General features: G+C 40.3%; 1 long non-coding RNA gene across 1 annotated transcript; it reads right to left on the bottom strand.

Moving 5' to 3' along the window:
* Positions 1–37,059: 37,059 nt before the first annotated feature.
* LOC119722171 lies at positions 37,060–69,352 on the bottom strand. The gene is made up of 3 exons (XR_005270425.1): positions 69,010–69,352; positions 50,583–50,774; positions 37,060–40,573 (listed from the first exon to the last, which is right to left on the bottom strand). It is a non-coding gene; the product is annotated as an uncharacterized LOC119722171 (long non-coding RNA).
* Between the last annotated feature and the right edge of the window lie 2,737 nt (positions 69,353–72,089).

Genomic DNA, 72,089 nt, shown 5'->3' with positions numbered 1-72,089 from the left:
GTGACGCGTCATTTTCCTGGATACGTATGTTTTGCATCCAATTTCAAGTCTGATTATTTTGAAATCACGGTGGATTTCGAGGTGACGCTGCATTGAACAAACGAAAAAACAACAGCAATGTTTAGATTCTTCGTTATATCCCTCTTTTTTTTTTTTTTAGATGACTGTGTGAGTTTCTTTCAAAGAAATAACACTCTGTGAAAACTATTAAAGGTTCTCAGCCACATCTCGATTTTCTTGTGTGATTGCTTTCTTTTTTTCAATCGGTAAAAATCTTTTGGGCATAGTATTCACGTCCCTCGAATAGCACATTGGAGCTTCATTTCTAGGGACCCTTCTAGAGCATGCAATGCGTGCTATATAGAACGCGTTGTCTGTGGGGTTCTTCCTCCGATCCATTGCTTGTCGCAGACAAATCACATCGCTCTTCTCTGTGGGACGAGGAGCGACGTCTAGTTCTGGCAATCATTGATTATCAGAGAGAGAGTACGTAGCTGGCAATAATTGATACACCCAGTTATGTCTATTTGTGTTAGACAACAGAACATTGGGCTTTTTCGCAAGATAATTTTTAATGAGTTTCTGATTGTTTTGTAGATGTGCAGTCATGTGATTCATGCTGAAATTAGCAATATGAAAAATAGTGAAAATGTTGAAAATTAATAAAAGTTAAAGATCTATAAACGTTTACATGATGACGTCATCATGACGTCAGTTTCTTTTTATTTTTAACATTATACATGACTATGTATTTACAAGGTTTTAACCCATCTGGCGTTCTAAAACTCTAATTATAGAATTTTAAAATAATACACATGTAAGGTTACGTCACATGACCAATGATGACGTCATCATGATGTTACTTGCTAAGGGCAAACTTAAGCTTAGGGTCTTGGTCGGTGCCCATTTTGAAGTCAATGTGATTGCATTTCATGTACAATTTTGCAGTTAGAACAGCATTTAAAATTTTAACAATTAATAAGAAAATCAAGTGATGACGTCATCATGACGTGTTTCTTATTTTGAATACTATCATCAGTATATACCTTAAAAAAACAAAAAACAAAAATAATAATAAAAAAATTCGCATTTTTGATGATGTCATGATGACGTCACACATTTTTCAAAATGTGTGCATATATCTATTACTTACCAATCATCATACAAACGAATTTTGAATGTAGAATGTTTTGTTCCTGAGATATGCAGATAAGATAAAAATATTGAAGAATCAATAAAAAAAATCAAATGATGACGTCATCACGACGCCATCTCAATTTTCTTCTAAAACACATATAATATAATAAGAACAAAGTACCTCTATATGTACATGTTTATGTCCAGAAAGCCAGACTGGTCTATTTTGGTGTTTCGGGTTTGCTCCAGAGGAAGGCTTTGGATTAATGCGCCTGTGAACACACCTTCTACACCAATCTTCTCTTGAGCGTATCAAATTAAAAAAAATTCTTACGCAAACTTGTGATACCTTTGCCTCGTAGAAAAAAAAACCCATCTTCGATGCAAACATTGTGCGGCAGTGTTCTGTTTGCTCAGGTCACCTACGCGTCAGAGAAACGCCATGAGTCGACTCAAATTTGTAGCGAGTATCTCGACGATAAGGTTGATGTCTGCAAGTTGTGTCTTCAGGTCTAATTTTTAGCATGTGGACTTGGCCTAAAACGGGGTCAGTCTGTAAGCCAGGGGACTTTTAAGAATAAGAGGAATCATGTTTTAAAGGGGAACTTCACATTGCAGATCACATAAATCGAGCGAACAGTTACTTTGGTTGAGTGGGGGGGGGGGGGTATTTTGATGTTATTCAACCAATGAGAGGCTTTAAATATGACATCAAGCACTTACATTATGGAGATATTAAAAGTGCAAATTAACTCAATATAATGAATGCATTGCTTGTTACCTTCGCTGGTACACGCGTGCACGTGGATGTACCCACAATTTGAATCCAGACGTAAATGACGCGTCCCTTTTATATCCAGGAAACAAAATTAATAGAAAATGTTACCCTGTATCGTAAAATTATCACAAAGTATGGAAAAACTACCCCCCCACCAAATAATGTATGCCACACTGCCTAAATGGAAGCAGACTCTAAGAAACACCTTTTAAATTTATATCAATTCTGTCAATATTGAGCTCACCTAATCGAATGGGAAATGCAGACTCGTTTTTCACTCCCGAGGTGCTCAGCTCTTATGTCGTCTCAGCCACAACCAATTAGCTTCTTGCGCCAGTCTCAGCATTGGGTTACTCCCTGACGTATTCACCTGGCGACACTGTATCCAGCAATTATAAGCCACTGAGCACACCACACGGTTAAAGACAAATGACCTGTTCGCGCCTATACTGTTATATATTGAATCGCTGCATGCGTACATTACTCCCCTGTAATCTGCCCGTGCCGGCCGCCGTCCGATATTGCAATCCAAGATGGCTTACGACGGACTGAAATGGTAAATGGATTCGGGTCATCTAACAATGCAAATAATAAGTCACCACTAGTTTTATTCGCTAGATATTTACTCGGTTCACAATTGGTTCGCCCGTTAGCGAAATATAACCGATATTTTCGACTAAACCGTGAAGCGAAAGGCGGTGTTCTCATCAGGGCCGGATTAAGTCTTCCGTAGGCCCTAGGCGCCAGCGTTTCGAAAGGCACTACTCCGCACTGGCCAGCACCAATTTCATGTTGATGTACCAAGCAAGACAGGCCAAATTTATAGCTCTAAAAGCATGTTGGCACACCGTGGTATTTTCGTAGGCCCTCAAATTTTTCGTAGGCCCCCAATTTTTCGTAGGTCCTAGGCACAGTGCCTAATTATTGGATAAACCGGGCCTGGGTGTTCTACCTGATTTGAAATAATGGCGAGTCAATAATATAGAATACTTTGTTTAAAAAAAAGGGTGCGGGGGGGGGGGAACTTTAACTATGGAAGCCTGAAACCCCATACAAATTGTTTTCTTAACATTATACTTTAAACCAAAGTTCATTTTGTAACCTTACCAAAATAAGTGCGAGTGCACAATAAGCTCTGGCCGTCTTGTATGAAAGTCTCGCACTACTGATAACATTACTGCACACATTTTGCCTCCATTTACACAATTTTCATTAACAACCTCAGGAACAATTTGTGTTAAGTATTCGATTGATTTTGTTTGCTTCTTAAGCTCTGGAAGTAGCTTCTACATGTCACTTGGTGGTCGGTCGGTCGGTCGGTTGGTCTGTCGTAGTGTCCGTCCATCTGAGTGTCTAGCTGTCTGTCTGTCCCCGAAAATTGACCAAAATAATTGACCAAAAATTGAAGAAATGCCATGCCATGGTCTTATAAATTCAGAAGACCGGTTTGGTTTCGATCGATGCGCATGCGCGTCTGTTTTGCATACGTTTGTCCCCAGAAAATTGACCAAAAAACAAGCCCCCTAAGTTTCCCATAAAATATAACTACCAAATTGTAATTTTCAAAAAAAACCCACCAAGTGCCATTGCACAATCAGTTTTGGCGAAAAATGCGACACCGATGGCACATATGGAACACCATACTTTGGGTCAATTTTCATTTCTTCCTTCTGGCTACCGTCCAACCACTACAAACAATACCACGTGACTATAACATTACTGCACATATCTTGCCTTCGTTTACAAAATTTGCATAAACAACTTTACGAATTGTTGCAAACAATTTTTAGAGTGCATTTACTGACGATGGCATGGCATTTGCTCAATTTTTGGTCAATTTTCGGAGACAGACAGACAGACCGCCCACCAAGTGACATGTAGAAGCTCAAACCACTATCTTGAGCGTCTGCAACCCTCTGAAAAGCTTTTTCTTTAAAGGTTGCTTCATACACTTAAACCGATCCGCCCTGACAGTAAGCTGGTTCGCGTTCCCTATATTTATAAACTCTGATAGGTGCGGGAACCAGTTTACCCATCGAGAATTGAAGCATTGTCGACCCGCAAATAATTCAAATTGGTACAATAATTATTCCATAACCAAGCGTGGTCCGTTTTTGTGTGCGATAATTCATTAGTCACCTTTGTAGTGTAAACAACATTGCAATTTAAAAACAAGTATATTTTCTTTCGCGGTGAAACGCGATGACAGCACAGACTGTACAGATAATGATATTGAAAACAACGCCTAGCCTCAGCATAGCTGATGCGTTTGCTGAATCGTTACTCCACCCACGTTATATAGTGATGTGGCATGAAATATTGGCGTCGTTTTCAATGGAACATGTAGTGCAACGCGCCCTCATTGTGTGAGTACAAAATAAGGAACACCATATTAAGTAACTTGACTTGAAATTGAATCTAAACATTAAAACACCAAATGTTCGTATTATGGTAACATGTAAACTTCCGTCAACTTCCTCGAATTCATGTCAGTTTGTAAGATGGCGTCAGTTGTAATGCCATCACCTACAGCTCAACTCTGTCACTTATTGATCCTTGCATAACTTGATCTGTAGATACGTGCCACAGCATAGGCCTTCAATTTGCGATCTTATTTCGAAGGAGCGAGGAGCATTGGCATTGGAAGAAAAAGAACTCAAACAAACAAACAAACACCCCAACACCCAACAAACAAACAAACAAACAAACAACCCAATAAATTGTATCGGTCACATGTAGATGTGGTCATGAATACTGACGAGATGTCGTGAGGGAAAGTACGAAATAAAATGAATATTCCTATCTTATGCATCCTTCGGCCGCTGTTTGTACGTTATCCGTTCCTTACCCTTTCGTGAGCAATTTAATTATAAAACGCAAGAATGCAATATACATTGAATGAATCTTGCTGTCGATCTTCTACAAAGTGACGAGTCTGGAGTCAGTTTGCATCGTTCCCCCGCGATCGCGTAGTAGTTCCATCGAAATCTAATCATTCACCCTATCGTCTATACGTCACGCGACCTTGGTATTTCAACGGTTCACAGACAATGGTGACTTGAAAGGAGACAAAAAGAAGAAGAAAGAAATCCACTGAAAGTGAAATGCATGCAAACATTGGTAAAAAAAAATGTCCCCATCTGTCTGTCGTCCGTAATGCCGGGAGAATAATTTGAAAGTGAAATGCATGCAAACATTGGTAAAATGAAATGTCCCCATCTGTCTGTCGTCCGTAATGCCGGGAGAATAATTTGATTTTATGTCTGCCCGAAGCATCTGTGAGCTCTTAACAAAATCACCAACCAATTTGTTTTTCTCGAAAGGTAGTCACAGGCGGTCTTTGATTTCGTCCTGTATATTAATATCTAGATAGATGTTTGCTACGAACGGCTGCGGATATCTAACTTGAACTTACATCCACTTGTCCTGATCCAAGGAGGGCATTTGCCTATGGTCATCAAAAAATATGCTCTCTTCAACGCAGTTTTCCGAATTTATGGGATTGGAAAACTGAATATAGAGGGTCCTTAAAATTCCACGAACATTTTGTTCGAGGAATTAATTTGAATGAATTTAACATAAAGTCAAAGTACCGACACTGCTTCTCATCAAAAATCAAATCCCAAAATCACTGAGCTCTATCAAAAATAAATCTCGCGCATCTTTCCTCTCTGAAGTTTATTTTGTCAGAGCTTAAATGGCAGTTCTTAGAAAATCTTGGCATCGTCCTTTGATCTTCAGCCGACACGGTGTTATCAACTTGGTTAAAATAAATCCTTTTTTCCCTTTTCATATGCACGCTAGGCTGAATAATGTTTGATCGAACCAATAAGCAACGTCTGTCCTTGCTATGCGGTTCGACCTTATGGGGATGTTGCCTTGTTGGGGGATGTTGTCTTGTTGTAAAGGTTTGCCCATTCACTCTCACGTGCCACTCTCCAACTAGGAGAACAAATGAATGTCAGCCGTCAGCACAATAACTGGGGAGTAACCTGAGACGGACAGGCGTCGCATCCAAGAGGAATGGAAATATCCTCGTTCGTTTCATGCCGATGAAACCGGAGATTCCCTCCGGCCTGATGGGCCATTGGCTCCGTAGACTTGGCTTTACGTTTGAGTAACTCAATGATTTTCAAACTTTTGACTGAAATTGGTTGTTGTGAGACAGTGTGCACTTTAAGGCTCAACACACATTCAATTATTTTGAGGAATCTGTGAAAACTTAAAGCTAGCTATCATCTAATATTCCACTTGAACGAGCATTGCCCATCTTCAGTTGAACTTGACAGTATTGCCTTGAATTAACTCTAATATGAAAACTGAAAATAAAAAGGGTGAAACTGTCTTGTGTAGTTTGTGGCAGTTTGGCGCATAAGTTACGCCTAAGTTATGTACGTGCACGTAACATTGTGCACAGCAATATTCTGAGGATGACCTGTCAGATTTTGTTGAAATCAACCCCAGACGACATGCACACAGGCAAACTGCATGTTGATATTTCTTTCAAACTTGAAATGTCTCGAATCCCCGCATAATATGCGCATCGATTGATTCAACCTTTTTATCCCGAAGACATGTTGCAACGGGCGAGAATGTTGAAGGGTGAAAAAACCTGACATTTACACGCTCGATTTGTACGGGTTCGGCACAGAATTTGAGGACTGTCCTCGTTATACACTATGGGTCGGCCGGGATCGAGCACGTCTTCATATAGTAAGTAGGTCGGGCTTGCCTTATGGGCGCAATATTGAGCGGGACCGAAAATAAAATACCGAGGCTATGTCCCCCAAAGGCCACTCTAGTGAGACACACATGTCAGCCGAAATGTTGTTATTTCATTTTCAAAAGGGCAACGTGTTGTTGAGTGTTTGCCATGGCCAGGCGGTGGGTTGTTTTTGCTTTTTTAATACTTCGGTTCACTGGAGGCGAGGCTTTTGTGAATTTCAAGAGGATTCGTCCAAAATATGACTTGAATGTAGGTCGCTATGCATGGCTTCCCCCGTCTTCTCAGTGGTTACCAAGCTATATGTATATGACTGCCAGGAGCCAAGATCTTTCACTGAGACTGCCTGTTCATATAACCCCTTTGATCCATGCCTTTTGGCATGTCTCCACTGGGATAAGAGTTGACCAGGTTTCAGCTGAAACAACAGACATTTGTATTTCTTATACTCCATTTGCGCGTTAGTCATTTTTTCCTTCTCCTATACTATCCTATTACATGTACTGTTATTTCGCGTGGGTCGCTCTGCTTTCAACCTCGTTCCCAGGGTTTACCTTCAAACTCGAAAAGATAGTAGAACCTGGGAGGGTTACTTGTTTCCCAACCTCATTCCCATAATTTCAAGCAGTACGTTCCCACCACTACCTGCTCTCTCACCCTGGTAATGGTTCATTTGCATGTTCAAAATAATATCTTGCGCATGTATGCAAAATTATGAATAGTCTGGTACCTGGCTGTGCTTTAAATCAGTGTTTGTTTCTGTATGTGGTGTATGGGGTATAAACAGATTAAATTCGTCGCGGCGTGAGATGCAAAAACACGTTTTTCTTCAAAGTTAAAATGTTATAATCTTATCCAGGTAATATGCAGTATAACATTACATATTAATAAAAGCAAAATGGAAAGGGTGGACGTAATCATTCAAATAGAACGTTCAAAATTCGTCACCGTTTTCACGAAGAGGCGAATTTAGTATTTCACTGTCTGGACAAACATTCAAGATAATCGCGTTTAAAGTTGGTCCTTTTTTCATTTGACAATTTGAAACTTAAAAATGCATAAAATATGCAAGATTGAGGTATCAGAGGAAAGAGGAGCTTTTAATCTTTCTAAATGAAGCAAACTTTAAGAAAAATAGGTGATCAGTTTTTCAGAATTAATCAATTAAGAGAAGTGGCTGTTCGTGAAAACGAACAAAAAGACGGATTAGCAAATTCGCCCCTTCGTGAAAACGCAAAAGTGACTACGCGCAGATTTCTTCCTTCTGCGGTCTGAGTCAATGCATTTTTTGTACAGTACGCGCAGATTCTGCCCCACTGCGCATGCGCCTTGAAATTCGCCCCTTCGTGAAAAAGTTTTATTGCACGCGCATAGAATTCGCCCTTTCGTGATATACGCGCCATTGTATTACAATATATTTATTTACTGAAAATTTATTAATACCATAGAGTGCGGAAATTCGCCCCTTCGTGAAAACGCAAAACGGCACTTTTGGCAAATTTGCCCATTCGTAATTAGGTTAATTAAGATTTTAATTAATTTTTTGAAAGTATAGCCTCACCAGGTTGTAGATATTGATATACTTACTCATTTTCACAAAAAAACCAAATTTCGAAAAACAGACGATTTTCATGAAATTCGCCCCTTCGTGAAAACGGTGACGAAATATGTAACAAACGTTTGAAATATCAAGCTTATCAAATTTTTCCTCTACTGTAACAGTAGCATAAAATGAATGGCGTGCACTCCACGGAATCCCTTGTCACTTGACCTATATTATTTGTTTATAACTGCGTTTGGTGAAAATTAGAATTATTTTATAATATGTAAACGCGTTTGAACCAAATGGTATCCTAAAGAAGGCGAGTTTGACTTTATGCGTCATTGTTCCTTTACATTTTGTTTTACTGTTTTCAATTTAAAGGGTACATACAACGGGGTGGTCACATAACTCATGGTGGCGCTGTTCCCTGACTGCCGCAAACGCGTATGTGTTTGTAAATGCGTTTGTATCATAGAGCTATATTAAATATTAAATATAGCTCTATTACTTGTATGTATGTAAACCTGTAAAATGCATTCAACGTCCGCCCCCGTTTCAAGTCAAAAGCCACTGTTTTGTTACCCCAACTTCCAATGTCTGCACTCCCTTTTTGGGGGGGGGGGGTAAATAGAGGAATAATCATTGTTGACAGCCTTTCGTTCGAATTAATGAAATGTACAAGTTGTTTACATTTGAAGAATGACCTAGCGCATTAAACCTGAATGTACGCCATTTGTCTTTGAGCTTCCGGACCCCTCCTCGACCCTTCTATGGGCATTTTACACCGAGTTGCCCTTTCTCTTGCTATAATTTTTGACAGAATGATTTCTAAACCTAATCACCCCAAGAAGCATTCATGTTGGAATTTTATCTTGGCATTCCACAAGAAACACGATGAGAAATCAGTTGGAGATTGGTAAAACGAATTTTACTTAATTCACCAGTGGCGGTTCTAGGGGGGGGGGGGGGCTTTAGCCCCCCAAAATTTTGTCTAGTCCCCCAAAAAAATTCCATAAAAAGAAAATTGCAATAGCAAAATTTAAGAATTTAAGAATGTGACGTACGTGCGAACGGTTCTTCCCCTAAATAAATAGTCGTGAGAAGGGTACATTTTTACACTTTTAGTTAATATAGTGTGCCTGATTGTAGGATTTTAAAAGCGCTCCCCATTGAAAATATGGCACGAGCCCCCACCCCCCCCCTAATGATTTTCGGAGGCAAGTGTCCGGAGAAAATAACCGGTCAGCATTTCAGCACGCCTACCTAAAAAAAATTCTGGATCCACCCTGCTAGCCCCCCCCCCCCCAAAAAAAAATTGGCTCTAGAACCGCGCCTGTAATTCACATCCGGATGTTCGTACCCGTAGGTCTCCTTTTTCGATCACGTTTGTTTTCACATCGCGTACTTTATATACTTGCGTGAGAACGAAAATGATAACGGCTCCAAGATTTACCTACCTACATCCGATGGATTCTAGACTTAGTCGCGCTTGCTTGAATACAGTTGTTATCAAATGTCATTTTAGATTTGTTTGTAAATGAGAATTAGTCCTGCAAGTTTATTCAAAACAAAAAATTGTGTGTCCCAAAAGACATTTTAGTCTCCTATTTAGGTTTCAGTTGATACCCAATGACAACCACAAAATTGTTTCATAAATTTTCGTCGTTTACGAGTGCTCCGAATTCCACTATAGTCCACATGTATTTTAGGTTTTAAGAAGTGAGAGGTCAACCATTTTGGTAGGATATTTCTCTTTCACGTCATGCCATTTTTCAGTTTCCATAAATTAAGGTGCTATTAACAATTTCACAAAGGCCTTTTGCGAGGGTTATTTTCTGAAGAAATCAATGTACCAAAAATTAATTTTAAAAACTCCGACTTTTACACGCCAATTTCCCCATATATTCGAGGGTTAGCGCGCCACTTGCAGGAGTCAACTTTCAGGGTCCATTGGCTGAGGGATCTTTGCACATTGTCTCGTAACACTTCAAGCCCATAGCTGAATAACAAGTCTGAACTCTTATTTTCAAATAACTGAGTAGATTTGAACAACTCCAGATGTCTGGCCCTGCTATGCCAATTGAGTTAATTTTGTCTGCGATGTAATGGGATTCGATCGATTCAGCGGTGTGTAACTGGATTACGAATTCGATAATGTCGAGAATTTCGTCTCTAGCTGTACACTCGTCATCTCCATACGCGATAGGATTAAATCACGGTGTAGTTTACCCCAAAGGGGTTCCTATGAGTTTAAAGCCTAGTTGTTGTCTAGACACATATTGGATTCAAATGGCATTTGTGGATAAATTATTTCCACGTTTATGGAGATTTGTCTGACTGATCATGGTGTCCCATAGGGGACACAACAGCAGCAAATTCGATTTCGATTTCGATATTGTGATGTTCGTACACAATGTTTTGTAAAAGAAATTGTGTTTACGATGGAGTAAAACGTAAAAGCAGTCCCCGATGTCGTAAAGAATATTACCGACGTTGTCAATAAACTTCCTGACCTATAGCTGTCCATTTGTGGCTCCATTAGCCACTCAATGTATTGAACGAATCTTCGATTGTTTAACCCCTGCGTTCAGTTGTATTTAATTTGTAACTGAAACTTGGTTTTCTATTGCCCTCTTTAGAATTTCGATTGTCAATGTAAAAATCCAGTCAATTAACAACTTTCTATCATAAACGATCACAGGTCTGCCATTTTGTGAAGATGGGCGCGACGTGAATCGAGATTATTCAGCTCACAGAGTTGATTAGCTCATCCACGTGCACCATCACGTCGTGGTAAATCTTTCCTCCTATCAAAACGTGCTTCACGTACCATGGTTAACCACAGGCATGATTGCTGGCGCTCATATTGACGTACATTTTATGGGTTCATTAAGTTCTTACATGGAAAGTCCGCTGATCTTTCCTTCGATCCAGGATCATCGCTATACCCTAGAGGTATTCCGCTCGTAATCAAGCTTACGAGTTCCCCAGCTGGGCATTTCCCGGTGTCGTATATGGAATTTTGTCTTGTATGAAAATCCGGACCCCAGTGGTACCGAAACAGGTGCCAGTATGTTGTATGCTACGAACTTAGACATGCGCAAAGGGTTCTAGGAGTCAATTTCCTTCAGAGTAAGAGTTTCTCACGAAACTAGTTTACTCCATACTTTTTCACTGTACCAGTTCTGTCTGCTGAATCACTCCCCAAACATAGGCGTTGGCAGTGCTGGGCGTTGACCGCGTGTGCGGTTCCTGAATGTAGCCCGGACCTAGATGTAGCCCCGGTCTTGTACCTTAATGTAGCCCGATCCCTAAATGTGGCCCCGTGACCCTGTACATAATACCCCCACCCTTAATCCAAATGTAGCCCGGACCTATAAATGTTGCCCCAGACTTTACCTAACTGTGGCCTGGATCTACATGTAAGCCTAACACTGAAGGACTACCTCAATGTAGCCCGATTCTTAAAAGTAGCCCCAACGGTGTACGTCACTGTAGCCCGCGAGCCCTCATGTAGCTCCAACTCAAATGTGGCCGCAACCCTTAACCCAATGTAGCCCGAGCCCTAAATGTAGGTGCTGCGCACAACCGCATCACTGAAAAGAATCCTGGACAACCAGACAAAATTATTTAACTGTTTACCATGTATCACTAATAAACCTTTCTAAAATATCGCACCAATTGGTCCGAGAATTACCCAAAAGAATTGACAGCAACAACCAAATAAACACAAAATGACGCAAGTGTAGGCTACGAGTAACTGATGAGGTATAGCTGTAGGCTTAATGTGCAGGTGGTTTCACTGAAGCTGACATATTAGACCCATGCATGGCTACATTAAAACTGTTCAAATTTCTCATCTCTGTAATTTAAACAAGTTCGTGATTGATTGGATGGCTGCTACTCTCGAGCTAAAGACCCAAGGCACAGCTACGTCGGCATTTACGACTTTGCTACAAAATGATGACGTAATAGGGGTCATATTAGTAATAATAATAATTTATACATTTATATTGCGCAAATCCGATAAGAATATGATCAAATGCGCATCACAATTATTATCCCTGTTCATCAGGAATGAGACCCCGCAGCAGCTCGAGATCAGCGCAATATGGTCTCTACCTTCACATGTACTCATTTATACTCCTGGGTGGAGAGAGGCAATTGTAGTATAGTGCCTTGCCCAAGCGCAAAAGCACAATGTTCTCTGTCAGAGTTCGAACTCATGTACCATGGCACACGAGTCGAATACCGTATCCATAGGACCACAGCACCCCAAAACAACCTTTTTGTTTTGTTTCTCGATTTTTAAAATAGTTTTGCCTTACCCCAAAACTCAAGACAAGATAAATAAAAAAATCATTAAATTTATGTGTGAAATCATACGGTCTGAGTGAGGCAGAAAAGTCTTCTGTACATCAAGACAAGACCAGACAAGACAAGACAAGATTATAAACACATGAACAGTTTCCATGACGAAAATAGCGTGATCTTTTTCTGTTTTCGTACGGATGAGGCAGAGGGTGTATATTGCACACCCATGCCTGAGTACACTCCTCGGTCCCTTCCCCTATCAGATCATCGCAGACACAGCCTGCATGGCTGCATTTCCACAGGAAAACTCTTTAAAGGAATGTTCATGTATACGGCAAAGCATCCTGCCTCGTTCTCTGATAAATCACCCAGTTTAAGTAATAAAGCGCGTGTTCAGCACTCTCCTTTGAGGTGTTTTTGTTTGTTTGTTTGTTGGGGTGTTTGTTTGTTTGTTTACTTTTTAAATTTCTAAACAATACACGCACATGGGGTCTTCTCATACCATTGCAACAAAAACACGTTCCTCGAAGATGGCTGCAACGCAATGCATCTACAGTGTGAGTAAAAAAAAAAAAAGCATTACCCATATGTCGTGACTATTGTTTTAGTGAAGTTCTGCATGTAGCACTTTCAAAATCGAGGATATGAAAGCCCAACTCATAAGCTTTCTTTTAGTACAAGAGTCATTCAAATCACTCAAGTGCTATTCAAGTTACGGAATTTTAAACACAATCACTGTTTTAAAGTTCTGTCCACGGATCACAAAAAGGGAAGTGTTCTTTCAGCAAAACAAAAACAAATCACATAGAGATGTGTGTGAATAGTTTTCGTTTTACTGAAAGAACGCACACCTTCTGTGTGATCCGCGGACAGAACTTTAAAACGGTGAATGTGTTTAAAATTCTGTAACTTGAAAAGTACATGAGTGATTTGAATGATTCTTGTACTAAAAGAAAGCTTATGACTTGGGCTTTCATATCTTAGATTTTCAAAGTACTACATGCAGAACTTCCCTAAAACAATAGTCCCGACATTTGGGTTTTGTTTTTTTGGACTCACCCTGTATAGAGGGAGTGAGGGACAAAGGCCAGTGAAAAACAAATGCACAAATACTAACACAGAGAAGCATCATGCAATTGACAGATAGTCAGCTAAATGTTGTGTTTTAAATCTCTATAAATTATCTATACACAAGGTAAAATGTTATGTTTTAAATCTCTATAAATTATGTATACACAAGGTAAAATGTCTTGTAGACTCCCTATAGAGACCATCTCTCCGCCCCTGAACATTAAGGGCAGACTGGCAGAAGTAAGGACAGGTTAATATGAAATAATTACTGCTATGATATATAGATATCCCATGATTTCAGCCTCCGTCCATGTTACCTTTTGAGAAGGCTATGCTTCTAGATAAGAAAACAACACTCCTACTAAATCACGACTTTGGCATACCTATCTACACGCCATAAATTCGCCATTACTTGACGTATTCTCTTGACGCGCGCCAGTGCATGCTGTCGGGAAAAACCGTGACCAACTTCGAATAAAGTCCAGGTTTGCAAATCGGTATTCAGATCACATCCGCCTGAGGCATGGTCATATATCTTTCATTTATCCCGGTATAGACGTGTACCTACAGAATGATGGATTCTGGTCATATATCAACCCATTCGAGGACCATTTCAGGAATAATTCGTCAGTGTATTAACCTGAATAGAGAGAAAAACCAATGCAGGTATGGAAGGCGACAGTGATATAGACCAAACATAGACAGAACATTAATATGTACTCGAGGTCGAATGGAAAGAACACAGGGTTTTTTTCCGGGCGCTAATAGATTGATGCGTGTTTGTTGTTTTTTGTAAGCACCAGTCTCGAGCCCAAAACTAGTATTTTCGAACACGTTATGTCTTGTTCCTTGACGTATTTTCCCCAATCAGGCACTCCCTATCTTCAAGGTTCACAGTTCAAGTTTCATTATTTCCACAGCATCAAATCAATAACTGACGTAAAAAAATTACATAACAGAAAAGTTCTTCCTGCATAGTTAAGCCTGTATTGCTTGCGTGTGAAACGAGAACATATTTATTTTTACTGTAGGATTCAAAAGTCCACGAGCATTTTGTAAGGAATCTGATACGTCCAAATTGGTAGCCATCAGATTATAAGTAATTTAAAAAAGTATCTTTGAAGTGTTGTAACCAAATAAGTTGATTTTTTACCAATCGTTATTGCCGAACACAGTGTGTAAACATACGAGCAACATTGCAGATTGTAACGTAATTCCCAAAGCTAAAACTAACATGACTTAGTCATGCGCACAGTGTACGACAGCTTTTAATCGAATCGTATTGAATCGAACGCTCCCCTGTCTAGTGTACTGGGTGAATGTCCTTAACGAAATCTCCTTTTCCCTCGCGAGATCACGCTTCATCACCCCCGTGAAGTCTCGCCTGGCCAAATCACTGGGTAGGCACGACAAACACGTGTGGCTCCCAACAAGAAACAGGCGCGACGTACGGCGTAGTCACGCTCGACCCATGCTGCGGAAGAAGAGGAAACCTAAGACAAAATCCTAAGTCGTGTATCACAAGCCCAAATTATTTAATTTGACAATATTTCTGCCGAGGGTGATGATTCAATAATTCAGCGCGTGCTAGACCCTCTCTCCTACCGTCCAGGCCGGGGGATATTTTTCAGTTTGTGCGCTGCATGAGACTCAGCGGTTCACACGGTGTTCAAGTCGTTGACTCAGAGACACTCCTGTGCGTCTTGATTAAGCACGTGGAGATGTCACTCAAGTCGTGACAGTTGGCGCCTCATGGAGAAAATCCTTCTGCGCTTAAAATATCCTTCTTGAATTGGTTTTTTTTAATCAGAAAACAGAGCATTCATTTCCAAATGTGTACATTATGCAGGGGCGGATCCACGATTTGTTGCGGGGGGGGGGGGGGGGTGTCAGATTTCCGTATTTCCGATTGTTGCAGACAGGCGGACATAATTTCTGCAGCAAATTATTACTGATGCACTTATTGTTATGGGATCCGCGCCTGTAATGTGAATAAGGCCTATTGCGTTTTTGCAATAAAGACTTAATTTCAATGAACAATATTTGTATTGGATGGCAATTGTCGTTTTCTGTTCAATGTTTAAATTGTACCTTTCCGTTCCTCCGACCTTCTATCAAAGTTTAACTTAGTACATTGCGTAAATACCAATCCATGTTGGTAATATATGGATTGCTGTCGTGCCTTACAGTTTAAACATTTTCTTCTTCAGAAGCCCTGCCCGAGGCCAGGATCAGGCTGGCCTTAATCTCACACATAGCGGCGGATTGACCCGAACCAGATGCTTTATAATATTTTTCAAAAGATAATTAAATTAGCAGACTAGTCTTGCTTGCTTACCTTCGGGCAAATACTAACTGTGACGCCTGTGTACATATTTTAACACGAACGACATAGTTATGTAGACCCACATGTTTTGAGTTCCGCAATATAAATTAAAGACAAAGCTATGTAATTGCCATCAGGTCTCATTTGAACATTCTGTTTGACATTATACAAATAACGAATGTTTATGAGTGCAATGGTGAGAATATTTTCATGAGTTGAAAGATTCCTTGAATGGAACATTCCGGGTTAGATCGGACCCGGAACTTTTTAGAATGTATAGGCAAATTAGACTGAACATTATATTCATGATGGTGGATAAAATCAACCGAGGATGGGGGGGGGGGGGGAGGGGGAACCATGCTCTTGCCGTCGCGTATTTGGGGGATCCAGAATGTCTGGAGTCAATATAAAAAAAAAAAAAACATTTTCAAGTAAGTAACGTCAAGGTGAAAACACGGGGAGATGAGACAGTCGACCTTTACAAGTTTCCCAGCGTAGTATCGTGGGCTGTCATCTTGTCGCTTGCGAGCTTACCTCCCTCCAATCCCCAGGTAGCATCGACTCTCACCGTCACGTCCTCAACTCGCTTCGACCGGTATACACGGGGTCCTCCGGCCCCTACTAGCGGGGCACGTTCCCCCTCATGGCCGTGCCGTGCCCTGGCAAATGAAAACCGGCGCGCCGTCTATCTCACGCCCGCAAATTGATCGAATATTGACCGGCATAAAATTGGAAACGGGATCTCTCATGGCCAGAATGATAAAAAGCCTTGAGGGATGCGGTAAACCTGAAGAACTAAGACACCTTCCTTACGATTCATAGAATGGTTATGTCTAGGGAGGCGCATAGACCGATAATTAGGTTAATACAAGGACCTCTTGACAAAGAGGAACAAGGTGATTATTCAGAGATGCAGGCTTGTGTAAAGTGATTTCTACGCAGAGTAGGGGTTACATTTTACTGTATATTCTGTTCAGTTTCGATTTCGAGAACAATGCTTCAGTGAGATGACATAAATGATATTAAATGCAAAGAGAATCGTGTATATTGCTCTCAACTATGAGTATTTCGAAGGAAATAAATCATGTAAACGCTATGTTTAGCTTTTGAATTAAGAGATACATTGGAAGACGGCATTTTGAAATCGGATATCTAGTTGTGGTTATGATGTACATGGTTAATATCAAGAACCTATACTTACAAATCTGAACATTGCCCTAAAACCTGCCAGTTTTCAACTTCTTTTCCTCAAACACAAGATAGTTATCGGATAGCTTTGGGAGAGACCAAAAATAACGGCTGCAAGACAAGATGTAATTGGCGGGAACTGGCTTAGTCTCCTGACGTTAATACCGAATGACGTCATAACAGTTCTAAGCAAGTACTGGCCATCTCGGTGATGGCAAATTGTTTTGAATGGATTTTTGTTTTAATATGACGTCACGATGGCGAGTTGGCGTCATCCTTTCCCCTCGCTTCATTTCTTCGATTTCATCCTTCCGTTCACATGTTGTTTCTCGATTACTCCAATGATGTATGTCATTCCCCCTACAGCCACATCGCCAGAAGCCCAGCCCCCCCCCCCCCCCCCCCAATTATACAGATCCGTCTAGCTCCGCTCTGCAAACTCGTTACCCCGTGTTTTGTGCCGGTGCAAATATAATCAGACGAGGAGGAAAGCGATTAGTGCGAATCACATATACGCGGATAGGCCGACGCTGGCAAACATCCCGATCGATCTTGCATCGGCTTGCAAAAGTTGACGTCATGTTCGAAAACAGAATCAAGTTTTTTTTCCCAATTTGGCGAGGGGACGACGTACGGAGGGGTATACTGGTATTACTGGTGCCCTGGGGCGAGCCCTACATCAGAGCTAATGACCATAAGTCTGTTATTGAGCTGAGCATGAGCTGAGGGTCCCAGACCGTTTCACCTGCCTGCTTGGAGGCAGCGCTGTCGCGTTGGCTCGGGGAGAAATTGATGAGGCCATTTACAGCCAACGTATATGCGAGACCAAGGCGGGTTTGCGCTCCAAGGCGCCACAGACACTAGACGACCACTATACGAGCAGAAGCCTGTCGACGCGCGTCTAGGACGCGCCTTGTAACTCTTGCAATCATTCTAGCTTGCTAAATCCCGCCTATACATCAAAGTCAGATTTCTGTAACAAGACACAATGAAATATTGGCTTCGCTTTCATGTTGAAATCAACGCTTAATACTTCATATATTATACACGGTCACTGTGCCTATATGCAGTCGTGTTGCAAAGTGATATTTGAAAGGTTTACGCATTCACCTGAAAGAACAGCTGTTTCGTTGATGTGATAAAAAACGACTTGTATCTCACCTGAAAATTAACTTCCGAACTAACAAATGATTTTTTTTTTTGGGGGGGGGGGAAGGTTGATAATTTCCTGCTGCAATAAACATCAACATTTGATTATATCAGCACAAACTGAGTTTATTTATTGAGTTGTCATTTTTTTCAATTATAACGATTGACAGCTTTAATTGAGTTAACATTTACATCTCGGGTGCAGTAAGGAAAATTGGAAAGTGTCTTAGATCATGCATAATCTCCCCACAATATAACAGGTGCATTCATAATCCACACTGAGAGTACACGTCAAATTGTCGCTTCCATGCTATCAAACTTGGTTCAGTGGATTCTGTCCTGCCCGCCAGGCTCCGCAAAAACGCGCACAATTGGGGCTTCGGAATAAATCCCATGCCTTGGGTTGATAGTTGATTTCCCTGCTCTATGTTTGTGGTGGTGTTGGGAACATTTCTTGCGCGTCACTTGGAAAGGAGGGAAGTTCAGTTTTGCTGAATGAAATGCACGGGTTTATCCTGCACTAAAATTTATGGGGGGGGGGTCATGTTGGCGTAGCCGTACTTTCCTCGCCTTCCACCGCTGTGACCCAGGTTCGAATCCCGCCTGGGCCAATAAAATTACGTGGATTGGGTTTTCAGTCCCTACTGAATCCGTGGGTCTTCCCCAAAATATTCTTCTGGGGTTTTCCTCCCACCTCTAAAACTGTAACTTCTTCCCATTGTCTCCTCTCTACATGTTTATTCAGGCTTGCGAGCTTTTGAGGAATCCTTGGTTTCATTAGGCTACCAGAAATAAATAATAATAACAATAATAATATATATAATAAATGTCTTCTTATATATACGTTGTAACATGATGGCTGTGTATTTCGTCTTTCTGGGATTAACTTTTTTTTTGCTTCAAATGTTACCAAATGGGCTGGCAGTGATCAGTCTGACGAGGACTCCCTAGGTGTGTTGAACAGGCAAATGTGGACAGTCTTTCAAGGACATCCAACACACATGATCCAGACAAACGTTTTCGCATATAGGGCTGGACTCATGAATAGTTATTATCGTCGGGTGCCCGGCAGAAGGGCATATGAGCGTTCTGACGCAAAAATCATTTTCAAGAAAATTGCATTGAAAGGTTCCAATGTTCCCCCGCGCGCATTATGACGAAAAAGTTTATATTTCATTAAATTGGAGGCAGTTTTCTGCATATACCCTTTTGCTGGGAACATTTTGGTCATTACGCGCTATTGTATAAGGGCATATGCACATATGCCCTTCTGACGGGCACACGACGTTATCTTGTCATAAAAAAACATTATTGCCTTCAGTGACATAGCCTGCGGGGGCCAGCACTGATGATCGTGGTAATACTCCCCTCGATTTCTACGAATGAATAAAATTAAGGCCATAAAATGGAGTCCCACCGGAGTGATTTTTCCAACTTTCACTCGGGAGGTAACACACTGAGTATACAGTGCTTATACGTCGGTGAAGGGCAAAACCTAACTTGAAAATTAAGGCCACTTACACAGAAATAAATAAAAAATTTAAAATGCGCATTACCTGCAATAGTGTTTTCAATTTCTCGAGGTGCCACTGTTTACATTGATCATATTCAATAAATAAATTACATGGTAATTACTCTCATTCTCTTCTCACTGGTAACTTGGTTGCAAATCGAATTTCATCTAGTGATTGCTCTAGGTAGTCATGCATAGAAGCCGCTTTACACGCCCCGATTACCCGCCTTCAATAATTGACGGTTGGGGCCAATACTTCCCTTCCCTTCCCGACCTTGGCCTAATCAACCGCGCGAATCGTACTCCATGCATAAATCATTCCATAATTGCTGAGTGGGTCCCTTCTAGGATGCGAGAAAACTTAATAATCCCTGGCTTTTGATTGGCCCACTTCGTCCGCGAGTAAGGTCATCCATTGAGTTTACCCGTCATATTGTTCTTATGTTACCATTACTAATTCGCCTCATCCGATAACCTAGATCAAAATGGATGTCACAAGCCAGCCATGCAGATGTGCCTGATTTAACGAGAATTGTACTTAGACGCAAGAAAAACATGGAAGATTCCAAGTTGTTAGCGCTCTTTTATGGAAGAATAAACATTAATTGGCCCCGAATCAGACATGCAAAGATAAGCAAACTTAATCATTTAAACCTTTCAAATCGCAGGCAGTGTGTATCTAGGTTAATAAAGAACATTATGCATTTATTTTGCTGCAGGCATGCAGATATCCAAGGCAACAACACAAACGTAAATCCTAACTGCTCTAGGCATCGCAGAACACAATATTTCATTTCAACATGTCCCAGCCCATGTCAGATTTCAAAGTCTATAAAGAGTATCCCTATCTATCCAATCTACTGGCTCGATTCCCCACGTTGTAACCATATTCTTGTTCAAGAAAATATCTGATCTCATCTCCTCCTCTCTGAGCTCTCTCAGGGGGAAATCAATTTCAGTCACCAAGCAAGGGCAGTGTTTTTCTCGTGTCAAAAACCTCTCTCTGTGGCAGGGATAATACGGCAGTAGATTTATGTTGATTCAGCTGAGGTTTACCTTGGAACAGTGAACTGTATATCATTCTATATCAATCAGGCGAATTTGTGGAGGAGATGAGCGTCTTTCCCGCCTCCCCAGAGATTGGCACAGTTAGCTGCCTTCTGAAGAGCTGTTGATCGTGTTCTGACAAAGTACGAGCAGGGAAGGTTTTGTTTGTTTAATGTCGCTTCTTCTCCCCACGTTAGATCATGGGTAATTGATAATGTCTTTTTGTTTGATGGAGAAGTTTGCGAGTGAGGACATTCCTGGAAATGGATATATATAGTTCCAGTTTTGTTCATCTCAAGACTGTTCAGCTTATTTTATTAAAAAGAACATTCATTGTGAGATGTAGTTAGGTTACGTTCCTGGTGTACACTAACAATGATTTCAACGTTGCTGATAGTGCGCGCGAACCAGCGAAATGACAGCTTGGTTCCCGTCCCCGTTTTCGAAATACAGAATATATAGGAGATACCAGTCTACGTCGCTGTCTATGACAGACAAAAACTCACATTTCCTGGTTTGTATTCTCCGTGTGAGAATGTGCGAAGCGGTGAAAAAAAAACCCTACTCTCCATTCATCCTCGTTTCTAGGCTCTACAAAGAGCCAACGCAATAGCACACACGGAGACAATTATGCAGCTGTGACGCTACGCTATGCGTGTTTATGGTGTAAATCGAGGACACACACGTGCAACATCATCGATGAATCGAGGACAGGAACCGAATCGAGGACGACCTCGATTAGAAAACGTGTACAAAACCAATGAAAGCTGTTGCAAAAAAGTTAGAGTATAAACAAAGGACAAGGGAAGAGGAACAATAGAAAATCCTCGATTTACACCAGCAACAAACGTGTATCATGCGGATGTATTAGCAAACTCCCGAAAACGTTTTATCCGCCAACGTCAAACAAGCTGAGTATGAAATTTGTGGTCAAGTGGGCCTATATTTCTGAACACTTAACCCTGAAAATAAGTTTGAATATCTGCACGCTAGTAATCATGAATCATGATCAGAATTGTTAATATTTCTTTCAGTCTGATGCAGCTACACATTATCCGTACCGCTTGTTTTTCTACATGCAAGCTGACTGGTTTCCATTTCCATCCTACCCTCACGTATGTCTCTGTACCCTTGTTGTTTGGTCTTCCTGAGTTGCAGTGGAGTAGGTGTTATATTCACCTGGTTACTATGGTTACAAAGATTACGCAGTCGAGGATTTCTTCTTTTTTCTTGGTGCACGCCTGCCTGCGCCTTAAGCAAGACAGCGTAGCAGAGTGGCTTTCCAGCAGCCCTCCAACCCAACGGCGGTGTTTTGCGCGCCAGAAAAATACATCGACAAGGAGCAAAGAGGTTTGTCTTACGCGTAGGTTTGCGAGGAAGCTTACCGGGGCTTCATATTGAAACAGTATTTGCATTATGTGCTCATTCCGTTCTTGTTCGTCTGTTATATAGCAATAATTTAAATCTAATTGTCAACCAATTCTCACAGACATGAATCAGTTGGCTTCACTATTTAATGGGTCTAACGGTACCATTTAATTGGTATTTATTGTGTACATTTGATGGAGTAGACTTTAAGTGGTATAGCATTTTAAGGGCCCAAATGCATTGTATATTTTTTTTAATGCATTTATAATTAATGGTAATTGCAGTTTAGGTTTTTTCCTAATACCCTTTTTTAGTACTAGAAAACAATGTTTAAATGACTGGGCAGACATACTCAAATTGGCACTCATTTCAAATAAGATAGTGATTGAAATGTGCTTTTAATTTCCATCCTGCAAATCCCATATCGTCACCGTCACCACGAAGTTACTTTAGCCCCCGCAAAGTGGAAAATGTGTGTTTCGAGATACAAGCGATTTAAGTTGACGATGTTTTGAAACGGTGATCTGAATATCGTTTTAGCCACAAAATTCATATTTTGTTGCATTGTTTGAAAGCTGGGATCTTGAATGACACGTTAATGTACGATTTTTTATTGAATAAAATAACTATTAATGAGTTATAAAACTAATTAATTATAAGTACACTTCGTGAAAACTCAAAAATCAGATAACGCTGTGTACGAGTTTTCACGAAGTGACGCTACCCGTGTGTATTAGCTATGGGCTCAGCGTCACTTCGTGAAAACGCCAGGAAGTGAGGAGCGCATAATCACGTGACATTTGTGTTACTTCGTGAAACGCAAAACCCATTTTTGACGCGCAGTGTGCAGGCAGTTTACACGCGAAAGAATGGTTTAGTACACTTCGTGAACAAGGATTTTCCGGTTTTGACCCATTAAGTTACAAACGTTCATTAATGTTAACTGATATTTTGACAAAAGTAATTAACTCTGTGTGTAGTAATTTCTTGAGGTGATAGATGTAATTAATCAACAATTACGATAAAAATCGAAATCGCAAATATCGATTTTTCGATGTAATAGTGTCACTTCGTGGTGACGTTGACGATATTACCCTCATTTTTACTCCTGCCTCAAGACCTATAGATCATTTCCTGTCATGTTTAAGGTCATTAAGCCACAAGACTCTGATGAGGTTTGTCCCTCTGAATTTTTGGCTTACAAACAAGAGTAAATCCTGGCCATGAGCCATGGCCTCATTAACACCTCTATTTATAATCTCAAGGGCCTACTTAGGCTGTAATTCTAGAAGAATCATCCAGACGTACTTACCTATTCTTGGCTCCTCATGTCTCCAATGAATTCCTAACTACCCCGTCTATTCTTAGACATTGCTCTAAGGGGACGCAACATATTCAGATCGACGTCATTCGGCGCTGCCTCGTCATGCTCCCCGGGGCTACGATAACATCTTCCCGGCATGTCTCTATCGCGCTGCCGGTCTCGCACAGAGCTCCGTGATGACACTGACGTGACGCTGAGGAATCACCGAGGAGACATAGGCAGAAATTCAATTTGTATGCAGCCCGTGTTTTCTGGTCCAATGCTCTCTCCCCTTCCCCCACTCATGTTTCGCTGCCCTTCTTCGTTATCAATTGTCGTTTTCTGTCCTGCTTTTGCGCGATTCCGTGGTTCAGTTCTAGGCCAGCATGTCTTGAAATACATTATTTCCTTGACAAGAGTCGATGGGATGTGAGAAATTGGTACATCGTCTTGCAGACAGGTATAGTGGGCGCCGGGGGGTAGCCACGTGTCTTATAGAGATCCACCTTGACTTACCCTAATTTTGTCAATCGCTCTCAACAAATTACTCCATTTCCCCACTTCAGCCACGTGGTGTAACTGGGGTTATTTGCTGAGGGGGGGGGGGGGGGGGGCTCGTTTTGTGGCCGGGGAGGAGGGGGGGGGGGGCTCAATGCGTTTGTAACCATAAAATTCATTTTTGCTTTCCCCAAATTTTGTGCGGAGGGGGGGGGGGGGGAGACCTCAACCTGCCCCCAACTGAGTTATGCCACTGCACCAGCCCTCCGCCCTTGTTACTGCAAAATGCTGAAAACCCCGACGAATCAGCGAAAATGTGTGTTCTATTTGTGACCATCTCACATGCAAGATAGAATGGAAACCAGTGAAGTTTTCTTAATATTTAATAATATGATTCTCTTCATTATTGCATTGATTATGCACAACTGTTTGTATAGTCATTCATATCATGGGCCATCATGCTGATATCATTTTTTTTCCCGGAAAGAAAATAATTTTAAAACCTGGCGACCCGACACTACGGGATTGTGGGTATGCTACTGAAAATGGTCAAAGAATAATTGTCGGAAAGCTGAACACAACACGGACGCTACTTGCATGGTGCGTTCAAGTCAGAGCCTTATGTTGGTGTTCAGAAGAGGCCCTTCAAATATCTACCCCTATACCCACTGTACCCTTGAGGTCACTCGTACACCCTGAGAAAACGCTATAGTCCAAGTTGCACACACAGTCTATCCTTGCTGTAGAAGCTGGAAGAAAGTTTTTAGTCAAATCTGACTGAGTATTTGTATGGTGAAACACCATAGGGCCAATTTACTGGACTTGGTTATTATAGCAGAAAATTTTGCCATGCAATATTATGTGCTGATCACAAATCCGTTGAAACCAGTCATGGGTGGTATATTTCGCATGACATTAATGGGTGGTTTCGGCCTAAACCTGTTTGTATTAAGAAATATATTCTCTATGCTTGGCTAAATTCGGTTGCGCTTAGCTGCGCCGTGAAATTGGCCCCAAGTCCTTTCAATTGATTGGCCGGACTGTAGACACTAATTTCCCCCTACTCGCCGACATCGATTCGCTCTGCCATCGTATCCGCACTTCTTGCCCTCCTACTCTTCATGATGTCTCTCCTTATTTCTTCCCGAGCCATCGGCTGTGCCTCCCCGACACTTAACTCTTAATGAGATGAGGCCGAGGTAGAAGTGTTCTCCTCGCTTGTAGCGTGGCTACATCTCCCCGTCTTCGGCCGTCTTCGGCTGTTCCTTCTCCTCAAATGGTTCCACACACAGGCCAAATTAACAGGAATGATAAAATGGTCTCGTGATGATACTTTACCGTAAATCATAACCCTCTATGGGTATCATCCCTGAATCCAATTATGAGATATTTTCTGAATCCATGTACCATTTAACCATGTCAATACATCGATATCGATGTCATGGAAGTCCGGCATCTATAATTTTACGTTCTATCCTTCTCTTCGTTAACACCTGTCCCCTCAAAGTCGATACTAGAGAGATTGACTGAGCTAAAATTCCAGACTGTCCCACCATGACCATCCTTATCGGGTTCCGTTTTTTATCTATTATCATTCAGTCTGCGAGTCCCTTCCTCTTTGAACCAATCAAGTCCAGATATTCGCCGTCTTTCTCCGAGGTTCTTATTTTCGTATTCTAGAAGCAACGCAAAGTACTTTTGAAAAAAATATTTCATAAATAGACAAGAACCTGCTGAAGTGGCGGCAGACTTTCTTAGGCACTCTAGTACTCATGGTCTCTTCGGAGTCTTCTTCCTCCACTTTGTCTTGCATTCTCAGTTTACGCTCTTGATGGGCGCCTAAAGAGGGGTTATCTGCCGTCGCTGTTCGCCGTGCCGCGGACAAGGGGTTCGGTTACTAAACAGGTGGCTGATTTGTAAGATGGACAATGATGAATCGAAGAGATTCCAAACAGGGAGGGTACTGACCGGGTATGGTAGATCGCGGGCACTGAACTCTTTCAGCATGACTTGGGGATTACCAGTGCTCTATAATCATTCCGATGGGACAGGTATCGACTTCATAATTCGGATGCTGTTTCACTACAGATTATGTTTTTGGTTGACAGTAAATGGTCTTTAAGTTTGCTATCATGGTTCATCGTGGACAGAGAGCGTTGGGGAAATGAGACCCCTGGGAAGGAGAATAAAGGTCTCCAAAATGTATATATAGGGTTGCAGACTACATGTAGTAAATCATAGAGTAAATATACTGCCACAGGGCGAATACCTATGTTCCCCAATACATTATGTTCCCAAATACCTATGTTCCCCAACCCTAACCCTAACCCTAACCCTAACCCTAACCCTAACCTTACCATTACCCTGACCCTAAGGATTTAGGGGAATATAGGTATTTGGGAACATCGGGTAGACCCCACTGCCACAGACCCCAATGATAAATATGCCCACTTCCGAAATTCAGGAAAAGTACTCACAACTCTCCAAGGTGTTTGAGACACACATCAAATTAAAGCTTATTTCATAGTCTTTCATTTTCAGTTCGATTCTTTGAGGTTGACTAATGACCTTTGGGGGAAAAAATTCCATCCAAAGATGATCATCCCTAAAAGTAGTCCCGAAGCCCATTGTCGTTTTGAAAAATAATGACTATACGCTCTGTTGAAAAAAAGAGAAATTTTAGGGCCCAATTTCATACGAATTTCAAAGAAATACGAGCTCGCAGTTTTGTTCCCGGCTTCCACTCTTCTTCTTTTTCTCTTCTTTTATTAAACCCCCAAGTTCATGGTCCACAGAATGCTCTATATATGAGAGCATGCAAATCGTGATTTGGCCGGCGTATGCAATTTCGGTCCTACTTTTACTGGCCTGAAACCATTATTATTTAATTAGACACTATACTGTCTGTTATGTTTTAAAAGTCCTCTGCTCCTCATTAGCTGTTCTTATCTATATGCATAAAAGATAACTGTCATTCAATCGAGAAAAATATAACAAGCCGTTTTATCGGTTTTGGTAGCCCTCGTTGTGTGGGTCAAAATTCGCGGTCTGAAACAATCTGAAATTGACTTAAAAATACGGCTTGGCCTGTCGATCTGTAGTTCTGGCTACTTATGGCTATCTTTCACAAAAATGCATCTTCAACTTCTTTGTTTCTAGTTTTAAACCGAAATCCATTACAAGCTTCTAACATGTTGTCTGCTTTGTTTTTCCTGCGAAGTTCTTTATTATTCTGATAATAAATAATACCGGAGTCTTATATAGGCACGTATCTACCAACAATTTTGTACTCAAAGGGCTAATCAATATGAATTTATTATGTCCCATAATAAATGGGCAATCTGACTCAAACACACATTCTGGCTCTAAAAGAATTAACCATAATGATATCGTGTATTGTCTGGTATAGAAAGAAATAAAATATTAGCCACACCTCATTATATTCATTGCTTATTATAGAAATAGTGGAATTGAGCTGTACTTTTGCGATTATAGTACTCACTCTGTCATACTGCACCGTAAATTAGCAATCTTTTCGCTTTCAATATGATAACAGTGGTTTTTAAAGAATATAAGGCAGGGCATTTCATTCGCAAAACAGAAGCATTAGGCAAAAAAAGGGTTCCGGTTTCTGGTATGCGCGCGCGTCGCCGTAGCCATACGCGTCGGCAAAATTAAAAAGTTTTTTTTCAATGTAAGATGATGTCTCAAAACCGCCAAACTCACTGGTTTGACTGGAATCCTGCTGCTGCACAATTTCAACGTGTTTTTAGATGGGGTTACGATCGAGTATAGGCTTTATGTGGCCTCTCTGGGCTCCCATACATTTTGCACTAAATTTAGTCGGGCACCATTAATTGCAGTCTTCAGCCAACATTTGAAGAGAAAAACTGGGACAAGCTCCATACCAGAGACCGGAGACTTCTTTTTGGCCTTAGTGACGACTTTCAAATTATATCCACAGTCTGATTATGTAATCCTTTATCACTTAGAAAATATTAAACTGATGCGCAATTTCGCGGATTGTGCGTCACGATACTCCGAACCTGATCAGGCTTTGTGGTAAGTTATATATTATCTGGGTCGTCGGAGGCTGGCGAGGTATTATAAATAAGCTGTTTACCGTCTACCTGTGCGATTAATTGCAGCCATTTATTCCAGTCTCAATCGCTAGGAAGGCGGGACGGCGTGTCAGGTTGGAGGGCATGAACAGTCAAACAGAAGCCAGTTATTCCAAGAACAAGGGCCCGGTAGCACACATCAATCATCCAGTAATATTCCCGTTTTGTTTATTAGAAAACGATCTGACAGTACATTCTTTTTTTAAATTCATACAAAACACTTTTCCCAGCGATGTACAATCAATCATATATGGGCATTTATGTACAGGATTTTAAAATACAATTTATCAAATACGTTGACACCGTCATTATAAACGGTGGTTACTCATTAATTATCTTCTTCTATTTACAATTTTGACAACGCAGATAAGAATAACAAATAAGCAAAATTCAAAACATATGGAAGGTTAGTGTACAATAATTATTCTTCAGACGTTGCTTCGAAGAGATAATACAACGAGAATATAGAAACGTAATTTGTTGGCATTTACACAAATTATATAGTGGTATATATGAATTTAAAATTAATGCGGTCGACTTAATATGACTTAAAATTGCAAACTGTTTATTTTTATATCATATTGGCTTTAAATTGTTGAATACATGTAATTATAAAGTTGTAATATACTTTAATTAAATACAATACCCGTTCACTAAGCAGAATTAAAACAAAGTTTATAAGATATTTGCAGAAAAACACGTCGAGTTGGTTATTTTTTGTTTTTATATACATGACTTCAACGGGCCGGGCAGCTGTTATATGCGTGCCAATAGACCTTTATCATGCTGCCACCATTTCAGTCATGTTCCCCGTGTCCAATAACAGTACTGAATTATACTGTTTTGTGCAAAAAGGAACCAGACTATTTTTCCTTCCAGCATCGGTTTGGTTACGTTGATTTGAATAGGAAAAAATCAAGATGGCTGCAACATGATAATGGTCTATACCTGACCGTCAGTTATGGTATGTTTCTTGACTACGAACTAACAATTTGGAATGCAAATAATAGAGTTCACCATATACAGTAACTTGTGTTTTTTAGTGACCCTATAATGGTGTCGGATTTGTTTGAAACTGAAAGGGTATAAAGGCATGCCTTCATGTGCATTTGACTTAACTTTTCAACACCAATAAGAATTTCAAAGTGAGCACTAGATACCATTAAACATTTTCCTAACAGACGATAACAGAAAACAATACATGTATAAGATGACATTTCTACGTGAACTCCGAAATCATTCATCTTGTTATTCCGACGTCAGATTGTTGGCACTGAAATGGCCAGCGAATGCTAATGCAAAATAATGACAGTTAGTTTTTAGTTAGTTTGTGAACCCTACAATTATAGTGTAAGCTTTGCAATTAGATTTGGAAGTTCCGAATCAATAAGGGTGTTGTTCTAGCTCGAGGTGCAGGTCAATGGGAGCTTTCCCGCTCTTCACGTGATAAATGATTCCATGTGCGTTCAGTATTTCCCGCCTAAATCGATACCGTGTGAGCGGTTTATGCACACACGCACCATCTTATAGCAAGAATGGCGTATGTAGGAAACCTATATATAAACTGCCTGATTTCAAGCTATACCCTTGTGTAAAATTGTGCTGATAAACTGCGCACCAGTTTTGCACTTGATGGATTACTGTCGATATACGACTGTACTGCAGCGGTTTCGAGAGACGTGCGCAAACAATGCGCAATCTGTCAAATGCCAAAAGCTGGTCCTGGTTATTACGTCTTCGATAGTCACATGAGGGCCTCTTGTCTTCAATCACAATCAATTTATTTGGCTGTAGGCCTCTTGTGAACACTAAGGGTGGACTGTCTGGCATTTGTGGAGCCGACACAGGACTTTCACTGGAGTGTTGAACGTGAATTCATTTTCAATGTGCGAGGAGTGACCGAATTAATCAGAACGTCCAAATTCCATCTTATGAATAGTTTCATTGCGGTACCCGCTGCTATGAGATTCGAACCAGCCAGCCCACCCCGGAAAACTCGGTGGTCGAGTGGTAAGACGTCTGCACTAATAATGTCGTGAGTTCGAGTCTCATCCAAGTCATTTTTTTTCTTACAATGAGTCGGGACAACACTGTGTATATAGTGTTTATAAAAGTACTGCGGTGAAGGGCAAAACCAGAACGTGGCCGTTTGCATTACAGTGTTACTAGCGACGACAATTAATTAAAGATTGATCTAGCAAGCCATGTTGAGATCTCATCCTGGATAACAAAATGAGACACAGAATTCAAGAGGAAAGGTTATATTTACACAATGAAACTTACTCGCTTTTCTTGACGTTTCGAGCAACATCTTTGCCCTTCATCTGATCATAGAGAAAGAACACATTCCTTTCTCTATAATGAACGGCAACGATGTTGCTTGAAACGTCAGAAAAAAGAAGAAGAAAAAAAGCAGAGTATGTTTGATTGTGTAAACATAACGCTTATCTTGAATTATACATCATTCACAATCAGATGAACCTAATCAAAGAAAAATACTGAGACTGATCACTAATCTGGTGCACGGAGTAGGTCAATATGAACTTAGCAAATGTTGGATACGCCATGACTGTGTGGTCACGAAACAAAAGACGGGGAAGGATGATTTCAATGACACTGAATACGTATGTCACGTGACGTAACTTCTGACCAATGCAGTGATGTAAAGCTTCGGTTAATCAGGCAAACGTTAGCTTCATGCAATACCTTTTTTCGCACACCAATAGTGACGACTCACTTTGATTAATGCTCGAATCTGAATTCAATAGATTATCTCGATTTCTAATTAAGATGAATCATCTTTCCAATCCTGGAATTCGGGTTATTTAAAGATTTAAAGGGACGTCCATTGTTCAAGTCTGATTCCAGCGATTAGTCATCATTGTTGTTTTGTAATTGGCTTAGTCTGTCCACAATAAGGCTCTTCATTCACAGAATCGAATCCATTTATAATCCGGGCACACATGCTGCAATCATCGATTTTCCACCTCTTCCTGTTATCGGGGTGAAATTACCCATCGTGCACTTTTCAAAATGGCAGCCCTTGTTTACGCAGCAATAGGATACACAGGTGAATAAACTAGGACATGCAGACCGAGGTCATATCTCTGTGAGTAGAATAACAGCTCTGCAAATATTAGAAATGAAAAGGGGCTAGGACGAATCCGTTGAGCGGAAGAAAAAACCCGAAAGCTTCATCAGTGACGTGATAGATATTCGATCCCTTGTCAACAACATCGCGTCCACATACGTTTGTGCTTCACGCTGCGTGTTCAATGTGAAAACGGTCAATAGTGATGGTTCGCATATAACTTCATCTTCTCTTTTTTCCACTTGCATCCCGCAATGCTTTTCCGTATTAATTGAAGCATCGCCTTTTTCAACCCATGGCTGACGATTATACATAATATTAACTACGAGACCTTCCCAATTACACCACGTCACGGGCTGCCTCACAAGCTGCGGGTGCAATCGCGTTAGCTAGGCCTGCAAGGCTCACGCACAACCAAACAAAAAGAGTTCGGCAAAAGCGCTCGTGAAAATGCAGAGATATTATGTACTCGTAAAATTATTGAAATGATGGCTGTGCTGCTTGGGCATTGTTTAAATTCAAGGATGGATTGTTATGGATTGTTGTGAATACATGAAGGCATGCTTCGAATAATATTGGTGAATGTTAGGTGATATATCTCCGATGTTTTGAAAACAGTCGAGACGCGACGATGCTTTGTCGTCATTAATAATACCTTGATGGAATGTTTATGTTGTTGTAATGATGTTGCAGTAGCACCATCTAAAATCTACAGTAAAGCCAAGTGAATGAGTCGTTAGTGGCTAATCATTCTATATTTTTGGTTACATTTCTATAGTTCATTGCTAACTATTAAACAAAAATCTGGCGGGAAACAAATCAGCATAATGGCACGTTTTATGGCAAGCCAATTGTCTTCTGCCTTACTGAGTCACTGACTGACTAGCTGACTGACTTTGTCTTCAACTGAAACTTCTGGGTCCAGCTCGACTTCGCGCAAGCCTACTATTTGTTTTGTCTCAATGGGGTCATGGAACCTAGGAGTAGGCTATGCATAAAACACGCGGCATCGATCTCGGCAAGCATCACAACAAACACGAATAGACTTGCTTAGGGCAAATCCATAATCGTAATAATATCAAGCCATTCGTTTCCATATTTTTGTTTCAGAATAAATCAAATGTGATTTTGTAACCCTGGGAATTCCCGCCAAAATTACGGTCAAGAGCATTCTGGGTATAATGACGTAGACCCCATACACGTCAATGTGTGCTCCTAATTTGTTCGGACTGTTCGAACCACGCATCACGGGAGCGCGGACAACCAGCAGCCAAAATGGCCACCACTCGTCGACACATCCCTCGAGATATCTCGGCGTGTCCACGGTAGTTTCATCCCGAGTAATGAGGTCCGGCAGTTTTCAAGTCCGTGGGGACCATCGGTAAATATGGGCCAATCGCTGTTGGAGCTCAACGCGCGCTGTGTAATGCCAAGGATGCTAAGATTCAAATGTGAAGTGAACCGCGACGTTGGCGGAATTGCCAAAATTACGCGTAAATGCATTGTGGAGTCAGATTGGCGGTCGCTCAGATATTATTTTTTCCGATTACAATCCAAAGTGCATGTATTAATTCCTTTCCTTCTTTTGACGGCCTTCTTCTTGTTGCATGAGAGTACATTTTGTAGTGAGGTTTCAAGTGATGCAGTCTGTGCATGGATACAGTTGCTAAGGCTTGGGAGTGGACTCAGAGTGCACACCATTTTGTACTGAAACTATAATTTGTTTTGAAATTACACCCAACAGCTCCCTATAGATATTTCCTTTTTTTGAGATTCGTTCAGTATATTGATTGATGCTAAAAGTCTGGTTCTTCCGTGACGGATTGACCTTTGAAGTAATAGCCCTTTGGGTAACACGGCAAAGACGGACAGATACACGACGAGGGAGTTTTAATAATAGTTCCTCGGGATGTGCTTCCTGCATTATCCCGAGGCACGAGGCTCAGACATGGATTATGACCTAATTACACTCTAGCCTCCATCACAAGTCGTCATTAGGTGTATCAGCGGATGAAGAATTAATGGCCAAACGCCCAAGGCTTCTACGCTTGTTCATTAACCAACAAATTGCATTATTTCCAGTCGCGAAGTCCAAATGAAAACTGGACTAATGAAGGTCGCGATATTGACGGGGAGTTGTTGTCATAGGTCCAGGTATTTGTTCAACCAGGGTAATCGTAGCTCGAGACGGTCAGCTGGGGTGACGGTTAATTAGCCACGGTGTCTTGAATAATTTATCACATTTGTGTTCATTTGTTGTTGTTTTAGGTTGTTTGCAAATCTGATAACAGACAGGGTTTGGATTGAGCACACCATAATGTGATGTTTTAAGTTATTGAGATAGCAACGAAGTGTTATTTTGGTTTGGTTAAAGAAACATAGGTGGGCATCATGTAACATACAAATGTACATGTAATTATAACTATAACCTACACCATACCAGCATACATTCAAGTACATGTATCTTGGTTCCTCGTGCACCAATTTATACCACGCATGGTTTGCCCATGCAGCTATAAAAAGGTTTTTATAGCTCCATGGTTTGCCATAATGAATTCCACCATAGTGTATGCATAGTGCCATCGAGGAACCAGACCATATGTACTTGGTGGTGTGACTACATGTATAGATATTCTCGTAATACAAGCCTTTGAATGTCAAGGTCTATATGTTTATTGTCGGTGACAATACAATATCAAATTGCAGAAAATGAGTAAACACTGACTCAGTGTGTAAGCAGTGCGACTGATTTGATGCTCGGAGCCGGTCATAAGAAATGTATCAGGCTTATATATTTTGGCTGGTGACCATTTTTTTATATCCAAATTTTTCTGTAAATAAGCCGTTATTCTGGCCTGCAGCACTATGAAATTGCCCCCATGCAGGCTGGTAACCCACATTACCATTCAACAGTACTCTTACTATCGTCTTTCGGAAACCAGACACCGATCAAGGTGTAAAAACGACTGTGGCGCGTATTGCATATATACGAATAAAGACATGTACATCAAACTTGGCCTTAATAAGCCTGACGTCCTTAACTTACTGCACTACAGCTAGCTGCATATTTGTTCATGTTAATGACCGTGTCGGGAAGAGGAAGGCCGGCCGGCCGCATAAACCGTTACTATGCACTCATCAGCTATAGCAATGCAAGGTACAACGAAGATTAATGATCCACGGTCTCATAAACGATAATACGCTAAAGGTACGGTAATGCTGCCATCGCATGTAACATTCACCTCCCTTAAACACACACCATTAATAATTCCTCGAGAGAGTCTGTAAATAAGACGGCAGTAGAAGCAATATTATGATAAGAAAGATTGTCAACTTTAAGTTTCATGAATTGGAAATAGCATAGAGTTAACTGATCCCGTGTCAAATCACGGGCGAGCGGAGGCTTAATAATGTATTGTGTTCAGTCAATAGAACATCAGCCATTTCCCTGTGTGCACGAAATTACACACACTACTGATGTTTGTTGTGAAGCCTGCCCACGTACGTATACGACCTTTGCAAACCCACGCCAAATACTGCTACAGGATGTCTATCAAAACAAAACAAACAGGAAATTGATCAATCTTACAAATGTCAAGCGTGAGTGTGTGTCGTCAACAACAACAACAACAACAACAACAACAACAACCGCAGACAACTGATACAACTGAAAAGGACCAGCAAATATTAGGAGTCGACTTAGAATTATAAAAAAAACCATTTGTTTAATCCTATTACAGTGATGAAGGAATACAAAATTCATTTGTAGGCAACATAAGCTTAAAAGCATTTCTTTCCACAATTCAATAGGTCTATTTATATTACAGTGTGTAGTCACATAATATACATTAAAGAAAAGAAAAAAAACCTAAACGAAAGATATTATTTTGATTCCCCATTTACAATTACAAATGAGCGGTGGAATAGGATACACGGGCATTAAAATATATAACAATAATGATACAAACTTCGGCAATTTGTTTTTATGGTTGTCACGCTGTGTACTCGAACAAACCATACTGCTCATTGACATTATGAATTCAAGGACACTGTCGATATTTGCAATCGTCAGTTATGTTGATAATGATATCGCAGATAACAACTGGAATAATTACATCCGGGGAACTTGACCTTCTCCCGCTAAATTGGTTACTTCGTTCCTAAATTCCGCTTTTGTTAATTCATAAGTTCGTTGGCGCATCTCCATGGAATCATTTAACTTCAATTCAGTTGATGTAGATAAGCCTATAGAAAAAACAAATCATCAGTGTTGGGCGGAAACTAATTAACACTTATAATATACCATTCTCTTTCAAACTAATCGCTTTATCTCATATTGATTGGAGAAGCATTACACCAATTGTTGTCATTGTCTTTTTCCGCAGTCATACATTGTATGCAATTATCAGAATACTGTACAAATGTATTACGAGTTTTCATACAGGCTGCAAAATATTGAATATCATAACCACAGAATGGCGCCGGTCCAATGATTTTTTTTTTTCTACTGGCACTGATGAGCCAGCAGTGCAATTGACGAAACCAGTTGCGGTGTTCAGAATTCCCAGTTTGGCATGATATGAAAATGATTCATCAACAATATCGCAATCATTTTTCACTTAGTTGTTTCCCCCATATTTTAAATTCGCTGATTGATGATGGGAAAGTCCAAGAAAAGGTCTATTTTTGTCCCACACGGAACGCCATGTTTTCTTTAATTCATCGCAAAGACTAATAACATACAAATTCTTGTGGGTATTTTCCTTGTAGAATAAAAAGCACTGAAATCCATGAATATCTTAGAGGGTTACACTTTCGTTACGTATGGGACATAGCGTGCGCGAATTCTTGGACTTGCCCTGAAACAAGGGGTTGTCGCGTACTCCAATATACGCCTTTATTACCGATAGAGTCCCTCTCTACTCAAAACAAATCCAGCTTATGTTTTGCAAGGTAATGTTATGAAACTTCATATTCATTCACTTCTGACGATCGTATATGCGAAGGTTATACTGTAGTGTTATTTATAGCTTTGTGCTGATCGTTGAAGCGAAAAGAAACGTGATAACTGTGTAATATCATATTTACATGATACAAATCTGTAATGGTGGTTTCGTTTCCGTTTACCAGCATACAACACAAGCAATGCAGTCCCATAAAACAATAGCCACGTTTTGGAATGAATAATATCAATGAAATTTGAATCAGAATTTAAGGTTATTTCACTCTATTTTACACGTTATAGTGTCAGAAATACATGTATGTGTATAACAAATTTGACGTCATAATTGCGTAATGAATCGATGAAATATGTTTTCCTTGAAAAAAAAGATGACTTATCAAAGGCCTTTTTTTTTTACATCTAATTAAATGCACCATAGGTATTAATTTGAAGGCCAAAATTAATTTGAAGGCCAAAATCATCAAAATGATTGGAGATTACATATGTTTCCCTTTGAACGTGTCCAAGTTGATATGCGTATTCAGGGTGGTGCAAAAAGAAGAAACCCACTTTTGACAGGAATTGTAACATACTTAGGCCTACTTAACTTACTTCAACTGTTTTTTTTTTATAATGTAGTGAAGTATAGCTCTTCAACTATACGTGGTGAAAAAATCTTTAAAAAAATCGCAAGAAAAATGTTATACTAATTTAAATACAAGTCACCAAAATCCGACTGTCTTCGACGTGTAAGTCTATAGTGAAGTGTTTATTTTGTTTTCAAATCAAGCTCCGGAGCTCAGTCAAGAGAATGGAATAAAGCCGTCCGTGGACAAACAGGTTTGGCACATGACATTTTTAAACTACCATATCTCAGAGACAAAATATGCATTTGTAATAATGTTTTCGTCACAACTGTTTAAAGATCAATATTTTAATACTATTAAATATAATTTTTGAAATGTGCTCAACAAGCAGGTGAAAATTGCTGTCAGAAGTGGGTTTCCTTCTTTTAGCACTGCTCTGCATAGCAAGCCGAATACGAGCTTACCGACTTCGTGGAGCTGCTCAGCTTAACACGTCGCTTAGCAGATTCATGAGCAAAGAGCAGTTGCACAGTCTAGAACCACAAGCAACAGATCTGTGCATCACATTCGCATGAGATTTGGTTGGTGATCAGACCTGTTTTGCCGTCAGTAAAACTTTTTAGTGTGCTTAGCAACTCCACAAATTATGCTCGTCAACACCATGCAACCACTTACACAGTGCATGTATATACACAGATATTGATATCTTTTTATCGTAAAAAAACCCATAAGAGATATCATTGTATAACTGGACTGCTTTCAACGTATTGTCTGAACGGATTTCAAATGAGCACGAATGGTGAAACTTTAAGTGCTCAACCATCGAAAGGACACTGAGCATGCTGAGGCCCTTTCCTTGTTCAATCCTCACATGCAAAGAAGCACTGAGGAGGCCCTTTGTATCGATACTCCTTTGAAATTCGTCTTTACACCTACGTGTAACAAAGATTTTCTTTGTAAGTCCACCTCGGATTCTAAAGGGGCATAATGTCGAGGACAACTTTATAGAGTGGTGGGCTGATACCATAGTAGTAGGATAGGCCTTCCACTTCAACAAAAGAAAATATATTTGGCACTATTGAATAAGTATGAATGCGATTGGTTACTTCATTGTACGGGTATACCCTTATTTCAACATATTGGGGTGTCATAAACAAACATTACTTGATTTTACTTGTTTCTTCTAAACATACTCTGTGGAACTCTCAAATTAATATGTTGTTTGAAACGATTCAGGGATCTCCTTGGGACGTTAGTGTATGTACATGTACATGTACTTTGAAACGGTCAATATTTGTATATCCCATCTTAAAACCGAGATTTAAGGAATACGGTTAGCGACCAGTTAACATGCTATAATTGCTTACACACATGATGTCCTCAGCATAAGGTCACTCCCAAGGCCTCTGGGCTAATTAAAACCAGCCGTCGTGAAGTGTTGACATATCTACAACGTGATAACATATGATACGGGCACGAGGAGGATGAGTCTGCATACGTCACAGTCGGTACTGATGAGACGACCACTCGTAATGGACGAAGCGGTGGCCGAGTACGCTGAACCGAGTCCCAGGGATTTAGCATGGACTGGTACTGTGGCCTAACGCGTTCTTCCATCCTTACGTCTGCAATCCAATTTGCTTCGAGATTTGATTTGTCAGATGTGGCGCCGCTAGCCGTGTGTATATAGGCGGACGGGGAAAGTCATAATTGATCCTACATTATTAAAGCAATGAGCAAGTCTTGACTTGGACTCACCCAGTAAGAAATGACACTGTGCACTGAAGATTCTCCAGACTACAGGGGTGATTGTTTTTTTGTAAATTGTCACTGAATTGTCAATGCAGGAAGTGGGGCAGTAAGCGGCCATGTTGTCTAATTCCATGACGACAAGTGAGTGAAATTAAGAAGAGTGACGGGCACCAGACTTTTTTTGAAATGACGCTCGACTTTGTGCGCCCTGGAGGCTGTCGAGATTTCCAGTTTGGAACATTTTCTGACGAATGGCAACATGGATGCGTTGTAGCTAGTCGACACATTTAGTGGTGAAGTTCGCATGAAGTTTTTTGGCTCGTGACGCAGGACTTTTGTTTTGAAGAATACAAGTTTAATAGAAGAAAAGAAACAAGTTTCGTGATTTTGAGGGTAACGCAGTTTCTTGTGTTAGCAGCAACTCGTGTTTTTAGCAGCAACTCGTGTTTTCCTATTTCTTTTGCAATACCGGTTACATTTCACCTTTTCATAAGTTTGTTTGTTCGTGACTCCATTGATGAATAGCACGATGCACTTTTGGACGGTGCAGTAAACACTATAACTCAGTCCGTATGTGTTTATGCAGTTTGTATTGATTCGTGTGCCGTGTTTACACTGCCTGGGCTTAGCAGAACTATACAGCACAATCAACAAAACGTGGCATGAACCGTATCTTCACCGCCATTGTGAATCGTGCAACACAACCCTATATTTTCAATGGCTCCCGAACGTTTAGTTTAATCAACAGTCGATGAATTGAAAGTTTAACTTGCAAACACTTGTTGCGTATTATGGGGAGTGCTCACTGCAAAAAGACAACTGGCGATATTCCTGCATAATCACTACACGTACGTGGTACTGCTCCATGTAAAATCAATGTAACTGACTAATATACAAGTCAAATGCGATATTACGAATTCAGCTGAGGTGAGAGACGAAGAAGTCACATACAAGCGTGGGAAATCGGTGGGAAACATGAAGGTAAAATATCCAACATTGTTGTGAAACACAAGCTATACTGTTGCTGTTTGTATCACGTTCGCTGCCTTCCCAAATACACACGTATATTAAGCAGGTACATGATGGAACTGATTATATACAGAGATTTGCAGTTGATAGTTTGTTCATTTCCGTTTCCGTGTGTCATGATTCCTCGGAATCAGGTGTCATGAGAGGGCTGACATTGGAGTTCCTATCCCGTAGGGATGCCTCCCGTCGCATTCGGCGAGTCTGTCTCTCCTCAAAGTTAGACTTGAGGACCCAGACCACGAGGCCGATAAATGCCGTTACAGCAAGCAGACAGATGATCACTCCTTCGTACATGTATTTCTGAGTAGCCACAGAGTTATAGCTGTACCTGAAACCAGGGACTTTATCCCCGGGCTCTGGGTTGCCGTTCATCTTGGGCCCCGTTAGTGATCCTTGGTCGCTGGCGCTGTACGAGTAGTCTTGAAGTTGGGACTCCACGTCCGATGCCGATCCCTGAATAGATGCACAATGTGCCCGCCAAACCCCGTAGCCCAGCACCAGTGTCAAAACACGCAGGGGTGTGTTCATTAGAGCGTGGAGAGGCATTGTAGTCCTGCAGAGTAACACAAATAACCCTCTCGTGGAGGGCCAACACGCCCAAAGCTGTTGGATTGCCATGGCGCTCATGCGAAAACTTTGGCAAAGTGGGATTGATGTCTTTACTTCCCTTGCCTCCCAAACATATCGCAGTCACACTATTCAATGATAAAAACTTTGGTTGTGCTTCAGTTACGATAATGTATTATTCACAAATTATACACAAACGTTTACTCCTGCAGACAGCAAAAAGCGCGTGGCATGATTATACGCGTGGCTGATACCACCCTGGAATATCAATTGCCGACAGTCGCACACACGACTCCTAGTTCCCAATGAACTAGTACTGAGTGTTACGTGACGTCATCTGCGCTGGTGACCCAATCACACATTATGATGCCATACATGTTGCTACCAGCTGTTGTCAATGCGAAGCCAAGTTCGTTCCCGTAGGGATGTTTGAGTGGCTCGGTCGATGATGAATTCCAAACGTACTGTGGGGGTGAACATTGGCCCTTGTGCCTCGTCACTTGCCAGTACAATTCCCCATCGGGACCTATAGCATGCAAACAAAGTTTGAAAATGGAAGTTATTAATGTGTAAACACATCTGATGACAAACGATAAAACTGAAGCCAGTCGTAATTCTGAGCAGACATTGAACTAGTTTTTGCACTTACCAAATACAATTTGCTTAAAGTATGTAGGGAACCATATGGTTTGTTTTGACTATGGTACTTTATTTTGAATACAGTATCATAGACAGTATTAATTTTTGTCTCATTTGTACGACTAGCTTTTGTGTGAATTGAGCTTGTGATTAGTGTAAGTAAATTAAGGGAATTAATATCATTCTGAAATGTCAAATTTTGACGAAGGGTAGGCGTTATGTTCTTATCGACAGGTAGACTCGTCAAATAGATGCAGTTCTATGTTGTCTTAGCATGAAACTCGCTTACACGAAATAGGAGTCAACTATATAACACTCCGACACAATGCTTGGGATGTTGGAATTGCCTTTTAGAAAACTTGGCTCCCCAATCTGATTACAAAGTTGTCATTTTTAAATTTTATCCACTGATAAGAATGCTCTACAGTATGTCCCCCCAAAAAATGTCCGTCAGACTGTTTTTAAAATAACTACAAAGCCACGAGGTCAATTTTGAAAACTGTTGGTTATGCAGATACTCCTGGATCCTTAGCCTGGGCCTCAACCCGTATGAGTTTTATTGAATTTCAGTTACGCCTCACTGCATAATGGTCAATTGATCACAACAACATTTTTGGACACTGTGACCAAGTTCCATGCCTTAATCCATTTCAGTGCTGTTTTAAGTAAGCTGTATAAAATCCTGCATGCATGTTGTGAAAAAAAGGCTGATGTGGTTTGGGATTGGAATCATTTGCCGTTAAACTGGGGTCTTGCCACGATAACTGGCAGCTAGGCAAATGATTCCAATCCCAACTGCAGCGGTCATTTTCACAACATCAAGGATTTGAATAAGGCAAGGAACTTGGCCACATGGTCAAAAATGTTGTTGTGATCAACTGACAATTGGGCAGTGCTGCGTGACTTAAATTACATGAAACTCATAGGGGTTGAGGCCAAGGCTTAGGAGTAACTGCACAACCAAACTTTTTCCAAATTGACCTCATGGTTTTGTAGTTATCTCAAAAATAGTCAGACAGACACTTTTTGGGGGACATACTGTAGTGCAAATCTGCATGCACGAGAAATGATATCGCTGTCACTTCAGTCGATTAAAGGCTATCTAGGTTCAAGCGAAATCTCGATTTTCCCTGTCTTCGATACTACGCAAGGTGTGCGATCAACCTGACTACCTCTTGTCCGGTTTAATGGGTCCATCCAATTACGAAATTTGAGAAACGAGAATAAATGCCATCAGAACTGGTCAAAAAAATACCGGCAGCGGAGCGTAATCTCAATTTTCATTTACATTATGATTGTCGTTGATGCGGAAGGGTCATCGCGTCAGATAATACCGCCGAATCGATTTCTTGTCTTGCCCGTGACCAGGCCGGGGGTTTGATGTGATATTTCTGGAGGGAAATTGGAGTACATCTGGTGGGGGATTAGCCCACTGACCGAGTTACCGTCGGGGAGAGGCGCTGGCCGGATTGTTGAATCACGGATTTCGATCTCTGGAATTGGACGGCCTGCGTGTGCTGGTTAGTTCAGGCACGCATCCTATACACACAGGATTTGTGGTTCAGGTGTTGCTAATGATGATAGAAACGATTGGTATTACTGCTAATGCTAAATTCGTGCCACCATTTTATATGCAAATATTTTTATGGATGGCGTGCAAAGTTAATATTTAATCCCCAAATATTTTAAATAGAGATATCTCTATCTAATACAGATATCTTTATCAGTATTACTTTTAGAGGGAGAGATATATCTATTAGGAATAGAAATATCTCGTTTAGAAATAAAGATATCTGTATTAGAAATAGACATATCGGTATTAGAGGGATATATATATATATATATATATATATATATATATATATATATATATATATATATATATATATATATATATATATATATATATATATATATATATATACTTTAGTAATAGAAATATCTCGTTAAATGTTCAATTGCACGCCATACCAATGAAACAGCGAATTAAAAAAAAATGCTGATAGTGCTGTATAAACAATGTAAAAAGCAGAATCAGTGATAAAGAAATGTTCAGATTGCGAAATGGGCAGAAAGACCATGGGAAGAATCCGGGGACGTGCGGACCCGTGCATGCATTGGAATTTCAACCCACAGTTTGGGCTTGATGGGATTGGAACCCGGGTCAGAGAGGTTGAATATGAATTACGTAAACCCATGCTGCAACCCGACTCCTTGCTCATGGCTCGTATTTTACATAACTCTCGAGGACAAGGCATTGTCTTTCCCTTTGTCACTATAATATAACACTCTCCATAAACTAAGCACAAAAACTCACGATCGAGGACCATTTTCAACAAAAGATGAACTCTCAAGGACAAGAAAGAACCTTTAAGTGTGCTATTGCTATCCTTGTTTGCCACTATGAGCTTTCACCAAACCATTCAAAGGACGATTACACCATTAAGGACTCGCACAACGACATCCTGTCTTCAGACAATGTAATCTGTACTGGGGCTTGTCCAACATTTTCTGTCGTAGCATTATAGTTCCCTTCGGGTTACAGATGCAATAAAATATATAATGGTAAACTTTACTGCATATCGTATACTCGGGGATGAAAGTCAGCGTTGAACTCTCCATAGTGCGACAACCCCGATATACATGTAGATGCATAGACACTTAAAGAAAAACCACCATTTTTTTTCGTGAGGTTATCATCTTGCAACGGGAGAGTACGCCTGGCCAACTCACAGCATGATATTAAATAATTGTAATACCGAGATGTGTCTCCGGGCGCTTTCGAAGAAAAAAAAAATTACCAATAAGATCGGCTGATGAGGTATCAACTGTCTCCCTGTTAGTGGAGGGTTATATAAATACATGTGTTGCCTGCAGTTTGGGAACTTGATGAAGACATGTATGTAATATGAGCACTACAGTGATCCGATATATCTTCTTTAACCGAAGATATAGATTATGTCTTTCATGCTTTGTGTATGCATTGTTTGTTTCCCCGAGTTTATCCTTTGGTTAGTGTTCTCTGAGCATATACGTGTGCTTATATAAAACAAACATCGTCTTTTTATTCTTTGGTATATGAGTTTTAATTGGCTGCAAGTTGTTATATATACACACTTGTTTTTATACCAGGCCTGTGACGTCAAGATGCTGTTCAGTACATAGATGGAGTATGGACAACCATTTATGATTAATGTAAGGGGAAATCGTCTATAAGCATGGGTTCAACATGCTTTCAGAAATATATTTAAATCCGTATACACATCGAAACACACATGTTAGTTACATCAACCTACTATGTGTTGTACAAGCCGTAGCTTGCTTGCTCGCTCACAGATGACTGAAATTGGAAAATGCCCTGAATGTACTATCTATAGTAAAGGTAAAGGAATAAACTACGCATGAACTATCTGATGTACGTGTAAATGTCCAGCAAGATTGCCCGTGTCTTTAAATGTCACGCCTGTACGTGAAGCCTTTTCCAGCAGTTATTAAAGACTTTGAGTAACGATCGGACAGGAAGAGCGAACACTGTGGAGGCTTTGAAATTAACTTGCTGTACTTCGTAGCTGTTTGTTCAATTCCCTCACGGTAAATCAAGTGAACTTCGTTCAATATCCTGTGACTATGGGCCCCGTAGCTTGTCAATATCTACACGCTAGCTTCCAACATCCAGTAAAAAATGCTGTTCTCTGTTTTGCGCCCAAACCGAATTGGTAGGATTTCCAATATTCTGCAATCTTGTCGTGTTCTCCCCACATGTGTACTAACCAGGTACTAGGGAGGTTATCATAACCTGATCGGGGGTACATGCATGGTTGCGTATTGACTGTGAACCTTTAGTATTACTGAGATGGGCGTCAATCGGTGGGGGACGGGAGGGGGTGGGGTGGGCGCCCCCCCCCCCGCTTTTTATAGTTGGGGGTATCAAATCTTTGTCCCCCCATACTTTTTTCGTCCCCGAATAAAAATTGTAGCCTATATATGATTCCATATAGCTCAGAATAGCTGATTTAATACTCCAAACTCGTAAATGATGTTTAAATGATAATGTTTTGCTAAAAAAAAATTTGGTTAAAGTGTTCAGAAATTGCCTCAGATTGCACCACAGAGCGTCTAGAATCCAAAATGTCGCCTTTAGGGCTTCGCGCTACGCGCTCGCATTAATTCTGATCAAGGTATGGCCCCCACTTTTGAGAAGCGATTGACGCCCTTGATTACTGATCTGTGTCAGTGGGTTTTTTTCAGTTCCGCCTTTGACGGGAAATGCTAAATAAAAATAAACCAATAGAAGATCACGATTCGCTTGCGAGTGTGGAACAATACATCCTCAATTTTTTTCCCAGCCGTAACATTAAACAATTATTTTACTTGCCACACTCTGAGCTGAACATTCTGACTGCTTCGCATGCATATGACACTATAAATGCTACTTCTTTTATTCAATAGTTCAATAATATATCCCATCGACCTTACTCTAAACATTATTTTTTGATGTGATACCTTAACATTGAGACAAACATCAATAATGCATGGTCGCAGTCGCGCATAAGCTGTATACATAATTCAACAAGCATACTAACAATTAATTATTGAACTGTACCGAAGGTAATCATCGAAGTTAACCATCGAAAGGTAATCATCGACATATCATGTACAGAAATTTTGCCAGGTCTTTAGTGAACACGAGCTTTGTGTCTAATATTCTAATATTATCGAATGTTTTTGGGATTTTCGATAACACTTCGATAACATTTTCGATAACAGTAGGAATCACCTTTTATTCACTCCTTACTTTTAGGCCCCTAAAGTATGATATTTACTCAAGCACTTGACTCGCTACCTATGTGCATCCGGCAAGGGAACACACAAATCTGCCCGCTGACGCACACTAGGCCTATGCCTGCTTGATATGATAGTTCTTTTAAAAACATGAAGCAGCAAAAGTGACAATTAAGATACCTGGGGGATAAAAATAGTTTTTGTTATCGAAGTAATTTCACAGAGCACACCGCAAGATCTAGAGTGCATCCGTAGTAGCGCTTTCAATTACTAAATTATGCAGACTCGGCGTTTATAATATTATGCTGGGTTTGTGTCATGCATACGGTTGGTAAACCTCAGAACGAAGGGCTAACATAAGAACTTGAATTATGCAGCATCCCGGCGAGATGAGACAGCACTACCGCTGTCCACTCTTCTTTCCCGCCAAATATCGGCTGACGTCACTAGACAGTATGACGTCACCAAACCCCGCGGGCCACGATGTAATCTGGATTCACAAACCGGGTCTCAATTACCGCGTGTTTATAGATGTTCCCTTACATTCGAAATTCAAAGCAGGACATAGGGAACTAGGTTTAATTAGCACAGGGGACGACTGCTCAAATCGACCGTCAAGATTCAGGGGCTCTGGTTGCCGACTCACAATGGTGCCCTAAGGTAGAAATCTCATTTTAAAAGTGAATGGTCCTCTCCAAGTATAGAGCAAGCAGCCAAGCACATACATCACTGCGTCATACATGTACATGTATATCGCTCATTTTTTTGTGCACTCGAGATATCTCATCGGCCGTAATTACTTGCGACCTGTATTTGAAGGCATGTCCCATTGCACATAATATTTCTAGAAACTCAAAAAGGATAACTTCTTCAGATCAGGTAAATGCATATTTATCTACATGTACTTATTGCGTGATCAGTAGGAAATTTAACCAGACGTCCTAATCACTTTTTTGCCAAACCGTCCTCGTATTATATTAAAGGAGCAATACGGCCTGAAATCCCCGAAAGTTTTATGTTTGGATCGTTGACTTATCCTATTTCAAACGTTTGATTGAAAGGAAACAACCTAATGTCTTACCGTTCTCGAGAGAAAAGAAAAACCCGGTTGTTTACATGCGACGTAGCGGACATTTTGTGGCATATATGTATACGTATTTCCAGCCGTAACTCTCCATGTAATTATGGGCTCTATCTCGGCGCGGTGGCAGCATGTAGACTGGTACCAGAAAAGGCTGTGGTAATTTGATTAATCTAAAACATTAGTGGTGGATTTTCACCAAACTAAGTCAATATATTCACTCAACAGATAAACACACACACGCGGTTTGGGGAAACCTTTTTATGAGAAAAGGAATGTGTGCAACTAGAATCACGACTAGCTCCAAACAGCTCCCATTTTGGAGTCAAAATTTTGACCCCAAAAGACGTTCTCGCACGCCATTGCAAGCATAACACAAAAATTGCCCCGTTTTAAAGGATGGTTGTGTGGATGTTTATATCCTAATTTTAAATACTCTTATCAATATAACATCACTTCGTTTAAAACGCGTTTTGAAGCCCAATTGGGCGCATTTGCAGAACGCAATGTCCCTTTTAACGACAGTCGTTAAGCCTAGAAAATATACTATCCGCTGAATCGAATGAATACAAGGCATTCGTATCAAAGCGACAGAAGTTCGTGAGGGTTGAAAGGTAATACAAATCAGTCTGCTATACCATAGAGCTCCTAGCTCTATGGTTATACTGCACATCTTCTGTTGGCTCCAGTCTCACTTTACAGGGTGAGTAAAAAAAAAACAAAAACGAAACGCAAATGTCGGGGCCGTTGTTTTAGTGAAGTTCTGCATGTAGCGCTTTCAAAATCTAGGATACGAAAGCCAAATTCATAAGCTTTCCTTTAGTACAATAATCATTCAAATCACTCATGCAATTTTCAAGTTACGAAATTTTAAACACAACCACCGTTTTAAAGTTCTGTCCACGGATCACCAAAAGGTAACTGTTCTTTCAGCAAAACGAATACAAATCACATAGGAATGTGGGTGAATTGTTTTCGTTTTGCTGAAAGAACGCACACCTATTTGGTGATCCGTGGACAGAACTTTAAAACGGTGGTTGTGTTTAAAATTCCGTAACTTGAAAAGTACATGAGTGATTTGAATGATTCTTGTACTAAAAGAAAGCTTATGAACTGGGCGTTCATATCCTATATTTTGAAAGTGCTACATGTAGAACTTCACTAAAACAATGGTCCCGACATTTGGGTTCCATTTTTTTTTTACTCACCCTGTACACAGTGAATTGGAGCAATGGACCTCTTTTTCAAAGGAGTTTTTTTTTTAAAGAGTTGACACGTTTCCTCTGCGTATTTTTTATTCGAACTCCAAGGCCCCCAAGCATTGCTGCCGTCATGTCAGCACTGAATCCTACTGCAAACCAAATTAATTTCCTCCCGACACACAGAATGTAAGGACACAAATCCTTAGATTCTGTGTGAAAGGTTTGGCGGGGAAAGTCGGCGCCTTAATGACGAACATCTTCACTCGTCGAAATCTGACGCTCTCCGGGTACCGCGATTAGCATGCAATGCGATGCATTGATCATCGTCCGTGGAGGCTTTTTACAAAACCTGATGAAAATAAATAAAACTTTTATGTCGGTCACGAGTTTAAATTCAGTCTTGGAGTTTACCTTCAGATTAAAAATTCATTTTGCCCTCGGAAACAGGCATGATTAATAATACACGAAAATGAAATTCTGTAAAAAAACAAAAACCCCCCCCAAACCCCCCCCCCCCAGATAATCTTAGAGTATTTAATTTATACAATGTATGTAACTCTTCAATCACTGACAGCGAATACAACAACCATAACGACTGATGAAATATTAAATGAGAATAAGGATTACAGCATTTAAACTATATTAGAATTTACAGATTACATTACCAACATTGAGAAAGCCTATTACTCAGAATCAATGGGTGTTTGGCAACACCGCCAAAGCCCATAACCTGTAATATACAGGGTGGTGCAAAAAGAGGAACCCCACTTTTGACAGGAATTTTAACCTACTTACTTAACTTATTTGAACTGTTTATTATAATGTAGTGAAGTAAAGCTATTCCACCATACGTGGTGAAAAAAATCTTTAAAAAAATCGCAAGAATAGTGTTATTATGCTAATTTGAATACAAGTCACCAAAATCACTGTTGTCCACGTGTAAGTCTACTGTAGTGTTTTTTGTCTTCAAATCAAGCTCCGGAGCTCAGTCAAGCGGATAGAATAAAGCCGTCCGTGGACAAACAAGTTTGGCACTTGACATTTTTAAACTACCATATCTCAGAGACAAAATATGCATTTGCAATCACTATGTTTAAAGATCAATATTTTAATATACCATTCAGTTGAATATTTTGAAATATGCTCAACAAGTAGGTGAAATTTGCTGTCAAAAGTGGGTTTCCTTCTTTTTGCACCACCCTGTATATAGGTACCTAATTACGTATTACCTAATTCTTTTTTTGTGATTCGGATAAGATGTGAGGCCAGCTCAGGAGGTGATGCCTCACAGTACAGTGACGGTATCACATCAGCATGTAGTCTGATCAATTTGTGTGAACTGATTTGTGTATTTAAAACAGAAAGACGATATACGAGGCTGAAAGCAGAGCTTTGATAAACTGTCGTCTGATTTATAGTTACAATCCATCCCGTCCATAACGCAGTGATGTAAACTATCATGTATGCTGGTTCTGGTTAATCGAAAACTTCCATGAATTCACCAACATTTGAGAGTGATTGGCATTAGATTCGTAGATTTCAATTAATGTACAATGTGGTTGGAACGAATTCAAATAGCATTAATGCTTCAACGCAGTGTTTAAAGCTTGGCAAGGTATAGTTGCGGAGATATGTGTTCTTTCCTCCATGGTCAAACATAAGTGTTGATTCTCAGATTATGCAAAGGAAATTGCGGGCGACTGTTTTGCTCGCACTTGATTTGTTTAAAATGTATGCTTTTGTACAGTTCAGAGTAGAGAACTATACCCTTCATCCATATTTAGACGTTGTGATGTTGGTGAAGTACATGTATGTATATGTATACATATATCATTTTTTCCCTTTTTTTTGGGGGGGGGGGAGTGAAATGTAAAGACATGAAGTCGCGCATGATTGGTGTTCCAATTCCCATGCATGTACCTGCAGCCTGTTGCCACATGGAGATCGCTATCCGGAATGACATTCAAATTAAATTTCCACTGCGGCTACTGATTGATAAGAGAGCTGGCTGTTCGAGGAGTACCACTCTACAAGTCATATTATACGAATGCCGCCAGTGCTAGGAAAACAAATGGCAGGTCCCGACGGCCAGGAACGGCAAAGCGGTGAAGATAGCGCGCCGTGTGAGTTGATTATTAACCGGTTCAGAGTGTTGGAATGCCAGCCGGTTGGGCCTCAACCATCGATCGCAAAGCCTCGTCATCTACGCAGCTCACTTTCTACCAAAAGCACCGTTTAATCTAGCGACCTGATTGCGCCCTGCACGTCGTTAAGACATACTGACGTTGACGCGCATGTGACTGGCACTAGGCTCATTTATCAAGTCCAACTCGTCAAGAGATACACCGTCTCGTATATCGTTGACATCATCCCTGAGATATATTTTGAGCACGGCGCTATTCGGAGCTAGCTAGGTGAAGAGCAAAGTAACAGGGTACTCCTTTCTTATTTCTAGGTGGTATTAATTTTTAACTCAGAAATGACATTAAAAAAAAAAGAAAATTTGGTATTTTGTACAATATCATTATATCATCAATCGTGTACATATTTTCAGGTAGAATTTACAACAATGTTACAATTAGCTGCTGTAGACTCGTAGATGGAGAGGTACCAAAGAGAAAAAAAGGTAAATGCGTTGAGTAAATGAACTTGACCTGTCAAAAGTTGCAAGCTTATTGATTCCGTGGCTACACAAATATGGAATGTGTCACTGCGCTGTGACAAATGCGCAACAATAATAAACACGTTTGCGTCACAGACTGTAAGTAATACCATTTTGCTCCTACAGACAAAAAGTTTGAAAATCCAACTCATCTTCTTAATGTACATACCTATCAAGCAAGTTACGTTCGGGAAAGCCACAGCAGTCGAAATACTAGCGTCCTCGATATCTTGTATTGGTTAAACGCCAGACGAAAATCCTTCAACTCCCCGCAGATGCTACGTTATAGAGTGGCACCACCTGCAACGATCGAGCTGTTCCCGGATGCTGCGCCTGCACCCGTTTCCGCTTCTGGTACACACTGCATGCGAAACAAATAGCGTGCACAGATAATTAGACAAAACTCCAATAGATCATGGATACAGTGACTGTCAGTGGACCTACGGGTATATCATGAAAACAGCTGCCCTTTCCTTACCCTTATGCTCCTTTATTGATGAATAAGAAACACTGATAAGAAAAGTTCAAGGCGGGCTCGAATGTGTCGTCGCCACCTTTGGCAGGTGAGCTGACTGGGGACTCGAGGGAAAGCAGTAATTATTTAAAGCATCGATCGCCAGATGCGAAATCCTAACGCGCGTTAGGAATGCGTGATCTGGTTTGACGAGGAACCTCATTACAAAAGTCACACATTTCCAACTACCTCCCGGCCCCCATCAGGCTCTTGTGGTAAATGGGTTAAATGAGCTGTGATAAGATTGTTCAGGTTAAGCTGATAATGTCAGAGGTGCCGGTATTTTACTTTAATTTGTTCATTTATTTTGCGCAGCCTTTTGTGAAGTGCACTTAACATCAGTTGTATTAATTCTCGGAAATATTTGACAATTAATCACATCAACCCATATGTTTATCATTGTTTACAAAATGAGTAATTAACAGAGGTGCACCTGATGGCATTCTGCACCCGATGTGATGTCAATGCTATTAACAATGACATATTATTTAGAACTATTGTTGTAAAATAGATGGACACACGTAAATCATCAATTATCTTCGGTATACAGCTAGTTACAGCCCTATGCTGGTATCATCGTTTTATCATCGAGCACACTCGCGGAATTATTTGCTTCATGGTCAACTTCTGAGCCAGGTTATCATCACAATTACAGAAAGCTTCGCTCTCATTTTAGACACTTTGCACCTTGTGTCAATACCGAAGGTCTCTTGTTTATTATATTACATGTCAAATCTATAAGGTTTCGGAATATATTGCAGCATAAGCCAAAAGTGATCCACTTACAGATGACTGCTGATTGGTTAATAAGCCGACAGTCTTTGTTTCCCAAAGAGACACGCAAGAATTTAATGAGAAAGCCAGCTTTTGTGTTAGTTTAGTTGGTACCTTTTATGTCATCATTATTTTACAAAATTGCTTACTAACACGACCCGAGTAAACGAACCAAAAAGACTCACTGTAGCATGTGTAGAAAATAATCGATTTACCATTCAAAGGAAACATACACCTCGTCCGCTTATTCGATCATCATAACTTGAGTAGACATCAGATCTGACATATCCCTTTCCGTTGGTTACTACTCTATTTTCTCCATGTTTAAGGGATATTACGGCCGGCGATGCGCTACAAAACGCGCTTTAAACGAAATGGTATTAAATAGAAAGAGCATTTATAAGTAGAATATAAACGACCACACAACCATCCTTTAAAAACTGGGAGTTTTTGCGTTATTGTTGCGAGAACCATGCGAAAATGAATTTCGGGGTTCGCATTCTGCGGACGGACGTGTAAGAAACAATATAGGTGTATTGGTGCTGTGTGTATTATGTACCACACACACAACGTGTGTAGCGTACACCGAATAGACTCGACTTGAAATACGTATGGGTATGCCACAGAATGTACGTCGTGTCCGATGTAAAGAACTGGGATTTTTCGTCTTTTCTTGGGAACGTTAAGACATTAAGTTTGTTTCCTTTCTTTGAAATAGTATAAGTAAACAATCCAAAAACATGATATTTTCGGGGATTTCAGGCCGTACTGCCCCTTTAAATGGTCATTTTCATAAAAAGAAAACGAAAAAAGGAAGTGTATTCTGATGCAGGTTGACAGCCATGTGAAAGCATAACACTTATATAATTTCAGTTTTTTTTGTGTGTTCACGATTTGGCCTAATATGCATGCAAAACCTCAGACAGTATGCGAACCACTTGACTGCGTATTCCACGTGGTATGAATGTATAATCCAGGGCCTGCTATATTTGAGATATTATGTCCCTGGGGAACCATCTTCAACTAATACTACTAGCACGACTCGCTGATCCGGCTCGGGACCTGGTTTTATACGGAAACATTTCGTGACAGGAGTTTGATAATCACACGGAAATGGACTTCTCCGGACATGGAGATGATCACGGCCCGAAAAAATATAGATGTGACCGACTGTGGAAACCATTTGGGCGAACGTTTAATAACTTCGGCCACAATTGATATAGGCCCATCGCAAGGCAAACCCTATCTCTTTTTATCGATTTATACCTGCATTGGACAAAACATTGACTATATATACCAAATGTGCATTCTCATATTGTTTTAAACTGAATCCCGGTTCAGGATTTCCGCTTTAGCATAAGACAGCCATCTGAACAAATTTGTAATTGATATATACCAATACATTATTGATATTGATATTTGTACCATGTTTTTGAAAATTGTTAACTGGAAAAAAATCATAGGAAACCATACAGTACATGTATTACTCAAGTACCAATTCGAGTACAGTACTCGAAAACGGTTCGCTTGGTTTTTCTATACTCGTTTGACATGCACATATCTATCATAACTACTGACTGTCACAGATGAACGACTCCGATTTTCAAACTGTAAAAAGAATGCTATATCAGTGTACACCTGTCTTGATTAGTACCACTTTAAAATAAGCAATGAATAAGTAGTCGAAATAAGTTGAAACGAATGCAAATAATATGGGTAGTTTTTCACAATAATATTTTGGTAATGTGTAAGTTGTGCAATTTAAATTGAGCATATGACGTTAGTGACCATGGAACCATTTGGTGTTCTCGCCTTGGCCGTGTCTACGTCATCAATTCAAATCCAGGCATATGTATATACAAATGCAGGTCCTTGATTCAATATATTTATCAGTAGAGTTTAATTTCAATCTCACAAAAATCGTAAAATGACTCGCTTAAACTCCAACTATAGGCGAGGCGGGATACAAGCAAAGTTGAACATCGCACAATTTTGATTAATGGAATGATTGTCGAAGTCTGTGCTTACGAAAACAAACCTAAGCCAGTGCACAATGCTGTCGTCATCCCGCTAGGTACATGTATACCTGATACCATATTACAATGTCAAATAAAAATGTCGGCGCGCGTGCACACAAGCCGGTGTTTTGATAAGAAACAGTCGAACTTAATAAAGGAAATGCCCACTCAAAAAAAAGACATGGTTTTCACGAATCACCCACCTATATGAGAGCAGCCATCTTTTTATCAAATGTATTAATAGTCGGGTATCTCTTGCACACATCGGCCTGAATAGCTGTAATGTGGTAGAACACCGCAGGGCGCGGAGGTACCAGCGTGTCGGCGTGTGCATGGCCCCGTTTGCCATTGATATATAAGTGGAGTGGTATCTGCACGGATCGATACGCAATTTCATCAGCGTGTCAGAATACTATTTGGTCCATAATTGACGGACCATCTGCTTAGCAGAAGGGATGCTCTCAAACTGCCATGCCTGATGCTGCTAGTTCGTCATCTCATGGAGCTAATCTCCCTTTTTAACATTTATTGAATCTGCAAAACGATTTAAATAATTGTCCCTTGTTTAGAGATCTGTCCAAAACGTCATTATGCACTCGGCTTAAATATGAAAACTGACAAATTGTGACGAGTTATATTTGAATAAGAACGGAGGCAGGTATATCCGTGTTTTCAACTACCTTTACCCCTAAGTTGTACTACAGTGTCTGGCTGACAGACTATGCGATATCAACGCTTAATGTCGTTCCCAGTGTTGAGATGCAGGTAGGTGTCCTTGTGTTTGAGAGTCTATAGTTTCTGCCCGATATTGTCCTTGGACTTAAAACAGTCCCCGCCAACTCACAATTTGCCATTTTCTAGTTTTAAGAATGTAGAACCTACCATCCAATCCTGAAACAACATATCCAAGGCTTCAAAGTGCTTGGCCTACTGTTAATTACTGAAGACGTGTCCCTCCTTGAATTCCTCTTTTGATGTCGATTTCAGGAAGTGCAATCATCACGCCTGACTGCCCACATAGAGAGGTGACTTTCACTCTCATAATTCTCTGCAAGTGGCCACTGCATGCTGATTATTTTCCAAGGGATAACCACCGATATTGATACTGTCTACCCGCACATCTCACCGACTGACCTTGGAGATTATACACGCGCGCTATCGCTAATAATGCTGCACAGGCGAACAATGCCAAAGTTCACGAGCGCCAAACCACATAGATTTGGACCGATTACATGCGAGGTTCAAGTATACACAGACACAATATTTCTCGTGTAGTTGCTGATTTGTAGGTTGTTGTGGGGCCTCTTCGTGTAAAACCTTTAGGAATTCTAAATTTCACAAAAACGATGCAAAAACGAAATATGACCAAAGTGCATTTATACCTACAAAGTCCAATGTGTTCGGCTATGTATTCCTGCACCGTTTTCACTTTGCAAAGAATGATAGCTGTAGTTTGTTTTTATAAACAGACGTTGAAAAACAAAAAATAATTCCAAACACTGCTTCCACAGGGAAATTCAAAATGGTGTTATTGGTTTAAGAGTGAGTTGGCGCCGCTGTTTGAAATGGCTATATCTATAATTAAAGCGTTGATTTGTAGATGTTGTGGGCCTCTTCGTGTAAAACCTTGTATTCCCGTACCTTCTTTATGATCTTTGTCAAATTTCGACAACTACAGGAGCATGCTCGGATGTAGTACGCTGTTACAGCCTGTGACAAAACGTACACCCACCCAACCCGTTTTGAATACACAGTGAATATGAAGAGATTTTTTTAAAGGGAACATTCCCTCAACAACTCCATAACGGACGAAATCACAGAGTTACCTTCGCTAAAAGGAAACGTTGGTTTATGTCAACTCGACGGGAGAGTCAACGGTCAATGCAACGCGTAATCCCCTGACGCATGTAAAAGTTTTACAGCAAACGGGCTGCAATAACATGACGTGACTCCAATCGTCCAAGAAGACTGTACTATTCAGGAGATCATTACCACCAATTTACAATGTTTTACCATTGTATATTAAGACAGTCACGCATATGTTCTGAAAAAAATTAATAGGGGAAACGCTGGCGGCATACCTCATTTAACGTTCATTTTTGAAGACAATACAATCTATTGTAATTTGCTATAATACCCATCCGAACGCTCAATTAGTGTTAAAATCTAACCTTTTGGTGGACGGGGAGGAGTTGACTGGTTCGCCCTTGAGCGTTTCTAATGTCAAAATCGTTATTTGTATTATTTTCTGGCGGTAACTCGTTTGTTATCAAATTCATTCATGCGTGATGATGAAGCCCGTTTTGTAGTATTTATCGACTCGTGTCGTGCAGCATAGGCAATCGCTCATTATCAAGCAAGCACGTGAAGCGTGAAGTAGAAGATTCATTGGCCATTTTCTATAAACCATTGACGTATGTAATGACGTCATCTGTTGGCTTTGGCCGCCTGCCAATTTGTTAACTGACGTCCCTCGTTCCCATAAATGTATCAGTGTCTATAGGCAAAATGGTCTCAATGGAATAAATGGATTTTAATGTTTCATTCGCGTCAGCAAAACCTGGATGGCTGTTGAATTACAAGTACTAAGCACTGAACGGAATGAAAATGCGGGGTGCATGCCAATGTAACAAAAAAGGGCAGCTAAACCGACAACGAGGGCGTCAAGGACGAAAATAGCGACATGGGAACACAATGAATACAAGTGCGGCTCGCGATTTTTTTCCATACCACACGCTCGCTACTATAGAATTATGCTGGAGGGCCCTATATATGCAATAGTATAATGTTTAAAACTACCACATAGATCGAGTCACTGCTGTAGTGTCATGGATACTACATTGGATTACAAATCCGATGGTGTGAGTTCGATTCCCATTGGATGCTTTTTTTTGTAATTTCTTCTTCTTCACTTCTTTTTTTTCTCTAAAAAAGGTTTGTTAGTCATTTGGAACATTTTTCTTTTACCAATAATGATGTGGTTTGGATGACTTTTTTTTCAAGGGAAAATAAAGTCCGAGAACCTGACTTACAACTCAACGTACTTCGTAATACGCCCATGTGTACTGTACGGGAAAAAGGCGTACGGAAAAAAATATCGCGCGCGGCTCAAGGGTACAGCGCGCCAAATAGGCGAAGGTATAACCAAACTGCCTAGTACAGGCGGAGAGATGACTATCCTATATTAAAAGACGCCTACGCTGTATTTTGTCTGTCTGTCTGTCTGTGTTTCTGATGTCTGTGTGGCAGGTTTTTTTGGCAATGCAAAAACCAATGGTTAATGGAGAGGATTGGTTATTGTTTGCAGGTCCTTAAATGGTATATATGCTTCGATTTCACTGTCCTCTGAAGTCACGGTTGGCACGTGAAAAAAATGATGTATTGGTTTTGCTTTGCTTCTTGGCAAATTTGTTTCTTTCAGACTTTGAATAGTTAAATATTACAACATTACCTCTATGAAAACACTCCAAAATGTATCGCTATTACGCAAAACATAACGTTGATGATGAAATATGTGACAAAATTGCTTCAACAAGGCTTACCACGCCCACTTGGGTTCAATATGCAAATTCAGGTGAAAGTAAATATTAGTATATCACTCCACCCAGCTAGTAAATGTAAAAAGGTAATGGGTTCAGTTCGATATGGAAGGCGACGACAGCACGAATGACGAGTGACAAGAATGGCAAATGATAAATATGTACGACGAAACAAAGTATGACAAAACAATGAAAACAAACACGAACTGCCAAGAGTAGGGGAAGTATCGAGATCGAAACGAAGATAACGCGTGTGCGACTAGTGCGACTATAGTCGACTAGTCGCCAATTCTGAAAAGTATTGGTAGTCGCGACTACAATATTTAAATAGTCGACTAGTCGTTATGCCGTGACTAGTCACGACTATTGAAATTCACTAGTCACCCACGCCTGATAAACCCACGCCTGAACATTCGTAATCCAAGTAATTAATCAATGGCCAAGTAAAGATGTTTAATGATTTAATAGTGACAATGACAGAACATGAATGCCAATTTAAAAGGCAAAAGTGTATTTTCTAATGTGATCGCTCACAGCTGAGTAAATCGGGTTTATGCAATGAATGTTATGTACACACATGCGATTCGGTCATTACTTTGAAAGCACACCAAAGGAAATTTTGTAGTACCAAGACATTATTCACGTGCATGGCCCTGTTTCAATTGTATGAGAATATTTGAAAGTATGGGGATTGCTTCTGAATTTCACTGGAAAGTATGCATGTACGTGAAATGAAAGATGACGTTTGCTTATAAATAGTAACTCCGTAATATACTTATTGATAAAACCATGTTTATTCATTACCATTTGCCTTGACTTTACTTTACACAATATGTAATAATAACAATCAATTCTGTCAAAATACCCGGACCATCTGATCAGGGCAACCTGACCTGCTTGTTGGTTTTTTTCTCTGCCCCAAATTCTTATTGCACGTGCGCGCCTATTATACTGGATAATTACTAGTCGCGACTATCTATCGAAACTAGTCGCGACTAATGGAATTCACTAGTCGCCCAGGCCTAACCCCTGTTCGTCGAAGATATCCAATCATGCTCCTGAGATTTGTCTGACATGACGGACCTAACATGTCGGATCAGGAGTTACAACTTTAAAGTTTGTATACCTTTGAACACAGACTATCTATATGCCCATTGTTGTTTTGGACAATGTTCTTGTACGACCGAAGCAACTCCCTTTCATAATTTTAGAATCCCTTTAGTATGCCGAGAAACTGTACCTTTGTAGTATACACAAACAACTTGTTTAGTACTCTTATGCAAGATATGCAGCACGCGTTGAAACGGCACGGATAATGAATATCGTACGGTCATATGCATGTGGGTAAAATAATTCATACTCTTGTGATATGAATAATACAAAAGGTGAGGTTTTCCTTTGGTATGCAAGTCGCATATGCCTGATGTGCATCAATAACCTCATTTTGCCTTTAGTTTGAATTAGCTTAAAAGGGGCCATATTCATGAACTCCGTGAATTAATGCGACTGATATCGATACCCTAGGCTGACCAACTCAATTGATATTAATATATCCACTTTTCTCAACTCATTTCCTTCACTGAAATATTCTGTGAAATATCACTTCATACGGCTGGAATATTTAAGGAAGGGGATGTTTATTTCAAAGCCCAGGGGCCTAGTGAATTCTCAACACTTTGTTCTATTCATGTCAATTGAATTAAAAACGGATTGCCCGTACTCAGAGCATAGCTGGTTTATTCATTTTCTTTCTTCCCTGAATACCCCTACCTTGGCCTTTGGCTGCATCCTACACGGCACAGCGGCTGTTTCAACAGTCTTGTCCTGCTGTTTGCTACTTTTGCTGCTGCTACTGACATTGCTTCTGTTGATTTGTTGTCTCTGATGTGGAAGCTAATTCTTTATAGTTCTTAAATTTAGTGTTTGCGTGTGGGTGTGTGTGTGTGGTTTTTTTTTGGTGGGCCTACATGTACCAGAACTGGGTCGTCATGGTGTCGAGTTGGTGTTTTTTGCTGGTATGGATCTGGGTTGTCGTGGTGTTGTTTTTGTTCATGTTGCTATGATTTCATGTTGGTGGCGGTGTTGTCATACTGATGGTTTTGTTGTTTTGTTGGTGTTCATGTTAGTGTACCAACACCTACCTACACTTACACCCATATGCCTGTTGGCTTTATAGGTTTGTTTATGTTGGTATGACTTTTAGTGTTTGCGTCGTTATCATGTCTTGGTGTTGGAAGTCTTGGTGTTCGTGCTGATGTGAATGTTAGTGTTGGTGTCGTCATGGTGTTGTCTTGGGATTGTCTTGGTGTTTGTGTTGATATGATTTTTAGTTTCTGTGTCACTTAAGAGTTTTGTTTGTGTTCGTGTTGGTTGGTAAGCTAATGTTGGTTCCGTAATGGTGTTGTTTTGGTGTTGGTGTTGCTTTGGTGTTCCTTCGGGTATGAATGTAAGTGTCAATGTCGTCATGGGCTTGTTTGGTGTTCGTGTTGGTAGGAATGTTAGTGTTGGTGTCGTCATGGTTTTGTCTTGGTGTTGTCTTGGTTTTCCCATTAGTATGAATGTTAGTGACAGTGTCGTCATGGTGTTGTCCTGGTGTTGTCTTGGTGTTCGTAATGGTATGAAAGTTAGTGTCGGTGATGTCATGGTGTTGTATTGGTGTTCCTGTTAGTATGAATGTAAGTGTCAGTGTCGTCATTGGGTTGTTTGGTGTTCGTGTTGGTAGGAATGTTAGTGTTAATGTCGCCATGGTGTCGTCTTGGTGTTGTCTTGCTGTTTGTAGTGGTATGAATGTTAGTGTTGGTGTTGTCATGGAATTGTATTGGTGTTCCTGTCATGAATATGTTAGTGTCAGTGTTGCCATGGGCTTGTTTTGTGTTCGTGTTGGTAGGAATGTTAATGTTGGTGTAGTCATGGTGTTGTCTTTATGTTTCCTGTCGGTATGAATGCTAGTGTCAGTGTCGTGGGTGGTGTGGTGTTCGTGTTGGTAGGAATGTTAGTGTTGGTGTCGTCATGGTGTTGTCTTGGTGTTATCATGGTGTTCGTGTTGGTATTAATGTTAGTGTTGGTGTCGTCATGGTGTTCCTCTTGGTATGAATGTTGGTGTTGGTGTTGTCATGGTGTTGTCTTTGTGTTTCGTGTTGGTATGAATGTTAGTGTCAGTGTGGTCATTGGGTTGTTAGGTGCTCGTGTTGGTAGGAATGTAAGTGTTGGTGTCGTCATGGTGTTGTCTTGGTGTTGTCTTGGTGGTCCTGTTGGTGTTGGTGTGTCATGGTGTTGTCGTGGGTTTGTCTGGGTGTTCGTTTTGATATTATTATGACTCTAAGTGTGGGTGTCGTTATCGTGCTGTCTTGGTTGTCTGTGTGTCTGTGTTGATATCATAGTGTTGGTGTCGTCATGGTGTTGTCTTAAGTACAGATCCATTCAATAACAAGCTCGTTCCCAGGGTCTACTTTCAACCTCCAGCCAATAGTAGCCCCTGGTAGGGAAACGTGCGTCCTGTATATCATGTGCTTTCAGTGATTTTACTTCCAACGCGTATTACGTGTTTTAACGTTGACTGTGAAGTATCGTACGTCGAATCCTCCCTTAATGTTGGATGGGTAATAGAACAAAGGCTAACATTACAACATAAAACAAAAACCGATTCCACGCTACAAGGAATTGATTCCGTCGGTGCCCTAAACACCGCAAAAAAACCCACTGATTTAAAACATGGCCAGACACCAGACTATTCCGTACCTAATTATAATGTGCAAGATTTTTTGGACATGCAACTGATACAGAAGGGCCAGGGTTGGAGACCAGCTAGCGGGAGAGTACTGCTCGCCGCTTTGGGGACAAGGTTGGTTTCATTACAATCAGCGGTTCGCCGTAGTTCGCTGAACACTTTTACCATAAACAGGTGAAATGTAACTAATTAAACAAGCTACAATTTAGTTGGCCTTTGGATATTGGATGTTCATTGATGTGTGTGTGACAAAACGCTCTGCCTTTATTACGTCAGTGTTTACATGTGCCGACACGATTATTGAGTCACCTTGCTATCTTGCAGCGCGTGCATCACTAGCAAAAACAAAATCCATGATGTTTTCAGTGTCACTGTTGTCACAGCTGACAGGTAACTATACTTCATTTCAAAATAACAATATTGAATAAGTGCATCATACTTCGTTTCGTTTTATATATGTGGCAATCGTTATGTTGGTCGTTTCTAATGTGCCCATAGGGGACACAAAATAATCAACGTACTTTGTTTATTTCTTTGATATTCAACCTAAACATTGTACATTCTGGAGGGTAATGGTTATCCGCACGGCCGCATGCATAGTTTTTTTTCTATACGAGTGTGAAAGCTGGAATGTTTGCAGCATGGAAAGACGAGGATGAATCATATAAAGTGGAGAATAGAACATCAATATTTCTTTCAAGTAAAACCAGTGTGTATGTTTAGCGTTATCATGGATTAAATATATTGGCAGTGTGGACAACTGCATGATGTGGTCACGTTTGGATAACTGCTCTTTTAAATATGTACATAAAATGCAATGAATAGGGAAGAATTGACCTTCAATTTAGTATAATAATATAGCCTTATAGGTTAGTTATTCAGTTTCGATGTACCAAGAATCTGTTTATCCATTTATTAATAAATGAACTCTTAATTATTCAATTTGGAATACGCTATCACTGTGTCACAATATTGAGCTAAGGACAATGATTCAAAACGTGCGTCGTGAGTCATCATTTTCAACTTCTTAAATTCAAAACATTGTTCAAAGAAGTGTCCACAAATTTGCTACATTTGTCAGGGCCGCAAAATTCATCAGGATTTACAATTACATGCATTTTCTTAATTTATGTTGCAAATGTAGCAGACAGATGGTCTGATAGAATCCTGGATATAAAGTGCATTAGCAGCTGCTGTAAACGTCCTATCTGGACTACAGACAACAAAAAGTTGCCTGTCGCTCAAATATAATGCAAAGTCAATGTCTGAAAACTAACGTTAGTACATGCATGTAATTGGCTGCATGTGTGCGCGCGTGCAGCGAGGACAAGAGGATGGTACACGGTATGTGATGTATGTACATTCACATGACCCGTGACAATACTCCAGCCTGAATGCATATTACAAAACGGACCCTCTATTAAAATAAACCCCTGACCTTAATATATGGTAGGCCAATATACATACCGTGTAGGGAGAAGATTGGGAAATAACGCTGATGCTAGCGATGTATATCTTCTCGTCATCAATCTATCGCAAGTTTACATCACTATATACACCTACACTGATCCGCCGTGCATCGTACTTTTTACACAAGCGTGCAATTCCTTGCACTTCCACGATCATGTACAGTGAAAATCTGCCGAGTTTGCCCCATCCCCCATCGGCCTACGTGTTTACTGACACACGAAGACTGTCTCTTCAGCTCAGAATACGAAAAGATGAGCACAAATAGAAGGCTGTTAGAAACTGGAGAACTACGCTCACAGTCGGAGTTGCTAGCGCATATAATACACACGTAAACGATGTGCATACGGCTGAGAAAGCTATTCTGGAAAGGGCAAAAAGGCAACCTGAGCCCCAGCATCATTTCATACGAGGCTTTTGGTGAAGGGCTCACATTATTACAGCATGTGCATCAGATCGTGACATTTTGTATCATCCCGTCCCACGCGTAAATCAAAGCCAATTACGACGTGGCAACCTCTGTGTATTCAGTGAACCTAAATATTAACACCGTCCGCTTTAAATAACACACCCAGAAGGGAATCATATATTTTGTTTTAGAAATGAAAATAAGCCATCGGGACAGGCGCTTCCCTTTGCTGTTTCAGCATGAACGGACCTCATAACACTTGGTAGTGACAGTTAGAGGTTGCACCGTATGCCCAATGAATTTTCGTCGGGGACTCGTTTTGTGTTTTAAAAGCCTTATCAAGCAGATTTTGATTCACTATTCTGATGATGAGTATGTCAACATTGAATGCGTTTTAACATATTATGTTAAGATTGGTATATTAGGCCAAAAAAAAGTCTCCGGTTTCTGGTATGCGCGCGCATCGCCGTAGCCATGCGCGTTGGCAAAATGAAAAAGTTTTTTTTTTTCAATGAAAGATGATGTCTCAAAACCGCTAAAATCACTAGTTTGACTGGAATCCTGCTGCTGCACAATTTTAACGTGCTTTTTAGATGGGGTTACGATCGAGTATAAGCTTTATGTGACCTCTCTGGACTCTCATATAATTTGCACTAAGTTTAGTCGGGCACCATTTGCAGTCATCAGCCGACATTTGAAAAAAAAAAAACGGTAACAAAAAAATAAGCCGCGTCGCCGCACCACTTTTGGGCAAGCTCCATACCAGAAACCGGAGACTTTTTTGCCTTATTGGGGCGAAGCAGCAGCGGCAGACACAACATAAACGTTAACAGCCTCAACACTATCAGCGACATGAAAAATATCAACGTCAACATCAGCAATCTCAACTTACATCAGCAGCATGAGCAATATCGACATCAGCAACATCAGCACGCAACATCAACCTCATCTTGCTCAACATCATCATAATATCAACAACGAATGTAGATATGCATATCACCCAAAAGAATCACTTGATGACATAGCAATGCAAATATCCAGGCAAGTGCTTATCCCTTGATCAAAATGATTCCATCAAATCCTTCTCAATAATTACAACTGACAGGGAAGGATGTTTTCATGGTACAAGATAACGATATCTTCATCTCCATCATCTCTCTACGTACTCCCATTACTGCTTTCAAGGCCGGAAAAATAACGTCTATAGGTCAAGCGAACTCAGACCCTCTAATGATGTCAATTCTCATAGATTTCTCGCCGCTTAGTTTTTTAATCGTGTTATTCAAGCTCAGATATAAAATATGAAAGGCAAACAGTATTTAGTTGATAGTTTTCCAAATTGGAAGCGAAAGCAATCCCAAAGGTTGTCTTAGAAAATAGCTCGACAATCGAATAGAAGGGACCACTTTTGACGGCAATTTTCACCTACTTGTTCAAAAATTCAATTTAATGGTATTAAAATATTGATTTTTAAATATAAGTGACAAAAAAATTATTGAAAATGCATATTTTGTCTCTGAGATATGGGCCTTATTCACGAGTCGGCCAAATTGAATTGAAAGTTAGGTAAAATCGTATTTTTTTAGCTTGCGAGGAGAAATGAAAGCAACTAAATTTATAATAAATTCCAGTCTGCTTCAATGCATGATTTAAAATTTGTAATTAAATATTCCCTAATGTTTGAAGCCATATTTGAAAAAAAATAAATGACAATAAAATAAGGCTGCATTGTGCCTGCATAAATAGTTTGGCGCCATCCCATTCAACAGTTACCAATTAATGAAATACATTCAGGGAACTCGACAAAAATGGCCAACTCGTGAATAAGGCCCACGGTAGTTTAAAAATGTCATGTGCCAAACCTGTTTGTCCACGGACGGCTTTATTCCATCCGCTTGACTGAGCTCCGGAGCTTGATTTGAAGAGAAAAAAAAACTACACAAGACTTGCACGTGGACAACAGTGATTTTGGTGACTTGTATTATTAGCATAATAACACTATTCTTGCGTTTAGTTTACGGATTTTTTTCACCACGTATTGTTGAAGAGCTATACTTCACTACGTTATTAAAAAAAAGTTCAAATAGGTTAAGTAAGTAGGTTAAAATACCTATCAAAAGTGGGTTTCCTTCTTTTTGCACCACCCTGTACAAGTAAACATCATAAACCAAAAACGCATTTAACCCTAAAGGGGCCGGGGGGGGGGGAATCCGCCCCCCCCCTCAACATCTTCCGTGATAGCCTCTAAAAAATTTTTTTTCGCAACCCGAGCTGTTATGACTTTTTAGCCTCGAGCTTTGCGCATCTTTTGATACCAAAAACATAAAAATCGGACCACGGGTTGCCGCGTAGCGAAAAATTTTCCGGCGCTACGCGCCGTGAAAACTGAATTTTCGCATATACGTCGTGTACACAGAGCAGAATTGCCATTCGTACATATGAATAATTAATTAGCCATAATTCCAAAATCCTTTGACCTATAGTCATGACATTTCTTGTGTGTGTTTAGGAAGAGTTGCTCTATGCATGTGCCGAGTTTCAAAATTTTTCGTCACTTGATGGCCGAGATCTTGGGGGCCCCCCCCCCCGGCTGAGAGATGGTCAAAATAACCCGGCCCCTTTAGGGTTAAAGGGGCACTAAGTCCTGAAATCCCTGAGAATTTTATGTTTTGGATTGTTTACTTAGCCTATTTCAAACACCTGGTTGAAAGGAAACCAACCTAATGTCTTACCGTTCCCGAGAAAAGACGAAAAAAAACCCCGCTTGTTTACAGCGGACATGACGGAGTACGAATACGTTTTTCGTGTCGTTCTTAGTGTATACGATATACACGTTGTGTGTCTCGGGAACAGCGGTGACCAATCACCAATGCAAAAAATGGTTTCTTTAACGTCCACAAAAGGCGAAGACTTTACGAATGAAATCACAACTAGCATCCAAACAGCTCGAATTTATGGGGCCGCAAAAGGGGACCCCGAAATTCGTTCTCGCACGCATAATACAGGAATAACACAAAAACGCCCAGTTTTGAAAGGATAGTTGTGTGGACGTTTATATCCTACTTTTAAATGTTATTTCCGATTAACATCATCTCGTTCTTTAGAAACGCGTTTTGTAGCCCAATTGGGCTGTTCCAGGACCTAATGTCCCTTTAAATAAAAAAAGAAAATAGAGATGGAAGCACACACAGCTGCGGGACAAATCGACGCTTCATTCTACAAATGAAATTCGTTACAATGCGCACTAACAAAAACCTACCAGAACAATATCGTTCAGAATATTTCCATTTAATATGAGGAGGATTTGTGGTTCCTTCAAAATTGTGTAGGTTCCTTTAATATAGAATATATTATTTAAGTAACAATTGTGTTCATTGCCTTGCGGTGTTGGAAACTGAAATAAATAAAAATCTTTCCGCGTTGAATTTATCTTGTTTGTCGTTCACAGGTTATTGATCAGCGAAAGAGTCTGATGGTGCTTGATCTGTGACTAAATGGATGACAATTTATAACAACAGAGTAATCAGCAAGATAAAAAAAATATTGCGGGTTTGTTAAAGGTTAAACTATTTGATATTCGCTGCTCGAGCCCAGACATTTCAAACTAATAGAAAAGTGTCCATTAACGTTTCTCACAAATAAGACATGAGAGCTTTCTCCTTGTCTCCCAACAGAATGTCTGATTGTAAGGACCTTTTACAAACCCACGTTTATAGGAAGCACGTACAGCGCACTCTACTGTTATTAATTGTACGTCATGATCACAGACATGGCTTTTAGAGGAACCATTAGGACTTGGAAGATGTGTCGACTTCAAACGAATTTGACGGCGCTGGTTTGACGTCTTGAACAGCGTGAAAAACTTGATAGAGTGTGGACATTAGTGCTTGGCTTATCGCTGACATTGAGACAATCCGTTTCCAGGGAAAAACTTTACCTTTTTTGTTACATTTCAAAAGCACGAGGTTGCTATGAGTTCAAATATCATGTTAGATAACAGACGATACATTTATCATTAAAGTATTAACTGAAAATGTAGGATGTCCAAATAGTGGTGCATAATTCCATCATGTTCATATTCTGATTAATCATTGGCGTAGAATACTGAGTATGCACACTTACTAGCCAAAAATAAGAAGGACATTCGTGTTAGTTGTCATTGCTGGCGGCTAAAATATGTTAACTTCAACTTCATTCCAAATAGCCCATACATTCTAATTATTTGCAAGCGCTAACCTTTTTAGTGGGCTGACACTTTCCGTAGGTTGAACATCTGGACTGCTTCGTTTTGGCTCTAAAACGCGTCTAGTAACTTCTTGGAACGATCGTTCAAAGTTGAACAATAAGTGCACAAAACGATACTTTGAAACTTTGTTATTTTCGTGTAATTATCGCGTGAAGTGAATTCGAGCAGGCCTATACAACTTTGGTCCTAATAAATCGAGCCGTCGGGTGCTGGTCTTGATTTCAGTCACGAATGTTTCTTTTCGAAAAAATTGCTTCAAAACTTGTGCTCTCATTGGTATGGGACCTGACTTCACACAGAGAATATAATGCTAACTCAGTATGCATTGTACACGGTGCCAGTCTGATGTTGACAGCTCATTTGGCTTATTATTTGATGGCTTTATTCACTGCTTGAACTACGTACAGGCATGGCAACAATTAGCTGTCGCGTCAGATGTAAAACAAAAAATAATAACAAAAATTCGACATCTTCAAAAATGAAAAACATGATAAGTAGATTTCCTGTGACCCTGTGATGGCTAGTAAACAATTTAAAACACTAAATACTCAAGATCTTCGGACAAAAGTGGGTTTTTTTAAGATCATTTTGGCTTTCATCAAAAGATCCGATTTCAAATTGGACGTAAAAGGAATTGAGCAAGAATGTTTTCAACAGGGATGCATGCAATCTAGCAGGCCTAAGAATGAGGCATCAAATAGGACTGTTTAGTGAAAGGTATGAAATAAAACGATTTTAATAAAATCAACAATTTTTTTTTAACGCAAAACAGCTCACGTGCAACTTGGAAGCTCTGTAGTTTTACTGCTGCACTCTTATTAAAATAAATTACTATTTGAGAATTTAGACTTACAAATATATAGGCTAGGCCTACTTTGTGACAACTGACTTTTTTTTCTGGTGTTGTCCAATCGTTCGACTTGATCTTTGTACCTCTTTTTGTGTATAGGCCGAACTGAAACTACTGAATCAGTAAAGTTATAGCATTAAATTAAAACACGATCCCCAGACAAAATTGGTTTTTGAGGCTCTTGAACATTGATTTTTGCCCCATGCTTTTTAACTGCCTGTTAACAACAATATTCTGCAGGTTTGTTAAAAAAAAAAAAAAAAGTGTAAGACGCAGATTTTTTTGGAATTGGGGAGACATGCTAACATTGTTTCAAGATATTCCTAAACTACGGCATCTTCGTGGTATATGGTAAAAACGGCGCTGAAAATAATGCCAAAATTAAACGGCGATTGGTTTAAAGAAAATGGTCAAAAACCAGTTTGTCCATGCACTGGGAGATAATGGCCAACAAAATAGCACTGCACGCACAAAAAACTGCCATAATGGTATAGGTATACATGACTGCCATAGATGTGGACAAACTAGTTCTAACTTTTTGACCATTTTGCTGTAAATGGCCGCTATTTCTCACTTTGAGCTTTATTTTCAACGCCGTTTCCAACATAAACGACCAACATCTTGTAGTTTAGGAATATCTGACAACAATTTCAACATGTCTCTTCAATAAATTGTGAGAAATCTGCCTCTGAAAAAGTGTCAACTGTTTTGGGGACCACCCTGTATACTGTTAATCTTCGAAAAGAAAAATGTACATATCGAAAGCACGAACGTCTCCAAAACTACACCGTACAAATGCGTTTCGATTGCATCTTGTTTGAATTTCATTGAGGAAAAAAATGGCATTGAGAATCCCAACACGCGAGACGGCAAGCGTGCTTCGCGATTCACACATTCCCGAGAAAGCGCGTGAATTATTCAAAACAACAGAAACAGCTGTAGAGCTTCACCTGGACTGAATACATGTTACTGGGAGTGACGTTTGTATATATACGAAAAGTTAAGAGAGTTACCTCATGGACAGATGCGGAGAGGTGCTGCGCTACACTTACCTTCAAAACCTCCGTTCTCTCTCAGTGCGGCTGGAAACGCCAGCCTCACCAATATCTGTACGTGTGTGTAATATATTTCCAAGTTAATGATTCCAGAGAGTGCGGATAGGTTGGTGATATAACCTTATCTGTCAGTGACATGCAGCAGAGTCGGTGACAGGCACACGAAGAGAGATGACAGCGGATTATTATATTCCAGTGGACGTGTGACTAGATAGTGACGGGTAGTAGACGTGGGGAGAGAGCCCAACGACACGTACGCACATCTAAGGTGTACGGAGGACTTTCGTTTGGAATGCGGCGTGTGTAACATGTCGGTGATCACATCGCATATTGATGCCTAGCGAACTCCCAATACGATGCGGGCCGTGATCTACGGACTTGGAGTGCGAGTGGCGCGCATGTACACGTACGTTCACTGGTCAAGCATGCCACGCGGTGACAATCGCGCGTTGACGAGAGTTTGTGTGAAATCTCGTCAGCAGCACGGAGGCTGCGTGCAGTCGTGTATACGGCATGCGGGTACGACCGTCTATGACGCCTGCTTAGTCCAAAGTCTTGTTTCTCGGTGTTCATTCATCAATCCTGCCTCAAATTGCAGACGTGTTTCTTCATCCATCATTCCATGACAAAATGTCAAAATGAATTACGTGCATTTACAAATGAACTAATCATTAACCAATAACCAAATATACTTGCATCATTTTTTTTAAAAATTTTCTATTCTTTGAGTTCCGTTCCCTACACGAATGAAAACACGACAGAGGAAAAGAGGGGTGATGGTTGAACAATACTTAGTATTCTTTATAAATATTTGAAAATCATGTTATGTAATAAATACAGTTTCTGTAATATTGTCAAGTCACGATATAACAGTGGAGCATGCGATTTCAGGTTTAACATTTGAAGGGCAAGGACCGACGAAAATCTTCATCAGTTCCTACCAAAAATGAAAAAGAAACCCACATTGTCGAGTCTATTAAGCGAATTACATATCAACATTTTTTTTCTATTTGGTGTTATTTGCCCGACGACCTCGGTGCTATTACAGGCACAGCGTGCCTTGGAATGCGTTGGTGACGTCAGATTCGTCACTAGCGCGTGGCGGAAAGGTAGCGTAAGCGAGGTGTAACACGTGCACACACCGCATTCTGACGGGGTCGCGTGCCCTATGACGGAGCTTATTATTAGCACAGCAGATTTCCACATTGACACATGCTGGGGTCATGCCCATACATTGCCATTTGGTTGTATAGCCCCGGTATTCTAACATGATCCCTGGGAAATTACAGGGACCAACCATTTAAAAAGGAATAATGAACTTGACTTTTCCGAGTTGTAAACTGATATAAAGAAAACCAATTGTTGCAAAACATTAACGATGACAGTAATTAAAAGCAGCTTAAAGGTGACGATGCACCGGATATACAGCGATATTTTTGCAAGAATTGTTTAGATAGGCATATCCCACGAAACAAAAATGTGTCTGCTCAGTCATACATGAACATATCACAAGTGTTTAGATTACTGAGCATGTATGTCAATACTCTAGGAAGGAATGGTCAATATTAAGATATCCAAATCCATAGATACATGTGATGAATATTGATGATCCGAACAAGGTTAATATGAATATTGATAATCAAAACAAGAAAGCAGGCAACAAGCCAACCAACCAACAAACTCATCTATATCGTCTATTCTCTAGCGACAACAAAATTGCGTTCGCCGGGAACGGTAAATCAGTCGCACGCTAACATCAGACAACTGAACAGAGACTGTGCTTATTTAATAATAAGTTCAACTATCTTCATCAGAAAGTGGTACAAGTGTTTTCCATGAAACAGCCTTTGCCAGACAGCAATCATTCAATCAATTTAACTATATATCATACCCCGATCTTGAAAACAACCCCGGAAAATGACAAAATGCATTATTGAGAAAGACGATTTCTTGCTGATGGCATTTTGTGCGTGTTTCCGTACCCTCCTGTATTACCCCAACTGCACGTGCATCCCTCCCTAAAGCAGCCAGTTCACCGAGGATCCATCCTGTGATTTTTCCACTAGTTTGTTTTCCATTCGAGTAAACAGCTTGTCCTCGATCCAGGGTCCAGTTAAGTATTCCCGAGTGGAAGTCTTGTCCGGCCAGTCACTGTCCCGTCCAGCCCCTGGCGCTTAGACTGTGTAATTCCTGCCCACAAACAAGTACCTGCAATCTTCGCTCTCTCTCCTGTCTCCCAAGTGCCCCCTTCAGATCAGGTTGTACTCATCTTCTCCGCAGTCCGAATCTAGTCCAGTTGTCTCCCCAGACACTACGCGGACGGATGCCCGCCTTGCCCCGCTGGCGTTCAGCATGATTGCTCGTTGCTCTCTTCCGGTCAAACCGCCCGTTTCAAGTCCTACCAGCTTTTTTTCCTTATAAACTACACCCTATATAGATCACATGCATTTAAACCAAAATACTAGCTAAGTCAACTGTTGAAACCAAAAGGGCGAGTAGAATTCACCCACCTTCACGTACTCACATTTACCCTAAAGATAATTTAATATATTTTTAAACAGGGAATAAACTCTCAAATTCCCATTTTTTTACGTGCAGATGTAAACTGCACTTCAAAATGTACGTGGACGCATGATTATGGGCACTCTCGCATTGTCCATGGCCTACCCATTACACTTCTGCTTGCGGAAAATGTCCGCAAAAATGCAAACATGCAGTTAAAATATCAAATGTCATTTGAAACAAACAAATCTAAATAATGTGGAAAGGAATGTAAAGATACTCAGGCTTGCATCTCATTCTATTTCAAGATACTTAGCTCACCACAAATTATGATTTGTCGAAACCAACAATCCCCTCATTACTATAATCTTTGACAAATTAGGCCGTTTTTTTTTAATTACTTGGATTACGGAATCGCCGCCGGAAAAAATCGGAATTTTGAAAAAAATTTAAAAAATCGCCGCCGGAAATTGTCGATTCTGACTACCCCAAAAAAAAAAAAAAAAAAAAAAAAATGTGCCTATTGTACAAAAAAACTCTATATTGCGCGCTGTCCAGGCCTGTAAACCATAGTA

Source organism: Patiria miniata, unplaced genomic scaffold (genome assembly GCF_015706575.1).
Source record: "Patiria miniata isolate m_02_andy unplaced genomic scaffold, ASM1570657v1 HiC_scaffold_14, whole genome shotgun sequence".
NCBI lineage: Eukaryota > Metazoa > Echinodermata > Asteroidea > Valvatida > Asterinidae > Patiria > Patiria miniata.
This window is presented reverse-complemented; position numbering and strand designations above follow the sequence as displayed.